Source organism: Aquarana catesbeiana, linkage group LG02 (genome assembly GCF_042186555.1).
Source record: "Aquarana catesbeiana isolate 2022-GZ linkage group LG02, ASM4218655v1, whole genome shotgun sequence".
In the NCBI taxonomy this organism is placed as follows: domain Eukaryota; kingdom Metazoa; phylum Chordata; class Amphibia; order Anura; family Ranidae; genus Aquarana; species Aquarana catesbeiana.
In genome coordinates, this window is record NC_133325.1 from 32,861,026 (window position 1) to 32,924,858 (window position 63,833).

Sequence of the window (63,833 nt, forward strand, 5' to 3'; positions counted from 1 at the left end):
ACATACAAAATACAATACAATTATATACAGAACTTACAAATTTCCATTACAGTCTCCCCTCTTTTGATCAATATTTTGATCACTAACCATACCTGCTATCACCTTTAACCTGGAACCTCCACACGCTTAGGTGGAGGTAGTCCTGGCCAAAGAAGCAAAAACTCCATTGTGGAGAAAATAATAGCTAAGCAACTTTTTCATTACCAAAATGACTTTTCATTGTGAAAAACAAATGATTGATAAGACATATTTACAGAGTACTGGCTGTACACTCCTGTGGCCAGAATGGCCTTCTAGCTGAATTGTGGACATGCTGACTTATCAGCACATGTAAACACAGACAATTCTACATGAAATGGAAGACGCACAAAAGACAAATATGACTTCAACTTGGCTGAACTACTTTTCAAATATATATATATATATATATATCCCTTACAATTAAAGTAATTGAATAAAAAAGTACCCTAGACTGTGATCACAAGAGGGAAACAAATCAAACACAGAGATTTCTTTAATTAAGTCATTTTTGCAGTGTCTGGTGTGGATCCAGGTGACTTTTCCTTCAAGTTTTGCAAAAACTGTAAATGAAATAGATGCTGTATTGAGTCTCCAAACATTTCCTTATATATAAATGTCTCTTAACAATCCAAAAGTCACCTGGCTTTAGTTTTAGATCCTTCCAAACTTTTAGGATCTGGAATTAGGGAGAAAACACATAAATGAGTTTGTAAAAAACCTTAAAAGATCATCAGCATTCTCCGTGAGATCCGAATGGAGGACTTCAGCTGCTGAGACAAAATATAAGCAAGTGAGTAACACACTCCCAAACAAAATCTCATAGGGAGAGAGTCCAACATCCCCTTAGGGGCTTCATAAAATTTAAGAAAACATTCAGGCAAAAGTTTTCTAGTTTCTTACTTTACTTTGTCCGCTATATTGTAGACAGTAGGGGGTGTAAAAATAAAACCTCAAAACTTCTAGTAAGGACTCTCCTATAAAAATTATTTCCTCTGTTACTCTCTGTACTTTCTGCACTCTGTACTTACAAACTACCTCTGATAACACTTTTTACTGTGGCCTTTGCAGTAGCATTTGCCACTGGACATCCAAAAAACATGTCCATACAGACAAAATGCATACTCGTAAGATCCTGACTTGGGCATCTGGATATATCTTTTATGTAATCTCTGGGAGGGATGTTCAGCTTTTGGTAACACCTTTGGTAACAGGTAAAACAAGAAGTGGTGTGTTATAAAAACAACTGTGGTGAACCCTGGCTCTATCCCACGCTCATTTACTAAGGCAGCCATAACTTCTTGTGACTGATGACACGGTCCATGTGTCAAGCTGAAGGGAAAAGAGTGGCTGGCAGACATAAATGATCACCTTTTCCAAAGTCCTGTTTCATAAGAAGTTGCCCCCTGTGGACCACTTGTTCTTCTCGTTCTGGGGTCCTTAAAGTTGAATTATTAATCCCAGCTATACTGGGCCAGAACTAGGGTGGAATCTGTGAGTTGCACAGACCCATCAAGTGTCCGGGGCTGTAAATGCAGCATCCTTAGTCACCTGGTCTGCTTCCATGTGTGAAAGTTAATATGGCTACCTCAGCAAGAACCTGGAAGGCTGAAAACAGCCGATCAAATTAACTTGGCATGCTTGGTTGGTTTACCTGCCGAAGTAAAAACAAACTTCTGGCCCTTTAAATGGAACCAAAAGCTCTCTATATCTCGACTATCTATATAAATATACACTCTTTTTATAGCTCACAGGCTTTGCTAAAACATGGAGCTCTGCTTCTTGAGCTGGGGAAAAAGGATCCAATGACTTTGAATACAGAGTATCCTTCTGGGTGATAAACTGCATACTCAAATCTACAAAAAATGTAATATCTGGGTCTTCAGGGAGTGTGTCCTGCACTGGGCTCACAGCAGCTGATTCCTATGTCATCAATTTAACACATGAGTCTTTTCCTTTCTTTTGAATAAATGTACGCGTTTTTCATTGTTAGATTTGTACATAAACAAACTCATATTTTAAACCTTTCATTAGACAAACATTTAGTTAGCTGTAAATTTGCTGCACAGAATGTCGGACCATTGACCAAAACAATATCTAACTTTGTCTAATAGCACCTTTGCATAAAAGCTACAGCTCTGATATATCGGGATGAACCCTTCATTACTGGGTCCAGCTTGCATAAATATATTACAATGTCTTGTTTTCTATCACACTATTTGTGTAAGAACTCCAGTTTCATGTTTCAAAAGACAACTTTTTCCTGGCAATATTATAATAAATGATAACAATACCCTGCGGTCATGCAGAGATGTCCATAAATCCAAAACTATTCTTCTGCTTATACCACTGTACTTACAAGAAAAATGGGCACATCATTTCACAATCCACACATTCTGCTTTGGATTTCAAAAATAAAAATAAATAAAAACAAAAGGACCAAGAATCTGTATGATGGACCAGAAAGCATCAAAAACTATAAAACAACTGGCTGCAGGTGGCATCTATCCTAACAGGGTGTGTGGACTTGATGTGATGGGTCTGTTATATTTAAATTTTATTTAATATTACTCTTACATCATGGACCGCACATCAAGTTATTATCAAAAACCTTAAAATTACATTTTTATAGAAGAACTTCTTATGTATTCCATCCATCTTGGCTTTGTTAAATATTATGGCAGCTTTATTCAAAATAACAACCTCATCTTAATCTTTTTTTTCTCTCAATAAGAGCTTATTGTATAAATGTAAAATTACAAAATTGTTATCTTAATCTAAACTAATCTCATTCATTACAAATTTCCCCATTAACCTGTATTTCATTTCCAACCAAAGGTTGTCTAAACCAGTTTCAATATATCTATATTATTAATAAAATTGTTAAACTCATATTAGAAATTAATACTCATTACTACTTAATTTTACTTAATTTCCCTTTTTTAAATGCACTGTTTCCACTATCAAAGGATATTCAATTTGTGTAATACACGGTTAAATGTAACCTTCATTTTACCATGTTTGGAAAACAGATTCAAAATAATTGTGATCACATTGTTTACCATTAGATTCGTTAACCCGGCACATTTTGTTATAAATGTTTTGTCTAAAAAAAACTGGAATTGGCGTGATGTCCTTCCAGCTTATCACTGACCTCTCATCCCAGCCACATTTCTTTCAGGAGAGCACAAAGGAGGGGGTCACATCTGCGTACATGACACACACAAGCAATAGAACTAAAGGTCCCAGCATTCGCACACACATACACCAATATCTCTCTAAAATCGCTTACATTTTTCCCATTTGTACACAACACATGCATATCATTCTCTCACTTTCTTTTAACTCTCATTAATATTTTCCTGTCTAAATTCTACTTTCTTTATTTTTGTTCAGATAACTTTTATATCTAGCTTCTATGATCAGATGGGCAGCCAGAGTATTCATCCCATCTTCTCTCTCTGACAACATATAAAGTATTCTGTTTTAATTCTCATTTCTCTGTTTCTGACTCTAATAGTTATAGTGCCTGACTCCAAATTCATCCCACAACTTAACATGAAAATGTCCCTTTTCTGTCTAGTGTTAATGTCACCCTTGATCCATCCTGCTCACATAGATAGCTGTTTTTCTAGCTGTTTACTCTGCATGATTCTTAGTCCCTGTGGACTTTGGTAACCCAGTTACCCAATGTGGATCACTGTCCACTTTAACCATTAATCTAGGGGCTCAGTATAGGCGGAACCGCACCTTTGGTTCATATATTCTCTAGCGCTCATCTTGCGCTGGGCATTTTCTGAAGGCCTCTCTCCCTTCATTCCCTTAATTAATTCAATGCCCATAATGACTGGCCAGTCTTCTCTCTTCTCTACTTGTGCCTATACCCTCTTGCCTCTAAACTACTTTATCTAGCAGATGTACTACATATACCTGTGAACAGCACTATTCTTCCCTTTCTTATCTATAACACTCCGATGGACAGTAGACAGGGACAACATAACATATAACCATCAATCAATACAGTTCGATTAAGGGGAGTAAAATAGGTACCCTTTGTCCCGAAAATGCCTTACCGATCAAGGAAGTCTGATAACTCAAATGTAAGCAAAAGGCTTACCTCAGCCGGCTGATTATCAAAAATTCCCGGATCGTCTCAAGCTCCTCGTTTCGGATACTCAGGGTCACCTGGAATCCCCTCCTAAGGCAAAGCTCGCCATGCTGACTCGGTTGAATTGATGATAGGCAACTCCTATCCTCATATTGATTAGTGGTTCCAAATTAATAATAACTACTGCAGTAGGGAACAGACACAAAAGATACGCTCAGCATCTTTCCAAATTACTGTTCTGCTTTATTATGACGCAATTGAAGGTTTTTATGCACATGATTACGTAGGTATCACATTAATATTACAATTGTAGGTTTATCATAACAAGGGGCGTTACATAGGCAGGCTTATTCTAATCAGGACTCGAAAGAATGTAAACATTTACTGAAAACATTATTAGTGCTGTTGCACAGTGAGGGCAGTGTGCAATACATACAAAATACAATACAATTATATACAGAACTTACAAATTTCCATTACACCTGACACCTGACAGAGAACCAGATTCCACATTTAAGTGGGCAATCCTAACCTCATATTCAGTGCAACACAAACAAATCAAAAGTATTGTGAAAAAGCATTGGGGGGTATTGAAGCAAGACAATATTTTAGGTAAAATGTTACCGGAACAAGCCAAACTGATTTTTAAAGGAGCACCATCCCTACGTGGCCTAGTAGCACCCAATGTTACGAACCCTCCAGTGCGTCCTTCATTTTTCCATAACTTGACTGGATTTTTTCCATGTAAGAAATGTGTTGTATGTCAACATAATGTATTAACGGGACGCAAGACAACAGATTTCATATCGACAGTTACAGGGAAAAGGTATACTATCAAGCCTTTCTGTACATGTAATTCTAGATATGTAGTATATTTGATTACATGTCCATGTGGCCAGCAATATGTTGGCCGCACAACGAGAACTTTCACCAGAAGTGAACATATTGCCCTTATTAAAGGGAGGAAGTCGAAACATAGCGTACCCAGACATTTCAAGGAATTCCATAACGGTAACCCACTAGGTTCACAATTTCTAGTTATTGACCAATACACCCCACCTTGGAGAGGGGGTGCTAAGACCAGGGGTGTCTCCCGTCTAGAGACATTCTGGATACATGAGCTACAGTCCCTCTCCCCAAGGGGTATGAATATGGAAATTGACATTAACGCATTTATCAATGATTCCTAGTTTTACTTGAGAGCAAGTATATGTTTTTTATGTTGATGTTTAATTATGTAGAACTCTTTTTGAGAATATATCTCGGGTCTATGGAGGCCAAATTTATATACATACATAGAAAGACTTCATTGACATCGACATTGTCACTATAAAGATCCTTCACATTTTAGATTCAGAGGTGTTTTTTTGGTCCACATTATAACACTCTAAGGTGGTATTTATTACCACTCCCTTAAACGCATATTTACTCACACATTCATTTTTTAATTTTATTTATATTTTTTATTTTTTATTTTTTATTTTTATTTTATTTTTTATTTTTTATTTTTATTTTTATTTTTTATTTTTTATTTATTTTTTATTTATTTTTATTTTATTTTATTTTATTTTTTAATTTTATTTTTAACTTTATTTTTATTTTATTTTTTATTTTTTATTTTTTTATTTTACTTTTATTTCTATTACCTTATCACGTCACGTCCTATTAATTTCATTATTTTTCCCATCACGATATCACTACTCACTGAACACACTGAGTGTTAATAGTCATTGATATATTATTTTCATATTTATACATATTCATTTATTCATTTAAAGATCATATCTCTTGCTGCGCAGATTTGAGTTTATGTTATTGCACACTGTGCTTTCCCATTGTTGTCAATACAGAGTTTAACTGACGTCACTGGGTTGATTATTATCAGAATGAGGCTTGATCTGTTGTTTACTTCCAGCCGCCCATGTGATGGGTAGTTACGTGCCTCCGCCCAGTCCGACGTGGTGACGCACGCTCTATTGCTAGGTGGATACACACCAAAACGAGGCTTGAACCGCTGTTTACCTTTAGCGGTCCATGTGAAGGGAAGTGATGCGTGCTCGTCCCGTCCGAATGGGTGACGCACATCCGGCTACTCGTTCTTCCCTATCTCGGACCACACTCTCCACTACGGAATGGAGAGTGTTAATAATTGTTTTATATTGGGGACATCCCCACAAGGAAGTGGTCTTTATTCTTAGTTTATCCCTACACTCATAATCTCATTACACTCTATAATAACATCCCAGTACAATGCTGGAACGCATATACACATACCAAATAGAGGCGTGGAACGCACGCGGGTCCGCCATCTTGGCTAAACCCGGAAGTGCCTTAGAAATTTAGACACGAGCTGTATCCTCATTAAGGGGGCTAAGATATCTATATTAAGGGGTATGGCAGCAGTGGGTGAGTACCCCAGATGAAGTCTTTTAAGACGAAACGCGTCGGGAGACTCCACTGCCTGCCATAATTTTACTTGAAGCGCTTTTTTTACTACCGAAATGTAAGTTGTTTACTTATTTTAATAAATCTGTTTTTCCAAACGGTATTATGCTATGTGGCCCCCCTTCTTTATTCTTATATGGACTATCCATCTGAGATGATCCGTGGGAAGGTTTCCCATCCATTCTAAAGTTCCGTCAGGAGTCTGGATATGTTCTGAAGTTTTACTGCCATCCAATCGTGAGGTTCCTCCTTTTGATTGCCCGTTGGGGTTATAAGCTTGATTGACTCATTGAACGTACGTTCTTATGAGTTCAATCCTTCTAGTAAGCCTTCACTTTTTCTCTATGTGGAGGGTCCATCACACCTTTGCATGCGTTATCCACGTGGTGAATAAGGAACTATACATACTTTTGGACTAACATCAGTCCCTTTCAGTCCTTAAAAGATCCGAAGAACATCAGAGACTTTATTTGTTTATTTGTTAAGCTGTCATATTTTGCAATGTTTGCTGTTTGACATAGACGTTTTCTTTATTCTTATATCTATATAAGTTTTTTAAACCCACAGCGCTACACTTGTCTATGCATTGAAATTTTGACAAAATCCTTATTTGTTGTGTGAGCTGCTTTCCCGTAGGGTAAGCGCAGGGTTATACTTTTTTCTTTTTTGGTCTTTGTCTAGACCTGACTGGAGGAACTCAAGCACTTGTATTGCTGATGGGGAAGAAGGGTCCCAACCCTGTTCCTGAGCAAAGGAAGAGAACTTTCCCCAGACTCTCTCGTAGGTGCTATTCGTGGAGGATTTCCTGGTTTGAAGCAGGGACTCGACTACCTTCTGAGAACAGCCTTGATCTAGGAACCTAGACCTTTCAGTCTCCAGGCCGCCAGGTGCAATCTCTCTGGATTCGGATGTAGTAGCTGGCCCTGGGTTAGTAGATCCGTTGTCACCGGGAGTGGAAGTGGATCCGCTGTGCTCAGTTGCAGGAGGGTGGTGAACCAAGGCCTCTGTGGCCAAAAGGGAATCACAGCCAGGACTAGAGCTGTTGAATGTTTGAGCCTCAGAAGGAACTTGGCTATCAGCTGGGTCGGTGGGAAAATGTAACCTAGGCGAAAGTTCCAGGCGTGCTGGAGACAATCCGTTCCCTCCGCTGAGGGGAAGGGGTTCCTTGACAGAAACCTCTGACACTTCTTGTTCTCTGGTGTTTCTGCGAGGTCTATGTCTGGATGACCCCATGTCTGGCATATGAGGGCAAAGGCCTGCGGGTTTAGACACCACTCGTTGTTGGAAACGAATGTTCTGCTGAGAGAATCCGCCAGTAGGTTCTGAACCCCCGGAATATAGGCCGCCTTCAGGTCCCGCAGGTTCAGTTGAGCCCATCGCATCACCGGACCGACCTCCCGCATCATGGAGATGCTCTTGGTACCCCCCTGCCTGTTGATGTAGGCTACACCCACTCGGTTGTCCATTTGAATGAGGACCTGTTTCCCTCTCAGAAGTGAGCTGAATGCTAAGAGGGCTTGGAAGGCTGCCTTCATCTCTAGGACGTTTGATACTACATCCCTGGTTTTGAAGTGCCAGCGGCCCTGCGCTGCATAATGTAGGTAGTGTGCCCCCCATCCCTCCAGACTGGCGTCCGAAGTTACCACCTCCTGGTGGAGGATGACTATCTGTTTGCATCTGCTGAGGTTGTCGGGGTGGGTCCACCACCGTAGAGATAGTCTGGCTTCCTCTGAGATGCGAATCAATTGGGACATGGACCATCCATCCCACTGGCACAGGAAGGAGGCTTGCAGAGGTCTGGTATTCCATTGCGCCCATCTGACCATTGGAATGGTTGCTGATAGGGAACCCAGAAGGCTGAGGTATGCTCTGGCCGGTAGGCATGATGCTGGAACCACATCCTTCACTTTCTGAATTAGTAGGGACAACTTCTCCCTTGGCAGTTCTAGCGTGTTGGCTCGGGTGTCTAGTTCGGCTCCCAGGAAGACCATCCTTTGAGTAGGCTGAATGTTGCTCTTCTGCCAGTTGATTATCCAACCCAGACTCGTTAGGGTGGAAACTAAGACCTCGCGATGTTGCACGAGTGATTCCTGGCTGTTTGAGAGGAGAAGAATGTCGTCCAGGTAATGGTGGACCCTTAGACCCTTCTCCCTCAAAGAGGCTATCACTGGAAGCAGAACCTTCGTAAACGTTCTGGGGGCCGTAGAGATCCCGAAAGGGAGGCTTCGGAATTGGAAGTGCTCCTGACCCACCGAGAATCGCAGGAACTTTTGGAATGCCACGTGGATTGGTATGTGCAGGTAGGCATCCTGGAGATCTATGGAGAGCATCCAGTCTCCTAAGTTTATGGCCTGAAGGATAGACTGCAGGCTTTCCATCCTGAAAGACTCCACTCTGATGGACTTGTTGAGGTTCTTCAGGTCTAGAACCGGTCGAAAGTCCCCTGACTTCTTTTTGACGAGGAATAGTGGAGAATAGAATCCCCTGCCTCGTTGTGCTGGCGGAACCACTATTATCGCTCGTTTTTGAAGAAGTTCTAGGACATAATTTAGAAGAGACAACCTTTTCTCCCCGGGCGGAGGAATACGGGTTGGGCAGAATTGATCCCTTGGGGGTCGATTTTTGAAGGACCATCTGTGGCCGAAATTGACAGTGGCCAGGGTCCAGGTATCGTGTATGGTCCCCGCCCAGACCAGCTTGAAACTGGAGAGTCTTGCTCCTACTACCGCTGGCCGGACGGGCGCACCTTCAAAAAGGCTTCTGGTCACTGGAAGCGGGAGTCTTAGGCTTCTGGAATTTAATGAAAGAGGTTTGAGGGTTCTTCCAGTTCCTTCGGTACTCCTTCCCTGGTCTGTACGCTTTCGCGTCCCTATACCTTTCTGGGAGATTCCGCTTAAAAGGAGGAGGTCTCTGTTTAGGCCTCCTATCCGAGGGAATGAGCCCGGATTTTCCACCAGTTACTTTGGAGATGGCCGTATCTAACTTTGTTCCGAAGAGGTGCTCACCGTCGAACGGAATACGGCACCAGTTAGACTTGGATGCCGGATCCGCCGTCCAGGGCTTCAGCCACAAAGCTCTTCTGGCCATCACTGAGGCCAACATAGACTTTGATGCAGTGTCGACTGAGGCTTCAGCCACGAAATCACCAGCCAAGCTTAACTCTTGTAATGCCTTCACTATTTTCTCTTGGTCTGCACCCTCTAATACCAGCTTCTCCGTGCTTGAAGACCAGCTCGAGATGGCCCTTTCTACTGCCGCGAGTGCTATTGCAGGCCTGCATGCGCCTCCAGCCGATAGGTAAGCCCGCTTAAGATCCGTAAACGTTACCGCATCTTCTAGTGGGAGGGTAACATGCCTGGCGAGGCGCATCAAAGATGCGTCCACTACCGGAGGGGACACCAGAGGGTTCACTTTAGGCTCCTTGAGTGGGTATAGCTTCTGGAGTCTGTTGTTCAGACTAGATTTCTTCTCCGGTCTCTGCCACTCTTCTTTCATTAAATCTTCCAGTTCGTCGATGAACGGAAAAGTTTCTGGTTCCTTCTTAAGCTGAGGAAAATATTTCCTTTGCTTTGGCTGGACTTCCTGGGGTTCCTCCCATCCTATTGCCTCCTTAACCGATTTAACAAACGGCTCTATCAGACCGAAGTCGAATCCGGCCGACACCTCCAGACCCTCATTATCAGACAGGGAGTCTTGCTCCTTTGATGTGCTGGCCCGGGCTGGAGAGGTAATGGTGGAGAAATCCACATCTGGTATCGAGGCCTGAGGGGCTGAGTCTCCAACATCCGAGGCTCTCTCTCTTGTGGCTTCTTCCAGGCATTTTTGACAAACCAGTTTATCCGGAAGAGCCGCTGCACCGCAAATCCAGCATGCGTTCCCGGCGGGACGGGAATGGCGTGCAGGGGAATGGTGCCTGCGTGAGGACGACCTTCTGTGGCGGGATCGACCATGTCGGGAATGCGACCTGAGCGGCTTCTTCTGCGGCTTCCTCTTGAGCGGCTTCTTCCATGGTAGGAGCGGCTCCGTCTATGTCTGGAGCGACTTCTCCTGCGTGAGGACTCTCTTTGTCTTGACGCAGACGTTCTTGAGGACCTGGTAGGGCTGACCAATTTAGGCAGCGTTAGAAGTGCTCTCTTTTTCAATCTTCACTACTTACCCTCGTCTTCCCCCCCCTTACCTAGTAGGCTGGCGGTGATCTGCTGGGGCAGCGGTCTCCATGGTGAGTGGGCTGGAAACCTGCAAGGAAAAAACAAACAAGCAGCAATGCAGAGAGAGAGAGAGAGAGAGCAGGGATCCTGACACAGAACTGAACAGGAGAAGGGTCACCCACCTTTGTAGAGCGTTTTTCCACTATGGTTTGCAGTAACAGACGATCTGTAGCATGCAGCAACCATCAGCAGCATCTACAGCTAATGCTGGGTTTTTAAATCCGCCGCCATCGGCGTCGGACACTCACGCATGCGCAGTAGCGCCGCGAGACACCATCTTGGAGGCTGGAAAACAGCATAGAAGCGCCCAAAGAGCCGTACTGCGCATGCGCGAGGACGCCGAGAACGCTCGGCGCTCGGCGGTCCCACACAGCAACTGAACCACAGAGCCCAGCAGAACATAAAAACGGTATGAGGGGGGGGGGGGAGGGAGAGGGGGAATGGAGACCGCTGCACACAATTAAGCCTGTTTAAGGCTTATTTCATGAGGCCATACTGAGGGTTCCCTGGCCAATCCTCCAGCAAGCCTGTTTAAGGCTTTTGTGGGCTGTTGCACTTGAAGCCTGTTTAAGGCTTATATCATGGCAAACAGTTTGAGTTGAGATGAGTGCCCCTGACACCACCAGAGTGGGGCTCCTTCCATTTAGCTCGTTTAGAGGCTGTACAAGAAGGACTTCCACCCAGGAGAGGCTAGAACCTGGCTGGGGCGAAGCGGTAAGGGGGTGCTGTCCGTGCGTCCTGACACGTGAGGAAAAATAAGAGAATACTGGGGCAGGTGTCTACTCTCTAATTTATAGCTATGTGGTCCTATCAGGTTGTGGAGGCGGAGTCACAACCCAACGTGTATTCTGCCATGAAGATGCGACAGGAAAGGGCTTTGTCTTCAAGTGGTTAGAAGAGTGGGTGATGTGTGATATAAGCTTCTAAATGTTTGTGCATAAAATGCCAGGACAGTTCAAACCCCCCCCCCCCAAATGACCCCATTTTGGAAAGTAGACACCCCAAGCTATTTGCTGAGAGTCATGTCGAGTCCATGGAATATTTTATATTGTGACACAAGTTGCGGGAAAGAGACAATTTTTTTTTTTTTGCACAAAGTTGTCACTAAATGATATATTGCTCAAACATGCCATGGGAATATGTGAAATTACACCCCAAAATACATTCTGCTGCTTCTCCTGAGTACGGGGATACCACATGTGTGAGACTTTTTGGGAGCCTAGCCGCGTACGGGACCCCGAAAACCAAGCACCGCCTTCAGGCTTTCTAAGGGCGTGAATTTTTGATTTCACTCTTCACTGCCTATCACAGTTTCGGAGGCCATGGAATGCCCAGGTGCACAAACCCCCCCCAAATGACCCCATTTTGGAAAGTAGACACCCCAAGATATTTTCTGAGAGGTATAGTGAGTATTTTGCAGATCTCACTTTTTGTCACAAAGTTTTGAAAATTGAAAAAAGAAAAAAAAATGTTTTTTCTTGTCTTTCTTCATTTTCAAAAACAAATGAGAGCTGCAAAATACTCACCATGCCTCTCAGCAAATAGCTTGGGGTGTCTACTTTCCAAAATGGGGTCATTTGGGGGGGTTTTGTGCCACCTGGGCATTCCATGGCCTCCGAAACTGTGATAGGCAGTGAAGAGTGAAATCAAAAATTTACACCCTTAGAAATCCTGAAGGAGGTGATTGGTTTTCGGGGCCCCGTACGCGGCTAGGCTCCCAAAAAGTCCCACACATGTGGTATCCCCATACTCAGGAGAAGCAGCTAAATGTATTTTGGGGTGCAATTCCACATATGCCCATGGCCTGTGTGAGCAATATATCATTTAGTGACAACTTTGTGCAAAAAAAAAAAATAAAATGTGTCTCTTTCCCGCAACTTGTGTCAAAATATAAAATATTCCATGGACTCAACATGCCTCTCAGCAAATAGCTTGGGGTGTCTACTTTCCAAAATGGGGTCATTTGGTGGGGGGGGGGGTTTGTGCCATCTGGGCATTTTATGGCCTTCAAAACTGTGATAGGTAGTGAGGAGTGAAATCAAAAATGTACGCCCTTAGAAATCCTGAAGGCAGTGATTGGTTTTCGGGGCCCCGTATGCGGCTAGGCTCCCAAAAAGTCCCACACATGTGGTATCCCCATACTCAGGAGAAGCAGCTGAATGTATTTTGGGGTGCAATTCCACATAGGCCCATGGCCTGTGTGAGCAATATATCATTTAGTGACAACTTTTTGTAAATTTTTTTTTTGTCATTATTCAATCACTTGGGACAAAAAAAATAAATATTCAATGGGTTCAACATGCCTCTCAGCAATTTCCTTGGGGTGTCCACTTTCCAAAATGGGGTCATTTGGGGGGGTTTTGTACTGCCCTGCCATTTTAGCACCTCAAGAAATGACATAAATTAAAAGCTGTGTAAATTCCAGAAAATGTACCCTAGTTTGTAGACGCTATAACTTTTGCGCAAACCAATAAATATACGCTTATTGACATTTTTTTTTACCAAAGACATGTGGCCGAATACATTTTGGCCTAAATGTATGACTAAAATTGAGTTTATTGGATTTTTTTTATAACAAAAAGTAGAAAATATCATTTTTTTTCAAAATTTTCTGTCTTTTTCCGTTTATAGTGCAAAAAATAAAAACCGCAGAGGAGATCAAATACCATCAAAAGAAAGCTCTATTTGTGGGAAGAAAAGGACGCAAATTTCGTTTGGGTACAGCATTGCATGACCGCGCAATTAGCAGTTAAAGCGACACAGTGCCAAATTGGAAAAAGACCTCTGGTCCTTAGGCAGCATAATGGTCCAGGGCTAAAGTGGTTAATGCCATATCGTTCTTTTGTGTGCATTACTGCCATTTTTTTCCTCTTTTTTCCCCTGTTTAGTGAGTACTGCCATTTTTTTCCTCTGTTTAGTGAGTTTGCCTGTTCTATCCAGCCACAGCATGCAGAGGAGGTGGTGGACTGACTTACTAAACCTTCCTCATCCTCCTCGTCCTCTGTCACACAAGCAGAGACAAGTTTGCAGTCCCCTGCAGTTGCTAGAGTGGATAAACCTGCCTCCTTGTCCACATCTATTCCTGCCATAGCCCTAACATCAGCCATTGAGGAGTCAGCTGAGTTATTTGACCACAGCATCAGCCACTTGCTCCTTGATGATGCCCAGCCATTACTGTATTCAGATGCTGGTTCTGAGGTTGAGGATGACAGGAACATGAGCCTAGAGAGAGGGAGGAACACTGGTAGACAAATTGGCATTCATGTTCCCCAAGCCACAGCGTATTGTCAAGTTGTCTCCAGTGGTAATGATGAAGATGGAGGAGATGGAGATGATGATGATGATGATGATGAGGTCATTGATGCAACTTGGGTGCAGAGGAGGAAACTGAAGGTGAGGCGGCACAACCCCAAGGAGGTCAGCATCAAGAAAGAGTAGAGAGCAGCCACCCTATTCCATCACATTCTGCAGCTGTTATCTCCCGGCCCACTCCCCACAGCACATCTGCAGCAGATCGCACTGTTGCCATCTGCAAACTGTGTCACAGGCACATCAAACATAGCAAAAACACCAACCATTTAGGTACCACATGCCTAAAAAGGCATTTAACGTCCAACCACTCAGCCCGTTGGCAAGAGCACCTAAAAGCCACACAAAAGGGGCTCAAATCTGTCCCTCCTGCTCCTTACCCACTTCAGTCTGCCCCTGCGATACCGAGTCATTACCTTTTAGCAGCCTCCACTGACAGGGATGATGGTATAGCACAGGGTGTCCGAGGTCCAAGCAGCTCATCTACCAACAGCACACCACCAGCTGTAGACTGTAGCCGGCAAATTCCTCTGCCCAATCTTCTGCAGCGGAAAAAAAATACAGTGCCTGCCACCCACATGCCCATTCCCTGAATGCAAGCTTGTCAAAGCTGTTGGCTCTCCAACTTCTGCCTTTCAGCCTGGTGGATTCTGCCCCCTTCCGTGAATTCGCACAATGTGCTGTACCACAATGGCAGGTTCCCAGTCGATACTACTTTTCACGTAAGGCCATTCCACCTCTCTACCATCACGTGGAAGGGAATGTTCTGGCCTCGTTGGGCAAGGCAGTTAGCTGTAAAATCTGCCTTACTGCTGACACGAGGTCCAGCAAGCATGGGCAGGGACGATATATTTTGTTCACAGCACACTGGGTAACGCTGCTTGCAACTCGAAAGGATGCAGGACAGGGCTCAGTGCAGTGAACATCAGGTACCTCCTAAGCGTTCAAAGGGCTTTTCCCAGAGTCAGGCTAAAAGGTGCCATGCAGTGCTTCAGCTGGTGTGTTTAGGGGACAGGAACCACACAGATTCTTGCAGCTCTGCAAGGGCAGGCCCAGAGGTGGTTCACACCATGCCAGCTGGAGCCAGGAATGGTGGTGTCCGATAATGGCTCAAACCTCCTGTCCGCCCTTAAACAGGGAAAGTTGACACATGTGCCATGCCTGGCACATGTCCTCAATTTGGTGGTGCAACGTTTCTTAAGTACGTACCCAGGGTTGCAAGATGTACTAAAGCAGGCCAGAAGAGTCTGTAGCCATTTCAAGCGGTCATACACAGCCAGTGCTCGGTTGGCTGAATTTCAGCGGGAATTCCACCTGCTCGTAAACCGCCTGATTTGTGACATGCCCATCAGGTGGAACTCAACTTTGGGAATGCTGCAGCGGCTATACATGCAGCAGAGGGCCATCAACGAGTACCTGTGTCAGTACGGCACGACGACAGGCTCAGGCCACCTCTGCTTTTTTTCCCCATGCCAGTGGTTGATCATTAAGGATGCATGCACTGTATTGTCACCATTTGAGGAGGCCACAAAGATGGTGAGCAGTGACAGTGCATGCATCAGTGACACAATCCCTGTTGTGTTCCTTCTGGAGCAGACTCTGCGTGGCATTATGGACAGGGCACTGGAGGCAGAGCAGCAGGAGGAAGAGGAGGACTTCCTTTCCTCTCAAGGCCCACTTTATGCAGACACAATCATTCCTATGTCACAGAACACACAGGAGGAGAGAGGGGAGGAGGATGAAGAGGAGGATTATGGCACTTTCATAGGCTTTGAAGAAGAGGAAGACATGCGTCAATCTGTAAGCCATGGCTTTCCAACCCCAGGACCCTTGGTAGTAGTACGTGGCTGGGAGGAGGAAGTTCCAGATGCTGTCATCCTGAGTGACCCCGAGGAGTCTGCTTCTCAAGCCTCTGCAAATTTGAGGCGCATGGGCAACCTCATGCTTCAAAGCCTGTGAAAGGACCCAAGAATACGTGGCATAAAGGAGAAGGATGATTACTGGTTGGCAACCTTCCTTGACCACCGTTATAAGGGGAAGGTCTCTGAACTCATTCCGTCCCCACAGAGAATGCAGAGGATAAGCTCTTGAGGACACATTAAAGAGGATTTTATTAAACATTTTTCCTGACTCTAGTAGGTTACAGTGTGGTGGAAAACGTCGTTTTGAGTCTTCCATTGGTCAAGAAAGGAGCATTGGAGAAGGCATCTGCCTAAGTGAGGCATTTCAGATTTTTTTTAGTCCTCGCCGCCCAGGGCTGTCAGCTTCCACATCCCATCGGCAGCGTCTGCATCACATGGTGGACGATTAGCTCGGGGCCAAAACAGAGACGGAGAGCTTTCCAGCTGACGATCCACTGGCTTACTGGGTCATGAGAATAGACCACTGGCCAGAACTTGCCCAGTATGCTATTGAGTTGTTGGGCTGCCCTGCATCCAGTGTGCTTTCAGAACGGGCATTCAGTGCTGCAGGAGGTTTCGTTATTGATCATAGAACGCATCTGTCCACAGACTCTGTGGACCATTTGACTTTTATAAAAATGAATCAATCCTGGATTACCAGCTATGAAGCCCCTGATGCCGATGTCACTGATTAAGTCTTTTTGGGATGTGAAATCTCTGCAGGACTTCGAGGCTGCCTAGCTTTGAGGGTGTTCAATCATTTCATCTAGAAGAATGTTTTTGGTATAGGTTTCATGGGCACAATTAACACCCAAAGATCAATTTTTCTGCACCTGTCTGACAGGTGCATATCATTACAATTTTTTACAGCAAGGCAAATTCTTGCTTACATCAAGAGTACCTCTATAGGGTTACGGTGGGAAGGCACCACAGACACCCAAAGACCAATTTTTCTGCACCTGTTTGACAGGTGCATATCATTACAATTTTTTACAGCAAGGCAAATTCTTGCTTTCATCAAGATTATCTCTATAGGGTTACAGTGGGAAGGCGCCACCGACGCCCAAAGACCAATTTTAATGCACCCGTTACTTCTATCCAAAGTCAAAGTGACACCAGAATGTATCCAAAAAATCTCTAATCTTGTTCCCAGTGCACTACATTGTGGCCTCATCATACACACTGGCTCCCCAGCTGTTGCTGAGCAAAATAAAGGCAGCATGCAGGAAAAATTTCATTTTTGTTTGGCTTTACAAATTCAATTATTGCTGCAGCATATTCTAGACATGGTACAGATCTGCCACTTTATAGTTAGACTAAGGGGACCCCCCTGGCACTATATTGGAAGGAATTTTTCATTTTTAGGCTTTCACTTTAAAAATAAAAAAATCACTGCTCATTTAAAAATGACGTTTTTCACAAACTTTTTTTTATTGATCCATGTCATCCAGGGCAGGACCCGGACCCCTATAACCATTTAAGCCTTCAAAATGGGCACTTTTGATATTTGACGTTCGGGTCCCATTGACTTCAATTGGGTTCGTGGTTCGGGTCCAAACGTTTGCGGTGGTTGAAAGTTGTGGTCTGAACCGAACAGGGGTCCGTTAGGCCCATCCCTACAGTTAACTGCTTGGGGAATGTGGGGGGTCAGTAATGTGCAACACGAAGAGGTCGCTCTACTGCCAATGGTCACTAATGCATTAGTGGTCGGTGCCAGTGCTAATTAACCTCTTCATGCTGCAGCATAATGGGATTAATAAATGCTGCCACTGTCCTCTAATGCAGCACAAAGAGTTTAATTAACACTGTCACCAATCACTAATGGGGAGAGATGTCTAAATAGCACTGCCACACTGACCATCTGTGGAGAAAGATTAAAGTAGACTTCTAGCTTAAACTTAACCACCTAAAAATGAGCCCCCCCCCCTAACACCTATGCTGACTAACTTTTTTTAGGCCACTCCAGTCCATTTACATGTCCTCCATGTGAGAAAGCGGCCTATGCAGGGGAGAGGAGAGAACATCGGCAACGGCTGAGCTATGGGTCATATCACCTTTCCAGGTTTACTAGCCATTATTGAGCACTCTCTCCTCTCTCCCTCAGCTGCTGCTGGTTGATATAGGGAAGATCATGTGACTGGACCAGAGCAGTCTGACAATAGGTAAGTAAATATGTCTTTTTTTTTTTTTCTTTTTACACAGTTTTGTCAGCATAGGTGTTAGGAGGTGGGATGGGGCATTTTTAAGGCTAGTTATAAGTTTAACCACTTCAATACCGGGCACTTATACACCTTCCTGCCCAGACCAATTTTCAGCTTTCAGCGCTGTCGCAGTTTGAATGACATATCGCATTAGCTGGTCTTTGACGTGGTAAAAATGGATCCTCGCTATAACATCCATGGGGATCTGTTCAGGGAGGAAGGATGGTTTTGGTAGCCTGTGGGCTCTGTCTATTATGAGGTCTGCAGACCCTAGTGATGGAAGGGCTGTTACCATGAGCTTTTGAATGTATGCCGTCAGTTCTGCTGGTTAACTGACTCAGGGATGCCTCTGAACTTGATGTTGTTCCTGCGGACCCTGTCTTTGATGTCCGCCATTTTAAGTCGCATGGTTTTGATCTCATCCTCGACATCAAAGTGAGCGTCCACCAGTTCATTATGTGCTAATGTGAATTCCTCCATTTTTTGCTCCACATATTCCACTGGAACTTGGAGATATAGGAACCTCTGCTGAGGAGATGTGGAAAATGATCACCAAACTTGTTCAGCGGGAGCCAGATCAGGATCAACTGCAGAATCAGGAACAGGCAGGAGTCGGCAACAGGCTGGCAGCGGGGTACCAAGTCAGAAGGCAAAACCGTAGTCAGGAACAGGCAGGGGTTGGCAACAGACGGGCAGCAGGGTACAGAATCAGGAGGCAGAGCCATAATCATAAGTTCAAGCCAAGGTCAGTATTGCAAGTAGAGGCAGGTTCAGCCGGCAGGGGAGATCCAAGAGAATGGTCAGAAGATAGCCGGGTTTTCAGGAACAAGGTCAATCAGGCAGAGTAACAACAGGAACACAGGAACAAGCTGAAGACAATCCAGCACTGATGCTAGGCAGACTCTCTGTTTATATAGGGTGCTGTGTGCCAGGATTGGCGCCAGCGTACGTGCGTATGCGAGTACGCACATGCGCATTAGCAACTTAGCACATTGGCACATGCGCGTTAGCATATTAGCGCTTTGGCACTCGCGGACACGCGTTAGCGCGCGTGCGCATTCGCATAGAGGTGCCATTGTGCATGCCCACCCTGGATCTCATTTGCCTCTGGCTATGGTTCCGTGCATGCACCTTGGCATTAGCAGAACGAGGATTGGCAGCTGCTGCATGGAGACGGGTGCTTGCTGTGTGAGTTCTCTGACACTCTGCTAGTTACTGTTGCCACTTCTCACTTGGTAGTCTGCATAAACGCTGCCATGTCGCATTGGAGGGCCCCCTTAGAGTTTGCAGCATCTCTTTCATGGTGGTGTCTAGGATGGGCTGCCCTGATGTGGGGAATGCATCCAGTTGCTGGGTATATGAGGAGGATTCCTCCATTTCCTCTCCCTCTATCCCTGCGCCATCCCGGGACTCCCCCTCATCCCTAATCCTCCTCTTTTGCTTGACAGGGCTGCTAAAGGGGGAGGATGGTAATGGATGGTCATTGCAGTGTGACTCACCCGTAGATGGCGATGGATGACTGTCTGCGTGTGCTGTGGAGGCTGACGAACGGCTCCCAGCGCCGGTGCCATTTTGGATTTCTCGGCCTGAGGGAGGGGGAAGAAATCGGTAAGTTTTCTCGGCCCCTCTCTCTCCTTCCTTTTAGACATCACTGCCGATATGTGCCCCTTGTCCGTAGCTACCGAACGGTGTGCTTTATAGCTGGTGTAGTAGGCTGTGAGCCGCTGTGAGACACCCGTTATAGCAGAGCTCAGCTCTCACACATCCATCAGCTCTGGCTGCCGGCTCCGCCTCCTTCTCGCAGTTTGAATGACAATTGCGCGGTCATACAACACTGTACCCAAACTAAATTTTTATCATTTTGTTCCCACAAATAGAGCTTTCTTTTGGTGGTATTTGATCACCTCTGCGGTTTTTATTTTTTGCTAAACAAATAAAAAAAGACCGAAAATTTTTGAAAAAATTGTAAATAAGTAAGTTTTCTCTTTCACTGATGGGCACTGATAAGGCAGCACTGACAGGCACTGATACGGCGGCACCGATGAGGTGTCACCAATGAGCAGGCACTGACGGGCACTGACGGGCACTGACAATGGGCACTGGTAGGCGGCACTGATGGGTGGCACTGATATGCAGCACTGATGGGCATTGATAGGCGGCACTGATGGGCACTCATGGGTGGCACTGGGTGGCACTGATGGGCACTGATAGGCGACACTTATGGGCACTGAAAGGCGGCACTGATGGGCACTGATGGGCACTAATAGGGTGGCCCTTATAGGCGGCACTGATGGGCACTGATAGGCGGAACTGCTGGGCACTGATACGTGGCACTGATGGGCACTGATACGTGGCACTGATATGAGGCACTGATAGGCATCCCTGGTGGCACTGGCAGTGGTAGGCATTGGAGTGGGCATTGATTGGCAGCTGCCTGGGCACAGATTGGCAGCTGCCTGGGCACATATTGGTATTTCCCTGGGTGTCTAGGGGCATACCTTGTGGCCCTCAGCGGCTTCCCTGGTGGTCCTGGGCGGGATCCGAGGTGGGGCTGTGCTGATAGACAATCAGCACAGACCCCCCATGTCAGGAGAGTAGCCGATTGGCTCTCCTCTACTCGTGTCTGTCAGACGCGAGTGAGGAAAAGCCGATCACTGGCTCTTCCTATTTACATTGGGATCAGCCGTGATTGGACACGGCTTATCACGTGGTAAAGAGTCTCCGTAGATTGGAGTTGCGGTGTGTCAAACTGACACACCGCAACAACGATCGCCGAGAAGCGCGCCCCCGGGGGCGCGCAGCGGCTCAATATCCTGATGACATCATATGACGTCCGGTCAAGATATTGAAACCACTTTGCCGCCGTCATTTTGCAATATGGCGGGCGGCAAGTGGTTAAGCTGGAATTCCACTTTCAGAGACCACCATTAAAAGGGGATTTAAATAGCATAACACCACTGGCTACCACTGCTGGGGGTTAATATTGCTGTTACTGATACCAATGCTGGGGATTATTGTTGTAGGACTGAAATAGATGCTGGAGTGGGGGGTTATTGCAGAAACTAGTTTTGAAAAGACGCTGACTCTTTCATAATAAACAGGGGGGGGCTGCTTTTTCATCTTGGACACCATAAGTTTTTTTCCCAACACTGAATATAGCCAAGCCTGGAATTATTCTTTAACTCTTGTCTAATCCAGGTCCCTTTCCATCATTCCTTTTGTCTTTAACTAATTCTTTTTCTTCCTCTATTCCTTTTACTAGCCCTCCCTTCCTTTTTTTCTTTCTTAGGTCCCCTCCCTCTCTCTTTTTGCTTTTTTGACCTGTGTATTTGATTTTTAATGTTTTTAAAAAAAGAAACATTTTGAGCAAGGATGTCTTTGCATTGGCATCCTTGTACAGATGTTTATTGAAAGTGTTGTTGTTGTTCAGTCGTTTAGTAGTGTTCGACTTTTCGTGACCTAATGGACCATAGTGTGCCAGGCTTTTCTGTCCTGCACTGCCTCTCGGAGCTTGCTTAACTTCATATTCATTGTTTCGATGATGCTGTCTATCCATCTTGTTTGCTGTCGTCCTCTTCTCCTTTTTTCTTCCATGTTTCCCAGAATCAGGGTCTTTTCCGATGAGTCCTCTCTTCGCATTAGGCGGCCAAAGTATTTAAGTTTCAGCTTCAGGATCTGTCCTTCCAGTGAATTTTCAGGGTATATTTTCCTCAAGATTGACTGGTTTGATCTTCTTGCCCTCCAAAGGGACTTTCAGGAGTCTTCTCCAACACCATAGTAACAAAAGCATAAATTATTCGGTGTTCAGTCTTCCTTATGGTCCAACTTTCACAGCCATAGGTTACTACTGGGAATACCATAGCTTTGACTATGCGGCACTTCTGTAGAGTGATGTGTCTGCTTTTTAAGATGTTGTCTAGGTTTGCCATTGCTTTCCTCCCAAGAAGCAAGTGTCTCCTAATTTCATGGCTGCAGTGACCATCTGTCATGATCTTGGAACCCAGGAAGATAAAATCTGTCACTGTTTCCATTTATTCTCCTCCTATTTGCCAAGGAGTGGTGGGACCAATTGCCATGATCTTAGTTTTCTTAAAGGGGTTGTAAAGGTAAAGATTTTTTCACCTTAATGCATTCTATGCATTAAGGTGAAAAAACTTTTGACAGTACCGCCGCCCCCAGCCCCCCCGTTTTACTTACCTGACGCCTCGAATCTTCGCTCCTCGTCCTCGTCAGCTTCATTGCAGCTCAGCCTGGTCGCTGATTGGCTGCAGTGGATGGATTGAAAGCAGCGCAGCCATTGGCTCGCGCTGCTGTCAATCACATCCGATGACGCGGCGCGCCGGGGGGCGGGGCCGAGTGATACAGCGAGCGGCTATAGCCGCCGGCTGTATCACGGGAGCGCGCCCGCAAGCACTCACCACCGTGCGAGGGAGCTCGCATAAAGGTGGTAAATGCTTGCGGGGAGGAGCTGAAACAGCCGCCGAGGGACCCCAGAAGACCAGGTTCGGGGCCACTCTGTGCAGAACGAGCTGCACAGTGAAGGTAAGTATAACATGTTTGTTATTTAAAAAAAAAAAAAAAAACATCTTTACAACCCCTTTAATGTTCAAATCAAGCCAGCTTTTGAGCTCTCCTCTTTCACCTTTATTAAGAGACTCTTTAGTTCTTCACTTTCTGCCATTAGTAGGGTATGGTCTACATATCTCAGGTTGTTGATATTTCTCCCTGTAATCTTAATTTACAACTTGTTATTCGTTGATCCAGGCATTTCGCATGATGTACTCTGCATATAAGTTAAATAAGTAGGGTTACATTATTCAAATTATTCAAAGTATAGACTGACAAATTAGCATCTGTATATTAGGCCGCCTATAGCTACAGCTAAATGTCATTTTTGTAATGGTTTGTCTTTCAGATTATGAATGCAATGCGGCTTTATTTTAATCAGCATTTTGTTATTGGCAGCCAAATGCTATGGAATGCTGCCATAGGACGTTAAGTAAGGCATTATCATGCTTGGTAATAAAAAAAAGAAAAGAAAATTAGGAATTATTTAATTAAAAACAATTTCTAAAATATGTTTGTATCTGTAGAAAATAAAGGTATGCAGGGGCACAGAAGTAGGCAGAGATATTTGTCAACATAACATTTTCAGTTTTTTAACCAGTTCAAAAACAGAATAGTGTTGAAGTTTTCTTTTTTTTTCTAGTTTGTCCAGTTTGATGAGTGATAACAATAAAACTAGTGTGACTATACCATAGATACAAAGCATTCATTTTATTCTGATATTTTTTCCTGTTTACCACAATGCCAAAATTCTAACGCTGATGCAAATTTTGCAGAGAAATTTACAAATGCATTTAATAAAAATATGTGTTTTTTTGTTAAATAAAAACAAATAAAAAAAAAACAAAAAAAAAGAAAAAAAAAACAAAAACAAAAAAAAAAGCATGTACACTGCATTGAAAAAGTATTCATAACCATTAAAATTTCCTACATTTTGTCATGTTACAACCAAAATGTGTTTTTTGGGGATTTTATGTGATAAACCAACACAAAGTGGCACATAATTGGGAAGTGGAAAGAAAATGATAAATGGTTTTCAAAAATGTTTACACAAAAATGTGGAGTATTCAGCTCCCCCCCCCCCCCGAATAAATACTTTGTAGAGCCTCCTTTCCTTGCAATTACAGCTGCAAATCTTTTTGGGGATGTCTCTACCAGCTTTGCACATCTAGAGAGTAAAAAGTTTGCCCATTCTTCTCTGCAAAATCACTCAAGCTCTGTCAGATTGGATGGAGATCGTCTACAAACAGCAATCAAGTCCTGCCACAGATTCTCAACTAGATTTAGGTTTTTGGACTTTGACTGGTCCATTCTAACACATGAATATGCTTTGAACTAAATCATTCCATTGTAGCTCTGGCTGTATGTTTAGGGTCGTTGTCTCGCTGGAAGGTGAACCTCCGCCCCAGTCTCAAGTCTTTTGCAGATTCTAATGCCCCGTACACACGGTCGGACATTGATCGGACATTCCGACAACAAAATCCTAGGATTTTTTCCGACGGATGTTGGCTCAAACTTGTCTTGCTTACACACGGTCACATAAAGTTGTCGGAAAATCGGATCGTTCTGAACGCGGTGATGAAAACACGTACGTCGGGACTATAAACGGGGCAGTGGCCAATAGCTTTCATCTCTTTATTTATTCTGAGCATGCGTGGCACTTTGTGTGTCGGATTTGTGTACACACGATCGGAATTTCCGACAACGGATTTTGTTGTCGGAAAATTTTATATCCTGCTCTCAAACTTTGTGTGTCGGAAAATCCGATGGAAAATGTGTGATGGAGCCCACACACGGTCGGAATTTCCGACAACAAGGTCCTATCACACATTTTTCATCGGAAAATCCGACCGTGTGTACGGGGCATAACAGGTTTTCTTCTAAGTTTGCCCTGTATTTGGCTCCAAACATTTTCCCATCCACTCTGACCAGCTTCCCTGTCCCTGCTGAAGAAAATCATCCCCACAACATGATGCTGCCACCACCATGTTTCACGGAGGTGATGGTGTGTTCAGGGTGATGTGCAGTAATATTTTTTCCACCACACATAGCGTTTTGCTTTTGGGCCACAAAAGTTCAATTGTGGTCTCATCTGACCAGAGCACCTTCTTCTACATGGCTTCTCACAAACTGAAAACGGGATTTCTTATGGCTTTCTTTCAACAATGACTTTCTTCTTGCCGCTCTTCCATAAAGGCCAGACTTGTGGAGTACACGACTAATAGTTGTCCTGTGGACGGATTCTCCCACATGAGCTGTGGATCTCTGCAGCTCTTCCAGAGTTACCATGGGCCTCTTGGCTGCTTCTCTGATTAATGCTCTCCTTGCCTGGCCTGTCAGTTTAGGTGGGCGGCCATGTCTTGGTAGGTTTGCAGTTGTGCCATACACTTTCCCTTTTCGGATAATGGATTGAACAGTTCTCCGTGAGATGTCCAAAGCTTGGGATATTTTTCTATAACCTAACCCTGCTTTAAACTTCTCCACAACTTTATCCCTGACTAGTCTGGTGGGTTCCTTAGCCTTCATGATGCTGTTTTTTTATGAAGGCACTCTTACAAACCTCTGAGGGCTTCACAGAACAGCTGTATTTGTACTGAGATTAAAATACACACAGGTGAACTCAATATACTAATTAGGTGACTTCTGAAGGCAATTGGTTCCACTAGATTTTAGTTATGGGTGTCAGAGTAAAAGGGCTGAATACAAATGCAAGCCACATTTTTCAGATATTTATTTGTAAAAAAAAATTGAAAACCGTTTATCATTTTCCTTCCACTTCATCACAATTATGTGCCACTTTGTGTTGGTCTCTCACAGAAAAACCCAATAAAATACACTTATGTTTTTGGTTGTAACATGACAAAATGTGAAAAATTTCAAGGGGTATGGGTACTTTTTCAATGGACTGTATATGAAAAATATCTATACACAGAATGTATAGTAAGAGTTATTTACCACTGGTATAAGGACCTGAACTGAGCAGTTGTGCCCAAAAAAAGTCAGACAGAGAGCAAAGGACTGGTCACCAGTAATACCTGTCTGAAGTTGATCTTTTCCCCACTGCTGACTTACCATATCTTGTCCCTCACGGAGTCTCTGTGTGGAGGGGGCCATCCTGGTAGATGCAGGGATTTGCTTTCACAAATCAGAGCCTCCAGCAACAAGAACAGTGAGCACCACAATAGTGACCAGAGACAGGACAAGTGGAGGGCAGGATGGGCAGCTGCCCTGGGCACTGTTGTATCATGTGAGGTGGGGGGCACCACAAGTAGATTGTGGGGAAGGCATTTGTGTTAGAAGGGGGAATTTGGGGGGGTGCTAAGAGTGGTGATTTAGGGCGGTTTTTGTTGGGGGGAATGGGGGAAGAAGATTTGTGCTAGGTAGGGAGATTTTAAGTGGGGGGGGAGAAGTGTACTACGAGGGGAAATGTTAGGGGTAGAGAATGTGTGCTAGGAGAGGGTGAATGTTTTTGGGGAAACAGGGAACAAAGATTTGTGCTGAGATGGTGTCAGGGCTGGGCTCAGCCCTTCCTTCTCAAAGCTGGCCGCTCAGCTGTCCGCTAATTGCCAGCTCTTTTCTCTCCACATTGACTCACCTGTTGATGATATCCTGCACGTCAGTCCTGCCTACTTAAGCCATCCAGCCCAGATGATCTCTGCCTTCGCCTTGGTCACATCTCTAGAGACGCTCTCCTGTGTTCCTGCTAAAGACTTGATTGGCTTCAGATCCTGCTTGCTGTTCTACTACGCTCATCTATGGCTCCCTGACTTTTTGGCTTGTCTGACTATCCGTTCCAGTTCCTGAACTCTGGCTATGTTTTGACTACGTTTACTCTGTTTACCTTTTTATTATTATTATTAAACAAGTGTGATTTAACTGTACTTCTGTCTCAGTCTGATTCATGGTTTCTGACAGATAGGGGATTTCAGCAGGGGGGAGGATTTGTTGTGGGAGGAAGGGGAATTTATACTTTGGGGCTAAGCATGCGGAATAGTGCTCAGTGTTTTAGTGGGGATTTTTAAAGGCACATAATGCTTATACATCTTGGGTGGGAGGGGGGGTTTGCAGTTTGGCATGTTCGCCCTGGGCTCTAGATGACCTTGTCCTGGCACTAGTAGTGACATCAGCAAATCTAACTCTAAATCTGGTGAAACCAGCAGTCAGGGGCAGCAGTGCCTTGGATCTCACACTGCAGACACGCAGTTATGAGACTATAGGCATAGGAAGTGCAGTGCTATTGTTCAAGAAAAGATGTACATATTTCAGGGTATTGCTTAGACATTATGAATATTTCTAATTGTTCTCTATAAAATAGCAAATCTTCACTTTTTGAGTTCAGGCTTGCCTTAACAAGGGGTTATTCAGTGGCTATATAGAAAAGACATTCACTGACCAGCGTAATTAAGAGCTTCTGAGTTAATGACTCAGGAAGCCTCTTGATCAACAACACAGGCAACTAGCAATTGCAGAAGGAGAAGTCAGCATTGGATATCTGCTCAGTTCAGATAGTAAAAGTTGCCTATATATTTATGGATTGAACTAAGTAAAAAAAAGTAAAGTGAGAAAACAAAAGCAAGCAAATGTTATCATAGGGTTCAATATGACCTCAAGTTAGCAAGAGGTAAGTTTATTTGGGTTAGCATAATGGAGGCAGGGTTTGGGTTGCTTCAAAAAAAAGCTATAAACACTTTTTTTTGGCACTGGTCTATCCCACCATACAGCATTGTTTAAACCTTTATGTTGACATTAGGGATGAGCCGAACACCCCCCAGTTCGGTTCGCACCAGAACCTGCGAACGGACCGAAAGTTCGCACGAACGTTAGAACCCCATTGACATCTATGGGACTCGAACGTTCGAAATCAAAAGTGCTCATTTTAAAGGCTAATTTGCATGGTATTGTCCTAAAAAGGGTTTGGGGACCCGGGTCCTACCCCAGGGGACATGTATCAATGCAAAAAAAACTTTTAAAAACGGACGTTTTTTCGGGAGCAGTGATTTTAATGATGCTTAAAGTAAACTGGGCCTTTGGTGGTGGTGGTGGTGGTGCTGGTGCCACAACACTGTAAGTCCTCACTCGCTCTTGGTGGGTGCAGAAATGGGCCCTGCTGTGAAATATTAGATCAAGAATTGTAATTACATGCCCCTGTTGAACAGGGGCAGAAAAATTGGGCCTTTGGTGGTGGTGGTGGTAGTGGTGCTGGTGCCACAACACTGCAACCCCTCACAGACACTCTAGTTGGAACGCAGGAACGAGCCCTGCTGCAAAGTTTTGCATCAAAAATTGTAATTACATGCCCCTGTTAAACAGGGGCAGAAAAATTGGGCCTTAGGCACTGGGGCTGGTGCCACAACACTGCAACCCCTCACAGACACTCTAGTTGGAACGCAGGAACAAGCCCTGCTACAAAGTATTGCATCAAAAATTGTAATTACACGCCCCTGTTAAACAGGGGCAGAAAAATTGGGCCTTAGGCACTGGTGCTGGTGCCACAACACTGCAACCCCTCACAGACACTCTAGTTGGAACGCAGGAACGAGCCCTGCTGCAAAGTATTGCATCAAAAATTGTAATTACACGCCCCTGTTAAACAGGGGCTGAAAAATTGTGCCTTAGGCACTGGTGGTGGCGCCCAGAACCAAAAATGTTCTTACAAGCTATCAGCGTGATGATTGAGGAGGAAGAGGATAATTACTCAGGGATAGTCACTCAGCATCAGCATAGGCAGTCTTTGAAGGGATCTGAGATTTCAAAAAAAATTATTCGGTTACATCAGCATCAGGTGCTTGGTAGCTGGTGGTGATCCAAGACTGACCTTCATTTTTATGAAGGTCAGTCGATCGACCAAGTCGGTGGACAGACGCACCCTGTGATCGGTTACCACGCCTCCAGCAGCACTGAATGTGCGTTCCGAAAGAACGCTGGATGCAGGATAGGCCAGTAGCTCAAATGCATACTGTGCAAGCTCTGGCCAGTGATCCATCCTCAAGACCCAGTAACCCAGAGGATTTTCGGTGGGAAAGGTGTCCAAGTCTGATCTTGCCCCTAGGTATTCCTGCACCATGTAAAACAGACGCTGGCGATGGTTGCTGGAACCGATCATACCTTGGGGCTGCGGACCAAAAAATTGTCTGAACGCATCGGTCAGACGGCCACCTTCTCCACCGCTCCTTCTTTGACTGACCGAAGCCTCAGCAACACGTTGTCCAGAAACAGGAGGTGTAACCTCCCAGTCTCTGGGAACGCGTTGCACAGACCTTTCTGCAAGGCCTCCCGAAGATGTTTCATCCTTTGCTCCCTCTGCGATGGCAAGATAAGGTCCGCAACCTTACCCTTGTAACGTGGATCAAGGAGGGTTGCCAGCCAGTATTGGTCCTTCTCCTTGATACCACGAATACGAGGATCCTTCCGCAGGCTTTGCAGGATCAGGGAGGCCATGTAGCGTAGGTTTGCTGATGCATTCGGTCCGGAGTCCTCTGGGTCACTAAGGACGACATGGTCCACAGCCACCTCCTCCCAGCCACGTACAAGTCCATGTGTTTCTTGGGACTGATCCCTTAAAGACTGCTGCTGATGCTGAGTGCCAGGCTCCACCTCCATACTGACACAATCTTCCTCCTCCTCCTCCTCCTCCTCCTCTTCCTGTGTGATCGGCGGGCACGCAGGAACACTGTCTGGATAAAGGGGGCCTTGAGAGCTAAGGAAGTCCTCCTCTTCCTGCCTCTGTTCTGCCTCAAGTGCCCTGTCCATTATTCCACGCAGCGTGTGCTCCAACAGGTGGACAAGGGGGACAGTGTCACTGATGCATGCACTGTCACTGCTCACCATCCTCGTGGCCTCCTCAAATGGTGACAGGACAGTGCATGCATCCCTGATCATGGCCCACTGGCGTGGGGAAAAAAAAACAAGCTCCCCTGACCCTGTTCTGGTGCCATAGTCGCACAGGTACTCATTGATTGCCCTCTGCTGCGTGTGCAGCCACTGCAGCATGGCCAACGTTGAGTTCCACCTGGTGGGCATGTCACAGATTAGGCGGCTTCTTGGGCAGGTTAAACTCCTTTTGGAGGTCTGTCAGCCGAGCACTGGCATTATATGACTGGCGGAAATGCACACAGACTTTCTTGGCCTGCCTCAGGACATCCTGTAAGCCCGGGTACCTGCCCAAGAACCGCTGCACCACCAAGTTAAGGACGTGAGCCAAACAGGGCACATGGGTCATTTGTCCCTGTCGGAGGGCAGAGAGGAGGTTGGTGCCATTGTCGCAAACCACCATTCCTGCCTTAAGTTGGCATGGCGTCAACCACCTCTGAACCTGCCCCTGCAGAGCTGACAGTACCTCTGCCCCAGTGTGGCTCCTGTCCCCCAAGCACACCAGCTCAAGCACCGCATGGCATCTTTTGGCCTGCGTACTTGCGTAGCCCCTTGAATGGCTACGGAGCACCGCTGGTTCCGAGGACAAAGCACAGGAAGAGGCCATGGAGGAAGAAGAAGAGGAGCGGGTGGAGGAGAGAGGTGTGTCACAATCATTAGCATTTTGGAGGCGTGGTGGCGGAACAACCTCCAACACTACTGCACCTTGTCCTGCATCCTTCCCAGCTGCCAGCAGAGTCACCCAATGCGCCGTGAAACTTAGGTAACGTCCCTGTCCATGCCTGCTGGACCATGAGTCAGCGGTAATATGCACCTTACCACTGACTGCCCTGTCCAGCGAGGCACGGACATTGCCTTCCACATGCCGGTAGAGAGCCGGAATCGCCTTCCGTGAGAAAAAGTGGCGTTTGGGTACCTGCCACTGAGGAACCGCACATTCCACAAACTCACGGAAGGGGGCAGAGTCTACCAACTGAAAAGGCAGCAGTTGAAGTGCTAGCAATTTTGCCAAGCTAGCATTCAACCGCTGGGCATGTGGATGGCTGGGAGCAAACTTCTTTCGGCGGTGCAGCAGCTGGGGCAGGGAAATTTGCCTGGTACAATCTGACGTCGGTGTACCAAAAGCAGATTGTCCACAAGTACTTGGCTGTGACACACCTAATTCTACACCTTCATTCCTCTCAGTGCAGGTCTCAGAGAGGACTGAAGGTCTAGTGGGGTTGGAAATCTCAGCTGATGAGGAGCAAGGAGAGGTCCTCTTTGTTCTTTGGTGTCGGTCTTTTAGATACGCTTGCCAACGAACTGCATGGCAGGTCAACATATGTCTGGTCAAGCATGTGGTACCCAAGCGGGAGATGTTTTGGCCACGCGAGATACGCTTGAGACATATGTTGCAAATAGCAGCGGTGCGATCTGATGCACTCGACTCAAAAAAGGCCCACACCAAAGAACTTTTTGAATAACGCGCAGAGACTGCAGCGCCCTGCACATGTGGAGCTTTGGGGTGTGATGCAGTCAATGTGCTGCCTTTAGGCTGGCCCCTGGAGGGCATCCTGCCTCGTTGGTGATGTGCCGCCTCCTCCTCCTCCTCTCTCCTATCAGGCACCCACGTTGAGTCAGTGACCTCATCATCCCCTCCCTCCTCATCACTGGAGCAAACCTGGCAGTATGCTGCAGCAGGGGGAGCATGACTGCCAGATTGCTGTCCTTCTTGGGCACCCCCTCTGTCCGTGCTCATGTTACTGCCTTCATCGAGCTCAGTATCATCATCAGAGCCTTCCAAACGCTGGGCATCCTCCTGGAGCATGTACCCAACACTGTGGTCAAACAGTTCGAGGGACTTCTCAGGAGGACATGGTGGGGCTAGGGAAGGAGTCACTGATGACATTGAGCCGAGGGAAGAGGCCGCTGCTTTGCCAGACAAAGTACCCTGGGCATGGGTGAGAGAGGATGAGGAGGATGAGGACGGCTTGGTCATCCACTCGACCAAGTCTTCCGCATGTTGCGGCTCAACACGGCCAGCTGCCGAAAAAAAGGCCAAGCGTGTCCCACGGCCACGTGCTGATGAGGGTGCACCGTCTCCACGACCAGCACTAGACACGGAGCCTGCTTGCCCTCTCTTATTGGCTTGTGACTGTCTGCCTCTCCTTCTTGGCCTTCCAGACATACTAATGGCCTGTAGCTGCACTAAGCTGGGATATATATATACTGATACTGCAGCTAGCAAAATCAACTGCCTGCCTGTAGTATGAGAACACCACCAACCTTCTACAGGTAGCTTTAGCTGAACACTGTGAGGTGGACGCACCCCACTAACTTGTAGGTTTAGCTGAACACTGTGAGCAGGACGCACTGCACTAACTGTAAATAGTCTAGCTGCCTGACTGTGGTACTAATAGGATCAAAAGAACACCAGCAATTTTCTTCAGGTAGCTGTATTTACTGTAACAAGACAAGCCTGCCTGTCAGTAAGAAGATAACAGGAACAGATCTAGCTGAACACTGTGAGCAGGACGCACCCCACTAGCTTGTAGGTTTAGCTGAACACTGTGAGGTGGACGCACCCCACTAACTTGTAGGTTTAGCTGAACACTGTGAGCAGGACGCACCCCACTAACTTGTAGTTTTAGCTGAACACTGTGAGCAGGACGCACTGCACTAACTGTAAATAGTCTAGCTGCCTGACTGTGGTACTAATAGGATCAAAAGAACACCAGCAATTTTCTTCAGGTAGCTGTATTTACTGTAACAAGACAAGCCTGCCTGTCAGTAAGAAGATAACAGGAACGGATCTAGCTGAACACTGTGAGCAGGACGCACCCCACTAGCTTGTAGGTTTAGCTGAACACTGTGAGCAGGACGCACCCCACTAACTTGTAGGTTTAGCAGAACACTGTGAGCAGGACGCACTGCACTAACTGTAAATAGTCTAGCTGCCTGACTGTGGTACTAATAGGATCAAAAGAACACCAGTAATGTTCTTCAGGTAGCTTTATATACTGTAACAAGACAAGCCTGCCTGTCAGTAAGAAGATAACAGGAACGGATCTAGCTGAACACTGTGAGCAGGACGCACTGCACTAACTGTAAATAGTCTAGCTGCCTGACTGTGGTACTAATAGGATCAAAAGAACACCAGTAATTTTCTTCAGGTAGCTGTAAATACTGTAACAAGACAAGCCTGCCTGTCAGTAAGAAGATAACAGGAACGGATCTAGCTGAACACTGTGAGCAGGACGCACTGCACTAACTGTAAATAGTCTAGCTGCCTGACTGTGGTACTATTAGGATCAAAAGAACACCAGTAATTTTCTTCAGGTAGCTGTAAATACTGTAACAAGACAAGCCTGCCTGTCAGTAGGAAGATAACAAGAACGGATCTAGCTAAACTGAATACAGTGTATATATATATATATATATATATATATGCAACACCTGGGATGCATATATATACACAATACACTGTAAGTGCAGCTAACTGACTGACTGTCCTGCCTAATCTAGCTAACTCAAATGAAATGACACTGTCTCTCTCTCTCTCTATCTCTCAGCACACCGGAACACACTGCACAGGGCCGCCGTGTAGGGGGCCTTATATAGTGTGGGGCGTGTACTAAATCCCCTGAGCCATAATTGGCCAAAGCCTCCTTGGCTTTGGCCAATAACGGCCCTCTGTTCAGGCGGCGCTGTGATTGGCCAAGCATGCGGGTCATAGTGCATGCTTGGCCAATCATCAGCCAGCAATGCACTGCGATGCCGCAGTGAATTATGGGCCGTGACGCGCCACACGAATTTGGCGCGAACCGCCCATATCGTTCGCAATTCGGCGAACGACCGGACAGCCGATGTTCGAGTCGAACATGGGTTCGACTCGAACACGAAGCTCATCCCTAGTTGACATCCTCAATAACAAACAGATGAGTTCATAGGGAGTAATTTAAATACTTTATATTAAATGATGAAAGCAACAATAGTCATACTACTTGAAAAAAGCGACATGATGATTAACAATAATAACACTGATCATAAATCTTTTGTCTATGTCTTTTTTTTTATTTGCTCCAAAATGTGTGCAAATTTTGCAGAATTTTGACTCTAAGAGCTTCAGTCCTTATCCCATAAATCAGAGGATTTACAGCAATGGAGAAACTCAAACCGCTCACACAGATGGCAACGTGAGCAACTGCCGACAGAGAACCACCATTTACCCTGTACCTAAATGCAACAAACATTGATCCAACCATGAAAATGGAAAAGGCCAATACGTGAGTCACCAGGGTATACATAGCTTTCTGAGAGGCTTCCGCAGAAAGCTTAAGACAAATGAGAACTGTCCTTATGTAAGAGTAAACTATTACAAGCATGCAGCCAATCACAAAGAACAAAGTCCAAGTTGTTCCATAGATAAGGTTAATCGTTATATCACCACAAGCCAGTTGTTGAAGGGACATGCTCTCACAATAAACACTGTTGATGTTAACAGCACAAAAGTTTAGTCTTGCCGTTAATAAAATGCCCGCAGCTATTCCCATCAAGACAAAAATCCATATGGCAACTATCACTTTTAAACACGTCAGGTTCGTCATGAGAGAATGATATCTCAAAGGGTGTTCTACAGCCAAAAAACGATCGTATGCTATAGCCGTAAAGGCAAAAATTTCGACAGACCCATAACCTTGAATAAAGAAGGCCTGGGAGAGACATGCAGAGAGAGAGATGGTTGAACATTCAGTTAACAAATCAATGAATAGTTTGGGCAGGTAAGCCGAACTTCCAACCATGACATTGAAAACCAGGTGACAAATAAAGAAATACATAGGTTCATGCAAGCTTTCTTCTGCCTGGGTTACGTAAACAATCATTAAACATACTAACATTGTGATAACATATAATGCAAAGGCAAAAAGAGCACACAAGTATCTAAATGATTCCATCTCAATAAGTCCCACAAGAACAAAGTTGGTGATTATGGATGAGGTGTTTTGTGCTGCTGAAATCATGGCTTAATATTTATTGCCGTCCAAAAGGCCAGATAGTGATTTTTTTTGAAAATCTGGCCATCAAGTAGATAAGTAAAAAAAAAAAATCTAATTTTAATTGGCCCTGCATGATCAGTCTTAATGCATTTTTTCCGCTTGCTGTAGATCTGCTGAATGATGCATTATTGCTGAGTTTATATAGCTGTCGTAGGACTTTATTCCTGGTTGGGATTTGCATTGTGGAGGAACACAGTGAGTAGGACTTGAGGGATCTTTTGCAGAAACTGAAAACATTTTAATCCGGTGGGATCATAAGCTGTTAAGCTGCTCTCTGCCTCATTAGTGAGAAAAAAAAATGAGCTAGAGTAGCTTAATTAACTCTTCTTCTCCAATAAAAAAAAAAAAATTATAGGAATCATAGGATCATTTGAAAACTAAAGTAGTGTTCACAAACGGGATTCAAAGTGAGTTGGTTTAAGCTTCCCATTCCTGACCATATAGTGTTTATGAAAGGAGTCATCAGTATTAGTACTGGAGAGTCCAGTTTTTCCTTAATGAGGTTTTGCTGATACATAAATAATGGATTTTAAAGAACTGGTCACAACAATAAACTTTGCACTCGATAGTTTAGTGCAAAAATAAAATCACACACTTTCAGGCTTTGTTCACCTACTGACCCATTCACTCAGTGTCAGGAGGTCATTGGGGATATACTGGAATATTGGTTCACCCAGAGTTGGCATTTGTGATGAGATAATTTGCAACTGATTTGGCATCTTTCTAGACAGAACATCACATACAACTCACAGAGGCTATTTAGACAGACTCTGGAAGAACCTTAATAGAGATATTTGCCAGCACACCATGGATCATCAGGTAGAGGTAGTCATGCAGGCCACCTTCGTCAGGCATGTGTCATTACATGCCTGAAAAAGAGGTCCTGAGTGACTCCAAAACGTTGCACTAACTCTTTGTGATGTGATCATGCTTTAATTAAAAGACATTTGGACTCTACCTGATGATCCATGGTGTACTGGCAAATATCTCTATTGTAGCTTTTGAATCCAGTCTCCAGCTGGTGGCTGCTACAGCACCCAAAACTCTAGAGCTTTCTCCAGGAACGTGCGTGATAGGAATAAGGTGTGCTATCCGGAAGAACCTTAACACAGCTATGAAAAAGTTCAAGAAGCTTCTGGTGCCTAAGGTCAACATAAGGAGTTATGATCTGAGAGTTTGATTAAATGACAAGTTGACTGTCGGGAGACAAGGTGTTGCTAAGAATTCTGGACCTTCTGGAAAGCATAAGTTCTCAGCAATATATCATCTGCAAGCAACTGCCTGACCTTCCTGTATACCAAATCCACCCTGATGGGAGTATAGGGCCTTTGAAGACTTGGAACAGAAACCATTTACGAATCCTGAGTGAAGCCATCAGGATATCTGCAAGAACCGAGACACCATCACACAGACCAACTTCTTACAGGTGAGTTCCAGTCACTAGGTCTCAAACACTTCCACCTGCTGAAGCAGAACAAGAAGAAGAGGACAGTGATTATGACTTAGATGTGGATTGGTTGTGGCCTTCTGAGCCTATGGATGCAACTCCATCCGCTTCTGCTGCAGGGAGAAGTTTCACTGTGTTTAGGCCTGAAGGCCCAGAAGAGTAACTGAGGGACTCAGAAGAAGGGACCTCTGCAAAATCCCTTAAAAACATAGCAGAACCATTTTCGGCTTCTTGTCCAGTGTCCAATGAGTAGTGCAGTGAAACCCCCATCTTGGAGTCACCAGAGCCTGAATAGAAATGTTCTACCTCAGAGCCTAGGGAACAGTGGGTCAAGACCATGGTAAGATCCCCATGAACACTTACATATAGCACATGGGGCAGTTTAGAAGAGATGATCCCAAATGTGTATCAGTCCTCTGACACTTCAGTGCTACTCATAACAGCAAGAGAGGCAATGGCCCCTTGCTTTAACCACAACACACCTTGTTGAGACAGTACATTTCCTGATGTGTTTGTTAGGAGATGGCAAATGTTGCCTTTCATCTCTTTGGAGGACCATATATGGTATATTTAGCCCGTACTGTAGCTGATAACTGCTGTGAAACTTCTTTCTTTGTTGCTGTTGTATTGTCCTTGTGCAGTGAGGACAGGGTTACAATGAATATTCTTTTTTTTAGAGCAATAGATTTTTATTGGATTTAGAGAGTATCGACAACAAAAAACATAGCCGCTGTAACATACATTAATAACTGCTAAAGTTTTGCAGGCGTCATGTCATGAGGTGAAGATGCATGGTATAGAATAAAAACAAATAAAACATAACACAACACAGGGCCTAGCAAGAGAGTAAACAAGGCAAAACAGCATCAGGAGTTTTCATTAAAGCAAGATATCGAATATGGTCATGAGGGGGAATTCTATGGATTCCTTATGGATTGGGCCAAGGATTAGTATTTTACCAGTCAAGCCATGGTTTCCAATTTCTCTCAAAGACAAGAAGTGTGTCAGCTAGTGTAACTGAATATTCTTTAATGCGGCAGTGCAGCAGCCATCTTTAAGCCATCTTTAATGCTCATCTATGGAGTGTTTCCAGTGCAGGGGGCAGCATCTTGACTGGGTCTAGGTCAAACCTGGAGGAGAATGGTGTTTGGCTGAGGCAACAGAGCAAGAGGACAATGAACTGGGCTTCTGGAAAAAGGAAGCTTGCTTATATCACCAGCCTACAGAATACTGGGAGGAAGCCACTGTGGGGACCATGTGCTGCTGCAACCACTTTTCTGTGCTAAGCAGCTGAGAGAAAGCACCACAAGGTTGCAGGGAAGAGAGTAGTGTGTGGTCAGAGTTTGATGGAGATATCTGTTGCAGTGCTGCACAGGAGAAGAGTGCTGATCAAAGACTGCTGCTGCCATCATACTCTGTGCAGTGCTGTTTGTGAGGTGTTCTGGATCCTGAGAGCCCACACTGGGGATCGGTGTTTCACTTGTATGCAGTGAGTAACTGGGACCATGAGCAGACTCCTGACCATCAGGAGGGGACCACTGGCTATTACTGCTGGGCGCTAGCCTGTGAGAGAGGACCCTTTTGTAAACCTACAGTACGTGGAAACACTCGGAGTTCGGAGAGTGCCTACTGTGGTGAAAGGACCCTTGGCCACTGACTTTTCTTTTTTCCTGGTTCTGTGAAATAATTTTACCCCAGTAGGGTTGCGTTAACTCTTTATATGGGAACAATCCAGTGCCCTTTTTGATAACAAAGTCTCTACTAGAGAGTATTCCCACCACTTGTAAGGAAGGAAAAGAGGGACTGTCGCAGCAGGACTAAAAGAGAGAGGCAACTTCTATCCCTGTTTGACTTGAACTTGATGTTTACTGAATCAGAGCATGTGTCCAGAAAACCAGAGGAGGGTGCCCTGAGTCCAATAAGAGAATATATTATACAAGTTAATCTGTTGTCTGCTGCGAACTGTTGTGCTTTCTTCAAGGGCCCCAACTTTGCCAGCCAACTACTTTTTGCCAGCCAACTAATTTTTCATCTACTGGAAAGTGTGACAAAACTGGGACGTTATAGCAGATTAGGACTGTCTTTATATACTGTTACTAGGTAAATGCAGTTCAGTTCTGTTAATTACTGTTAGTCAGAATACTGCAGGTGTTTAACCAAATCTCTCAAGGTAACGTAATTGTCTTACTGAATGTTTGTATAAGTACACTTGCTAATCATTTCTCCCTTTAGGCTATGCTTGGCCTAAAAAATTATTTTAAATTTTAAAGGTGTGTCGGTAAGTGCTGGGTGAGCGAGGTGTGTCATCTTCAGGTGTGCAGAGAAATCGCAAAACAACTCAGCGGCTCCTCTGGGGGTAGGGCTACACACGCAAGAACACCAACCCCAGAGGACATTCAAAGTAACATATTAGGAGTCCTATTTTAAAAATACAGTCATAAGAGGTTGAGGTCAGGACTCTGTGTTGGCCAGTCAAGTTCCTCCACCACAAACTCACTCATCCATGTCTTTATGGACCTTGCTTTGTGCACTGGTGCGCAGTCATGTTGGAACAGGAAGGGACCATCCCCAAACTGTTCCCACAAAGTTAGGAACATGAAATTGTCCAAATCGTCTAGGTATGCTAACGCCTTAAGAGTTCCCTTCACTGGAACTAAGAGGCCAAGCCCAATCCCTGAAAAGCAACCCCACACCATAATCCCCCCTCCACCAAATTATTTGGACCAGTGCACAAAGCAAGGTCCATAAAGACGTGGATGAGCGAGTTTGGGGTGGAGGAACTTGATTGGCCTGCACAGGGGCATCATCAGGGGCACAGTCATGCCCCTGATGATGCTATCTATGATGAAACACGTAGGGTGGAGCTAGGACGTTTAACTCACCAAGCATGCATGGCCGATTGCGGCCATTTTGGGTACTGGCAAGTGTTGTTGGATGTAACTGCATCCTATGTGCTCATAAACTACTGCTACTATGTAAATGCAAAATTCTAGATTCAAATAAATGTTTTAAACTGGATTACACTATGGTCAGTTTTCTTTTTATATATGTGGTATATAATCTGGCGGATTAAGTCGGAGGTCTGACTGAGGACCTGCCTGGAGATGGGAGCATGTTCCATATACCAAGAAGGAGGCCACTGATTTTCCAATACGTGCACTAAAGCCTATTTTGACCACGTTAATCTGGGTCAAAAACCATCTGGTAAACCCTCCACTTTACAGCACGAGTTGGAGTGACCTTTCCCAGAGGGCTTTTCAGGCTATTCTCACACTTTCTTCCCGGGTGATATTCCTACTCATATATGGGCTGTTTGGCATTGGTTGGTTGGAAATACTGTTTCTATTTCATCTAAAGGACTGTTTCTGGGCTTAATCCCTTCTAAGTTTTTTGGGATAATTGTTATATATGCCCTGTACACACGAGCTGACTTTTCGACTGGACTGGTCCGACGGACCGAATCCGGTAGACAATCCGATCCGTGTGTGGGCTTCATCGGACCTTCAGTAGACTGTTTCTGTTGAAAATCTGACGGACTTTAGATTTGTAACATGTTTCAAATCTTTCTGCCGGAACACCGCCGGACCCGTTCCTATCGAGAAATCCGTTCCTATGTATGTTAGTCTGACAGACAAAAACCGACGCTAGGGCAGCTATTGGCTACGGACTTCCTTATTTTAGTCTGGTCGTACGTCATCACGTACGAATCCGTCGGGCTTTGGTGTCATCGTGTGTAGCCAAGTCCGTTCCTTCAAAAGTCCGTCCGAAGTCCATCAAAAGTCAGTCCAAAGTTCGTCGGAAAGACTGTCGGACCTATGTTGCCGAAAAGTCCGCCCGTGTGTACAGGGCATTACACATTGGATGAATTTTCATAGCACTGTCATGTTTTTATGCACTTTGCACATTTTGGGACTAATGTCTTTTACATTAAATGTGGAATGTTCATAAATTTACATTTCATACTGGATGAACTCTTATAGCACAATTATATTTGTATGCACTCTGCACTATATTATTTATAGCGTTGCACGTTTTATATTCATTTTAAAGCACTCCACCAAAGTATAGTATACCCTGGCAGAATTTATGATTTCTTGGCCATTTTTTAGAGAATATGAATGATAACACAAAAACTTTTCTTTCACTCATGGTTAGTGTTTGGCTGAAGCCATTTATTATCAATCAACTGTGTTTTCTCTTTTTAAATCAAAATGACAACAGAAACTACTCAAATGACCCTGATCAAAAGTTGACATACCCTGGTGATTTTGGCCTGATAACATGTACACAAGTTGACACAAAGGGGTTTGAATGGCTATTAAAGGTAACCATCCTCACCTGTGATCACTTTGCTTGTAATTAGTGTGTGTGTATAAAAGGTCAATGAGTTTCTGGACTCCTGACAGACCCTTGCATCTTTCATCCAGTGCTGCACTGCCTTTCTGGATTCTGAGTCATGAGGAAAGTAAAATAATTGTCAAAGGATCTGCGGGAAAAGGTAGTTGATCTGTATATAACAGGAAAGGGATATAAAAAGACATCCAAGGAATTGAGAATGCCAATCAGCCGTGTTCAAACTCTAATCAAGAAGTGAAAAATGAGGGGTTCTGTTGATACCAAACCACGGTCAGGTAGACCAACTAAAATTTCAGCCACAACTGCCAGGAAAATCGTTTGGAAAGAAAAACCCACAAATAACTTCAGGTGAAATACAGGACTCTCTGAAAACATGTGGCTGTTTCAAGATGCACAATAAGGAGGCACTTGAAGAAATATGGGCTGCATGGTCAAGTCACCAGAAGAAAGCCATTACTACGCAAATGTCACAAAGTATCCGCCAACAGCACAGAGACAAGCCTCAAACCTTCTGGGACAAAGTCATTTGAAGTGATGAGACCAAAAGTGAGCTTTTTGGCCACAACCATAAACACTACATTTGGAGAGGAGTCAACAAGGCCTATGATGAAAAGTACACCATTCCTACTTTGAAACACGGAGGTGGATCGCTGATGTTTTGGGGATGTGCGATCAGTGTCATTTGGGTAGTTTATGTTGCAATTTTAGCCATGGTGTTGCAGCTAGTAACAAACAATCCGCCAAATCATCCCACTGCCAGACTTCACACATCACAGACAATGAAAAGTCTTTTGCGAGTTTTGTTTTTGTTGTTTTATTGGGGGGTACAATCTGGATAGGGATTGGAATATGGGATGCCCATAGGATTTATCATTGCCATCATATTTATAATTTAAGCACAAAAGCACAATGTTAGAGCCAGAAGATTAGATGCACATGGACATTAAATGTAAATCTCTTCCTGCATCTCCATGCAGACTGTTGCTCCTCCTCTGCACCATATTATTTATAGCACTGCACGTTTTATATTCATTTTAAAGCACTCCACCAAAGTATAGTATACCCTGGCAGAATTTATGATTTCTTGGCCATTTTTTAGAGAATATGAATGATAACACAAAAACTTTTCTTTCACTCATGGTTAGTGTTTGGCTGAAGCCATTTATTATCAATCAACTGTGTTTTCTCTTTTTAAATCAAAATGACAACAGAAACTACTCAAATGACCCTGATCAAAAGTTGAAGCAGAAGCAGTTCCCTCACAGACTTCCTGGCATCTCCAGCCCACCACTGTGGTAACACTCACTGACCTTCCACAGCCCTGAGTCCATGATGAGGAACTTGACCGGACCATGCTTTCTGACAGCTTCACCTGCCACTCTGCTCGCCCTTGATGAGGAACTTGACCGGACAATGCGTTCCGACAGCTTCACCTGCCACTCTGCTCCAGAAGTTCTCTACCATCCGACCATGTGGTGGCAGAGACATTGCCAATGACCGTGTAGAAGCAATGCTCCTTTGCAGTTCTCCCCGGGCCTCCTCCTGCGATTGGCGCACCCCCCCCCCAGATGGGGATGGCCTCCTGCTGCTGTCTAGCACTCCATTCCTCACTTCACTCAGCCGACTTCTCTTCCCAGTGGCATATCACCTCAGCTTATATAGGAGGCCCGCCCCCTGCCAATACCGATTGGGGACTGGTCAGGGCTCCCACATGAGCTGCCTGCTACTCCAGTTCTAGGCCCAGCCCCTCTTCCAGAATATTCTCCCAGGATTCAGGGAAGCGCCTCAGAACTAGAGCACAGGTGGTCACACCTACTGCTACTCTGGCCACTCCCAGCCCCCCAGATCAATACAGACAGGCCTAGCTTGCAGCATATGCCTGCCTAAATTTGCCTGTGCTGAAAAACCCTAGTAAAATAACCCTTGCTATCACCTACCTATTGGTAGAGGGTGCTACACGATTATGACTTAAAAAGAGTAAACACAGTTGATTGATAATAAATGGCTTCAGCCAAACACTAACCATGAGTGAAAGAAAAGTTTTTGTGTTATCATTCATATTCTCTGAAAAATGTCCAAGAAATTATAAATTCTGCCAGGGTATGTAAACTTATGAGCACAACTGTATATATTTAGTTTTACTTTCACTTGCTTTTCATTTAACAGTTTCTCTTTCAGAGTTCCAGACTTGATTAAGTATTTCTCCATCGCTAAACAATGAACAAACTTTATAAGCATCAAAGTTAGAATGGAACGGTCTCTATTATTGTAACATAATTAGAGTGATCAAGTTCTCCCGAGATCCCACACAAGTCTTGCGTTACGAAAGGAACCAATGAATGACAGACTGACATAGATTGCGTTTTTATACATGTAACTTTTCGAGACATTTTTCGATATGTTCAAGGTTTCAAAACGCTAGCAATTTTAAATATTTTTCGAAACTCCCACGGCACACCTGCAAATATAGTTTGAGAATCACTGATGTATAATATAGCCATGCCTGGAATTATTCTTTATTTCTTGTCTAATCCAGTGCACTCATCCCTCGTTGTTATTCCTAATTCTTTTTCTTCCTCAGTCCTCTTACTAGCACCCCCGCTCTTTTTTTTTTCTTAGGCCCCTCCCACTTTTTTGTTTTGTTTTATTGACTTGTATGTGGGGGTATTTGCTTTTTAATGTTTTTTAAAAAATGAAAAATGTTGAGCAAGGATGGTTTTTGCATTGGCATTCATGTACAGATGTTTATTCTAAGTACAAACTGACAAATATTAGCATATTAGTATATCAGGCCACCTGTCGCTACAGATAAAATGTCAATTTTGTTATGGTTCATCTATTTATACTTTAAATGGAATGCAGCTTTATCGTGATTAGCGTTTTGCTATTGTCAGCCTAATGCTATGGAAAGCTGCCACATGACATTAGGTAATGTATTATCATCCTTGGCTACGAAAAAAAAAGAAAAAAAATTTAATTAATTACATTTGAAAAAATTGCTAGAATATGTTTTGTATTTTTTACACAACTAAAGAACGCAGGGACACAGAAGTAGGCAGGGATATTGGTGAGTATATCATGTTCAGGCTTTTAACCAGCTCAGAAACAGAACAATGTTTAAATTTATGTAAAAAGTTTGCTTTTTTTTTCTAGTTTGTCGAGTTTGATCAGTGATAAGTTGATAACAATAAAACTAGTGTGACTATTCGGTAGATGCAAAGTATTAAAATTATTCCTTGATTTGTCCTGTTTACCACAACACCAAAATTCTAATGCTGGTGCAAATTTTGCAGAGTGATTTACAAATGCATTTAATAAAGCTATGTGTTTATACATATGTGTCTATCTGTATTCAGATAGATATCGTTGCGCCTCCATATATATATATATATATATACATAGAGTGAAATCTTCCGGTGTATAAACATTCAATATAAATTCATAATATTATTTGCATACAATGATAAATTCATAAAAAAAATGCTTCAAGTTGGACTTGATGGACTTGTGTCTTTTTTCAACCTCACCTACTATGTGTAACTATATGTAACTATGTAACTATGTAAGTGCATTCACAGTTCACCTGTGTGCCTTGAATGGTGGTGGGAGACACCGATCACTTTTATCTGAATTGGCACAAAGAGTGGATCAATATATGAACTGTAATGCCCCGTACACACGGTCGGATTTTCCAACGGAAAATGTTCTATGGGAGCTTGTTGTCCGAAATTCCGACTGTGTGTAGGCTCCATCAGACGTTTTCCATCGGAATTTCCGTCACACAAAATTGGAGAGCTGGTTCTCAAATTTTCCGACAACAAAATCCGTTGTTGTAAATTCCGATTGTGTGTACACAATTCCGACGCACAAAGTTCCACGCATGCTCGGAATCAAGCAGAAGAGCCGCACTGGCTACTGAACTTAATTTTTCCCGCCTCGTCGTACGTGTTGTACGTCACCGCGTCCTTGACGTTCGGAATTTCCGACAAGATTTGTGTGACTGTGTGTATGCAAGACAAGCTTGAGCCAACATCCATCGGAAAAAAAACATGGATTTTGTACAGGGCATAACACTGTATATGTTGAAAAACTAGAAAAGTTTGTTATTGGTTTCTGTATTCTTTGCATTGAAGCTACACGACTTTATAAGTGATACATAAAAGGCACAGAGGTGAACTGTGAATGCACTTGAAGCACTTTATATTAATTTATCACTGTATGCAAAAAATATTATGAATTTATATTGAATGTTGATGTAATTTTATACACCAGAAGATTTCACTATAGATATAAAGTATAAATATATATATATATATATATATATATATATATATATATATATATATATATATATATATAGTGCCTTGAAAAAGTATTCATACCCCTTGAAATTTTCCACAATTTGTCATGTTACAACCAAAAACGTAAATGTATTTTATTGGGATTTTATGTGATAGAACAACACAAAGCGACACATAATTGTGAAGTGGAAGGAAAATGATAAATGGTTTTCAAAATGTTTTACAAATAAATATGTGAAAAGTGTGGCGTGCATTTGTATTCAGCCCCCTTTACTCTGATACCCCTAACTAAAATCTAGTGGAACTAATTGCCTTCAGAAGTTACCTAATTAGTAAATAGAGTCCACCTGTGTGTAATGTAATCTCAGTATAAATAATAAGCTGTTCTGTGAAGCCCTCAGAGGTTTTCAGAGAACCTTAGTGAACAAACCGCATCATGAAGGCCAAGGAACACACCAGACAGGTCAGGGATAAAGTTAACCATGAGTGAAAGAAAAGTTTTTGTATTATCATTCATATTATCTGAAAAATGGCCAAGAAATCATAAAGTCTGCCAGGGTATGTAAACTTATGAGCACAAATATATATATATATATATATATATATATATATACAGTATATATATATATATTTAAACAAGGCGATGGGGGGAGGGTCCAGAGGTAGAGATAGTCAGCGCGGAAGATATTCCAGAGGGTAGTATTGGGGGCATTAGTGGTAGCTTGACCAAAGCACAAAAACACAGGGTGAGTATAGTAGCAAGTCCTAGTTGCAATCTCGAAACACCCAATATGAGGACAATATTTGACCGGTCTAAACTATGTGGCATGTTCACCAATGCCAGGAGCATGGCGGACAAGATGGGTGAACTAGAGATACTGTTGTACGAGGGGTATTTGGATTTTTGGGAATTTCAGAGACCTGGTTCAACAGCTCTCATGATTGGCTGGCAAACATTCAAGGGTATACCCTTTACCGCAAGGATAGAGAGGATAAAAAAGGGGGAGGGGTATGCCTATATATCAAGAATAATGTACAAGTGAATGTGATGTGCTCCAAAGGGATGAAGCTAAGGGGAAAATAATACTGGGAGTATGCTATAGGCCCCCTAACCTGAGGGAGGAAGTAGAGACAGATCTCCTATCACAATTTGGATTAGCAGCAAGGATGGGAAGTGTTATCATAATGGGGGATTTTAATTATCCAGATATAGACTGGGCGGAGGGAACCGCGCATTCATTTAAGGCTCCCCAGTTCCTTAATGTCTTGCAGGGCAATTTTATGGTTCAGATGGTAGACGCACCAACTAGAAATAAAACATTACTGGATCTACTGATTACCAACAATACAGACCTGATCACGGATGTGGAAATACGGGGCAATTTAGGTAACAGCGATCACAGGTTAATTAGTTTCAGTATAAATCACACAAATAGGAAACATAAAGGGAATACAAAGACACTGAATTTCAAAAGAGCCAACTTCCCTAAACTACAAACCTTGCTAAAAGGCATAAATTGGGATAAAATATTAGGAACAAAGAATACGGAGGAGAGATGGGTTTGTTTTAAGAGCATATTAAATAAGGGCATTAGCCAATGTATCCCTTTTGGGTAATAAATTTAAAAGTCGAACAAAAGTCCTGGATGGCTTAACTCCAATGTAAAAATGCATATGTAGCGCTGACAACTTTTGTCTTTAGTCATCTTTGTGTTATAACCAAATATAAGTTGATCTAGTGCCATCTAGTGGACAATTGAAAAGGTACAACACTTTTATGTTTCATGATTAAGAGAAGTGACATGGAAGTGATTTATTTTTTACTTCTGAACATTAACTATGACCTACCCACAATGCTCCTGGACAAGGGAAGAACTGAACTGCATTGTGGGAGGATATAAAAGGACTGGGAGCGGCCATCTTAACTCTCTTGTTCCTGGGACGCCTGCCAGCAAGGATCCTGCCATCGTATCACAGTGTGCTGAAGCAGCAGAAGTGATTGTTCTGGAGACCCGTGGGGGAGGTAACCGAGGACTCCTGGTCCTTAGTAAACGGAACAGTGTGACGGCGTGGTGGTGGCTCTATACAGACTGAGAACTGCTGAAACTGAGACATCCATCTGCCCGGATCCCGTGTGGTGAGAGGGTTAACTCCCAGAACTTTGTTTAATACTACACACACTTAGGACGGTTACAGAATATTGCTGGGACTGATAGTCCCATGGAACAAGTTAAGTTGGAGAACATCACATTTGCATAGATTTCCGTATTCAAGAACTGATACTAGATGTTTGTCTTCTTCGTATAAGAACACTTAATCAATCTTCTGGATTATAATTGTCTTAGTGTATTACCTTACACTGCGCAACGCCCAAGAAGAACCCTCTGTGGATTACAATTACAAATTTGTAGCTAGCGAAGATTGAAGACATAAGACTATCTCTTTTATTGCAGGGCCCTGCATCTAGTTACAAAGGGTAGTGACTTTACGGTTCAGAGCAGGGGGAGCTCCCTAGTACAGATATATATATTTAGGTATTTTTGTGTTTGTTACCAAGATTGTCATAACTGTCTACTATACTGTTGCACTACGTTGGTGTGATAGTGTAGTCACTGTAATAATTCTTTATATAAATATATCATTTATCCAAACAAAGAAGTTATCTTGGTTATCACAGAAGTTTGTGTGCAGTGTTGTTATTTCTCCTTCAGGTGGAGGTAAATATAAATATAAGTGTATATTGTGGGTTAAAGTTGGTACTAATATCATTACAACACTGCACTACAGCTGTGTCAAGGGGATTGAACAATTTAAGAGGGGTGAAGAGAATAGAGGACAGGCCTGATAATAAACCAGCATCTCCACTGTGAGTTATTGCTACATGTGGGGGCTCGTCCGGGATAACTGTCACTCTGAAGTCAAGCACCCCCTTAAGAACCATAGAATGGATCCCCCCACTGTGGCACAGTGGTGTGAGGCGGAAGGCACCCGCTCAGAAGCGAGTGTGGCCATGGAACTCTGGGGAAATATCTGGGAGAAAGAACACATTAGTCGAGTGGTAAAAACACTATCCCCAGAACAAAGAGCCAAGGTGGTCGCAGTAAGACCCAATCATGAGACATTCCGTACTTATGTATTATTGGAGTGGAGGAAGGGAGTTCCGGAAAATTTCAAGGGTGCAAGTGTTGAACTCGCTGACAAGACCAAATTTTATCTGACCCACCCAAGGGAAGAAGGGGAGAATCTTGCCACCTTCCCCCGATGAGTTCAGCAGAAATCAAGGTTCCATCACAGTCAGCACCGGCTGCAATTGAGCCAGAACTTTTTACAGCCCTGGGAAATTTGGTGTCCCAATGTCAAAAAGGGAACCCAACATATTCAGGGACTGGGTACCGAAAACTGGGCATTTTCTCGGGCCAACGGCCTGTACCCAAAGGAGAAGACACCTTTGTAGAGTGGTTGGAACAGGACACGCAAGTGTTGGATGAGTGGGACATCCCTGAAACGCAAAAAAAACAGCGGATTACTAAAAGTCTGAAAGGTCAGAAGACTCCTGACACCGCTTCTACAGAAGGAAAGTGCCCCGGCCATGAAGGTACATCCCATGCTAACCCAAGTGTACAAGAATATAGTACACCAACAGAAGGCTCCACCAGAAGGGGTGGGAAAAGTTTGGCGTTTAGACCGAGGTGAAGAACTGCTACAACCGGATGAAGTAATATGCATGAGGGCCTCTATCAAGTTGAGTTGGAGACAACCTGGTCCTTTTGTTGTCTTGGAGACAGACACTCGAGAAGAGGATGTGGGTCTGGAAATACTGCCAAAAGTGTTATCAACTAAGGCACTCAAGAGAAGCAGAGGGAGGGTTTCAGTCAGTGTTCCGAACACGACAGCCTTTCCTGTGAAGATACCAGCAAGAATGTGTCTGTGGCATCAAGTGAATCAAGCAACCCCAGTCTCACCAAGTGATGTCAAAAGAGGACCCGAAGAGGAGATTCCCATAGAGAACTTCTACCCGAAGAACACCTCTCTTACGCCCGTTTGGATGGAGAGTGAAAGAGTGAGTTTGATGTGGGTTATGCCAAGAGTGCGGAGTACAAGATTCGGCTGGAGGAAGACAAACCTTTTCGAGAAAGGGTCAGGAGGATCCCACTAGGAGATCTTGAGGACCTTCGGGAACAGCTGGCCGAGCTGAAAAGGACTGGGATTATCAGGGAGTCCAGGAGTCCATACGCCTCCCCTATAGTAGTAGTGAGGAAGAAAAATGGGTCACTATGGCTGTGTATCGACTATAGGACCCTGAACCGACGGACCATTCCCGATCAATACACTACCCCTCGTATAGAAGATGCCCTACAGAGCCTGTCAGGGGCAAAGTGGTTCAGTGTATTAGATTTGAAGAGTGGTTATTATCAGATCCCCATGAGTCCTGAGGACAAGGAGAAGACTCTTTTCATTACCCCCGTGGGATTTTATGAATTTAACCGGATGCCACAAGGTTTGTCTGGGGCCCCAGCAACTTTCCAGCAGCTTATGGAGAAGACAGTAGGTGACATGAACTTGATTGAGGTCTTAGTATACTTAGACGATATCAAAGTCTTTGGCCGAACTCTTGGAGAGCATGAAGAGCGACTGGAAAAGGTTCTGAAGAGATTACATGAAGAGGGCTTGAAACTTTCAATGGAGAAATGTCAGTTCTATCAATCTTCGGTGAACTATTTGGGGCACATTGTGTCTGAAGAAGGGATAGCAACTGACCCTGAGAAGTTGGAAGCTGTTACTTCTTGGCCCAAGCCCACGAATGTGACTGAGCTCAGATCATTCCTAGGATTCTGCTCCTACTATCGGAGGTTTGTGGAGGGGTTTGCGAAGATAGCCCACCCACTCACAGAGCTACTGAAGAATCAGAAAGCAGCTGATGTGGATTCGGAGGAACCTGGGAGGCGAAAGAAAGGGCCTCAGAAGAAAAAGGAGTCTATACTGGATCAGTGGACTCCGCAGTGTGAGGAGACATTCAGACAATTGAAGTGGAGCCTTATCTCTGCTCCAGTGCTAGCTTATGCGGATCCTATCAAGCCTATGAACTGCACGTGGATGCTAGCCGAGATGGGCTAGGTGGAATACTCTACCAAGATTATTGGACATTTAAGGCCCATTGCTTATGTGAGCAGGAGCTTGTCTCCCGCCGAGAAGAACTACCCTACTCATAAGCTTGAGTTCCTGGCCTTGAAGTGAGTGGGTTGTGGTAGATAAGTTGAGAGATTACCTGTATGGTGCAGAGTTTGTAGTTAAAACGGATAACAACCCCCTCACATACTTGCTTACCACTGCGAAGTTGGATGCCACAGGCCATAGGTGGTTGGTTGCTCTTTCAGAGAAATAAGAGGAACTTTGACCTCAAAGTAAGGATTCAGGATATACAACCTGGTGACCGAGTTCTATTAAGGAATTTGGGTATTCCTGGGAAGCACAAGCTGGCAAATCGCTGGAGGTCACAGCCATACATTGTATGTAAACAGCCAGGGGCGGTGCAAGGATTTTTGACACCCTAGGCGAAACCTCATTTTGCCGCCCCTCTGGCTCCGCCCCTGACTCCACCCCCTTTGCCAGTGTTAAATGGTTTGATTCAACCCTCTAACTGCTACATCTGCAAGACAGCTCGTTCTTTTGAAAAACAACAGACTTACGAGCAGGATCACCCAGTGAATATAAAAGAGAAAACCTAAAAACAAAAAAAACAAAACTAATGCAGCCACCCATCTAAGAATTGGTAAGCTGCAGTATAATATTTTGCTTTGCTTTAATACCAATTTAAGTGGATAAAGTTAACCAAGTAATTCTGTTATACATCAATGTATAGGCAGATGATGGGAAGGAAGGAGTTAAAACAGGAGATAAACAGACTGGATTAAAGCTACTTCCAGTGCTGGCAAGGAGGGAGAGAGAGAGAAAAAGAGAGAGTGAGAGAGAGAGAGAGAGGGGGGAGAGAGAGAGGGGGGAGAGAGAGGAGGGGAGAGAGAGAGGGGGGGGAGAGAGAGAGAGGGGGGAGAGAGAGAAAAAGAGAGAGTGAGAGAGAGAGGGGGGAGAGAGAGAGAGGGGAGAGAGGGGGGGAGAGGGGGGAGAGAGAGAGAGGGGGGGGAGAGAGAGGGGGGAGAGAGAGAGAGGGGGGGGGGGGAGAGAGGGGGGGAGAGAGAGGGGGGAGAGGGGGGGAGAGGGGGAGAGAGAGAGGGAGAGAGAGAGAGAGAGAGAGAGAGAGAGAGAGAGAGGGGGGAGCAGGGAGAGAGAGAGGGGGGTCAGGGATAGAGAGAGATAGAGAGAGAGGGGTCGGGGGGGAGACAGGGAGGGGAGCAGGGAGAGAGAGGAGGGTCAGGGGGGGAGAGAAAGAGAGAGAGGGGGGCAGGGAGAGAGAGAGAGGGGGAGCAGGGAGAGAGAGAGAGGGGGGAGCAGGGAGAGAGAGAGGGGGGTTAGGGGGGAGAGAGAGGGGGGGTCAAGGAGAGAGAGAGAGGGGGAGCAGGGAGAGAGAGGTGGGGTCAGGGGGGAGAGAGAGGGGGGGTCAGGGAGAGAGAGAGAGGGGGAGCAGGGAGAGAGAGGGGGGGTCAGGGAGAGAGAGAGTGAGGGGGAGCAGGGAGAGAGAGAGAGGGGGGGTCAGGGAGAGAGAGGGGGGAGCAGGGGGAGAGAGAGAGAGAGAGAGGGGGGTCAGGGGGAGAGGGGGGGGGTCAGGGAGAGAGAGAGAGGGGGAGCAGGCAGAGAGAGAGGGGGGGTCAGGGGGAGAGGGAGAGAGAGAGAGGGGGACAGGGAGAGAGAGAGAGGGGGAGCAGGGAGAGAGAGGGGGGTCAGGGGGAGAGAGAGAGAGGGGGGGAGCAGGGAGAGAGAGGGGGGGAGCATGGAGAGAGAGGGGGGGTCAGGGGGAGAGAGAGAGAGAGAGGGGGGGAGCAGGGAGAGAGAGGGAGGGTCAGGGGGAGAGAGAGAGAGAGGGGGGGAGCAGGGAGAGAGAGAGGGGGAGCAGGGAGAGAGAGAGGGGGTCAGGGGGAGAGAGAGAGAGAGAGGGGGAGCAGGGAGAGAGAGAGAGGGGGAGCAGGGAGAGAGAGGGGGGGTCAGGGGGAGAGAGAGAGAGAGAGGGGGAGCAGGGAGAAAGAGAGAGGGGGAGCAGGGAGAGAGAGAGGGGGGGTCAGGGGGAGAGAGAGAGATGCTGCACACATGTCAGAGCGGCTGCCTGGTGGATACTTGCAACTTGCAAGCTCTTTGGACAGTGCGGGAATAGAAAAAACAGCGGCCAGGCGCCCTAGGTGGCAGTGCGCCCTAGGCGATTGCCTAGTCCGCCTAGTGATAGCACCGGCCCTGTAAACAGCTCCCAGGACTTCCAGTCTTTAAAATCAGACTAGAAGGAAGTGCTGGACCAATTAAGACTTGGCATCGGAATCACCTTCTGCCCTTTACTGATGCAGTCAGGATAGTCCCCGAGGAGGAGTTATCATCTACATCAGAGTTTGCACAAAAGCCTGTAACTAGGTCTCAGTCTGGGACTTTAACAATTGAAGATAGTGAGGAGAGAGACGTGGACATTAGCTGGTTGTGGTCATCTGAGATACCTGAAGCTGAAAAGAGTGTTTCATCCCCGACAACCGAGGAGGGTAGTGAGGCCCTCAAGCCAGACACTCCAGAGTTTATACCATTGTCTGTAAGAGCTGAAACATGTTTATCTCCCTCGGAAGTAGAAGAAAACAGTGTTCATTCAGAAATAGAGGACACACCAAAAGAGCAAAGGGGAAAGAGGAGCATTCGCCCACTCAAAAGACTGACATATGATACATTGGGCGAGTATTCTGAAGTAACAAAGGTTACCAGTAAAAGGAATGTCGATGAGCCTAGTCCCTCCTCAGTCAGTCTGGACAATGAGAGCCCTGTTTCACCCCTTGACACATCTGCATTTGATACTAAGGTGAAAGTTGTGGGTACACAGAATAGCTTTCCAACACCTGAAAATTGGTGGGAGGCTCCTCTGTCAGTCCTGTGCACTCGTTTAGAGGCTAAGATGTGTAGCAGAAACAAGGTCTTGCATATCTTTGGGAACCTAAGATTCAAAGCAGGGGGAGTATGTAGCGCTGACAACTTTTGTTTTTAGTCATCTGTGTGTTATAAAAGAATATAAGTTGATCTAGTGCCATCTAGTGGACAATTGAAAAGGTACATGTTTATGTTTCATGATTAAGAGAAGTGACATGGACGTGATTGTTTACTTCTGAACATTAACTATGACCTACCCACAATGCTCCTGGACAAGAGAAGAACTGAACTGCATTGTGGGAGGATATAAAAGGGCTGGGAGCGGCCATCTTAACTCTCTTGTTCCTGGGACACATGGCCTGCCAGAAGGACTCTGTGGGTGTGTGTGTCCCACAGGGACTACCTTGTGAAGGAGCGAAGCAGCGGCAATCCTGCCATCGTATCACAGTGTGCTGAAGCAGCAGAAGTTATTGTTCCGGAGACATGTGGGGGAGGTAACCGAGGACTCCTGGTCGTTAGTAAACGGAACAGTGTGACGACGTGGTGGTGGCTCTATACAGACTGAGAACTGCTGAAATGGAGACATCCATCTGCCCGGATCCCGTGTGGTGAGAGGGTTAACACCCGGAACTTTGTTTAATACTACACACACTTAGGACGGTTACAGAGCATTGCTGGGACTGATAGTCCCACGGAACAAGTTAAGTTGGGGAACAGTACATTTGCATAGATTTCAGTATTCAAGAACTGATACTAGATGTTTGTCTTCTTCGTATAAGAACACTTAATCAATCTTCTGGATTATAATTGTCTAATGCCGCGTACACACGGTCGGACTTTTCAGCTACAAAAGTCCGACAGCCCGTCCGACAGACTTTCGACAGACTTTCGACAGACTTTTGGCGGACTTTCAACAGACTTTCTAACGACCGGACTTGCCTACACACGATCACACAAAACTCAGACGGATTCATACGTGATGACGCACACCGGACTAAAATAAGGAAGTTGATAGCCAGTTGCCAATAGCTGCCCTAGCGTCGGTTTTTGTCCGTTAGACTAGCATACAGACGAGTGGATTTCTGGGTCCGGCGGAGTTACGACGTAAAGATTTGAAGCATGTCCCAAATCTAAAAATCCGTCAGATTTGTGGCTGGAAAAGTCAGCTGAAAGTCCGGGGAAGCCCACACACGATCGGATTGTCCGCCGGACTTGGTCCGTCGGCGTCCGTCGAACTTTTGTAGCCGAAAAGTCCGACCGTGTGTACACGGCATTAGTGTATTACTTTACACTGCGCAACGCCCAAGAAGAACCCTCTGTGGATTACAATTACAAATTTGTAGCTAGCGAAGATTGAAGACATCAAGACTATCTCTTTTATTGCAGGGCCCTGCATCTAGTTACAAAGGGTAGTGACTTTACGGTTTAGAGCAGGGGGAGCTCCCTGGTACAGATATATATATTTAGGTATATTTGTGTTTGTTACCAAGATTGTCATAACTGTCTACTAGGGATGAGCTTCGAGTTCGAGTCGAACTCATGTTCGACTCGAACATTGGCTGTTCGCAAGTTCGCCGAACAGCGAACAATTTGGGGTGTTCGCGGCAAATTCAAATGCCGCGGAACACCCTTTAAAAGTCTATGGGAGAAATCAAAAGTGCTAATTTTAAAGGCTTATATGCAAGTTATTGTCATAAAAAGTGTTTGGGGACCTGGGTCCTGCCCCAGGGGACATGGATCAATGCAAAAAAAAGTTTTAAAAACGAACGTTTTTTCAGGAGCAGTGATTTTAATAATGCTTAAAGTCAAACAATAAAAGTGTAATATCCCGAGGCGCATGCGCGGCGGCACCTAACATGGATGCATAGTCCGGGAGCTCCGTCCCGCTCCAGCAGCTACGGCCTCAGAGAGAGCAGACCGAACGGCATCAGCCGACTGGATCCACTCCCCAAGTGTGGGAGACAACCCGGGGACCATCCACATGTACTCCGGAGCGGTAAGACGCAACCTACAGCCCGCTTTTGAAGCCTCACCGGCCCGGCCTGATAAAGCTAAGATGGCGGCGGCCCCTTACTGTGTTACCTCAGATAACACACAGATCTCGCAGCCCACGTCCTCCCCCTCTTTACTGCAGCAAGACAACCTTGCACACAGCACTGCCCTGGGCCTCACCTCCCCTGCTTCTACCGAATCCCTATTAGGACACTGTATGGCAGGTACAGACTTTTCACCTATGGAAGCAGGCCCTCCCCAGTCACAACAACTACTACAGCCCGGGGACTCGGGCCTACCCCAGCCTGTTGATGTTGCGGATCTCTTTAATAAATTTGCAGTACTCCTGGACAGGGGAATAATTAACACAGCTAATAAGATTACAAATGATATTAAAGCAGATCTACAGAATATTGGATCCCGCATGGAAATAATAGAAACTGTTGCCTTATTGGATTATGTGAAATCTCCATTAATTGCTGTAAAATATTGCAATTAGAAATATATTTCAGTTAGAGGGAAATATATTTAAAATACTGAGTGTTGTGTTGGTGTTATTGTAATTAGTTCAACTTCAAAGGTCGGCCTTTTGTTCTCCCTGTTAACATCTTCCCTGGGTAGTAAACAACAGCCTTCTTTGACTCATCCAATCAGGCTGTGCCCAATATACATTTACTAGGTACAGTGACCAATTAGGGAGAATTATATTAGCCACACTACAGAAAGGAGGGGGGGGATATAATGCTTTTGTGACCAAGCTAACTCACTCTTTGGTGTGGGAACAGACAGTAGTCACCATGGGCTGACCTGAAGTTAACAGGTAATCTAATATACTTGTATTTTATACTGTACTGTAAATATGGGTGTTGTGGGTAATTTGTAAATACCATGTAAGCCAGGAGACCTACACTGTACATTGTGTTGTAAATACTGTTGGGTGTGTACTTTGTATAGATTATGTAATTAATAAATGTGTATTGCGGAACGAACTACCTCTTTGTTGTAAGATCTCTCAGATCTAGATATGTATATGTCCATACTACTACAATGATTGAGGTGTATGCACAAAATACAGAACTAGTCAACAAAACACACCTGGAAGCCACCTCATCTAGAACAAATCAGAATACTGCCTGCATACAGATTCTCCAGGAACAGCTTGAAACTGCGCATGCAAAGATTGACGACCTGGAGAACAGGAATCGAAGGTATAACTTCAGATTAAGGGGGCTCCCTGAGTCTTATAAAGACATACCAGTCACAATACAAGCTTTCATTAAGGATTTACTTCCTGACACCCCACAGCACAGATTGGAGTTAGACCGGGCTCACAGGGCTCTCAAACCACCTAGAGCAGATGGTCTTCCACGTGACGTCGTGGTCAAACCACATTTTTACTCCATCAAGGAGGAAATAATGCGGAAATCAAGAACAATGCCTAAAATCATCTTCCAAGGCCACCAACTGCAAATTTTTGCGGATCTCTCCCCATCCACTATACAAAAGAGGAGATCCTTGAAACCACTCCTCCAAATCCTGATGGACAAGGCTATCAAGTATTGGTGGCTCTTTCCGTTTCAGCTAAAATTCATCTGGAAGGGCAAATCATACACTTTCGGTTCGCTTCAAGAAGGAGAAAAGGTTCTGCTTCAACTGGGCCTCATCAGCCAGGACTTTAACTCTACACTGTCAGGATCAAATCCAAATTCAGTGAAAAGACAACTTCCAACCAGCCCTCTGACACCAGTATGGGAATCGGTGAAGTCCAAGAAACATAAGGAGACAGTCCCTCCATGACTCTTTTGACTATGAGGCCATCTGGGCCGTGTCCGGTCCTAGTGGACATTTTTTTTTCTCTCTTTCCTCTCAGGTGACCTGGGGGGTCTCGCACCCCGGGTTGGTCTCTCGTGGGATGGTTACCCCTTGGCCTGAATTTTTTACTGGGCCGAGGGGATCTCGCGGGGAGTCCCTGCCGGGGTTATGAGTCCCACCTAAAATTTACACTAGACACAATTTATAGATGGGGCCCCCCTCTCGACCATGTCCCTATGGAGGTGTCTGAGAGGAGGAGGAGGAATGATAATAACCACAATCAGTCTGGGCTCACCATAGTGACCTGCTCCTCTTATATCCCTATCACTGAAAGAATTACCTAGTGTACCCGACCCATCCGGAATACTCTTCCTCCCTATCCCCTCCACCAGGGCCGATCCTAGGGTCACAGACGCCTGGGTGCAGAAATATTTCTGGCGCCCCCACGTGGGCGTGGTCTTCTTACCAACTCCTCCCCTTTACAAATGTTTCTATGGCAACAACTCAAACACAGAGATGTTCCCCTAAGAACTCTTCATTACCCTAGGATCCTCCCATGATCTTTTAACAATAAAGAAAATACAGGAAGAGAGTACACTAATGAGACCTGGAGGGGAGTCTCTCTGATGCACACAGAGAGGGCTTCTGTTAGAGAGTCTGTTAGAAAGAGCCCCCAGACATAGTACAGGAGATGATCAGAGACTGCAGACATAGTACAGGAGATGATCAGAGACTGCAGACATAGTACAAGATATGATCAGAGACTGCAGACATAGTACAGAAGATGATCAGAGACTGCAGACATGATACAGGAGATGGTCAGAGACTGCAGACATAGTACAGGAGATGATCAGAGACTGCAGACATAGTACAAGAGATGATCAGAGACTGCGGACATAATACAGAAGATGATCAGAGACTGCAGACGTGATACAGGAGATGGTCAGAGACTGCAGACATAGTACAAGACATGATCAGAGACTGCAGACATAACACAGGAGATGATCAGAGACTGCGGACATAATACAGAAGATGATCAGAGACTGCAGACATAGTACAGGAGATGATCAGAGACTGCAGACATAATACATGAGTTGATCAGAGACTGCAGACATGATACAGGAGATGGTCAGAGACTGCAGACATGATACAGGAGATGGTCAGAGACTGCAGACATACTACAGGAGTTGATCAGAGACTGCAGACATGATACAGGAGATGATCAGAGACTGCAGACATAGTACATGAGATAATCAGAGACTGCAGACATAGTACAGGAGATGATCAGAGACTGCAGACATAATACAGGAGATGATCAGAGACTGCAGACATAATACAGGAGATGATCAGAGACTGCAGACATAGTACAGGAGATGATCAGAGACTGCAGACATAGTACAAGAGATGATCAGAGACTGCAGACATAATACAGGAGATGATCAGAGACTGCGGACATAATACAGGAGATGATCAGAGACTGCAGACATAATACAGGAGATGGTCAGAGACTGCAGACATAATACAGGAGATGGTCAGAGACTGCAGACATAGTACAGGAGATGATCAGAGACTGCAGACATAATACAGGAGATGATCAGAGATGCAGACATAGTACAGGAGATGGTCAGAGACTGCAGACATAATACAGGAGATGGTCAGAGACTGCAGACATAATACAGGAGATGATCAGAGACTGCATACATAGTACAGGAGATGGTCAGAGACTGCAGACATAATACAGGAGATGGTCAGAGACTGCAGACATAGTACAGAAGATGGTCAGGGACTGCACACATAATACAGGAGATGAACAGAGACTGCAGGCATAGTACAGGAGATGGTCAGAGACTGCAGACATAGTACAGGAGATGATCAGAGACTGCAGACATAGTACAGGAGATGATCAGAGACTGCACACATAATACAGGAGATGATCAGAGACTGCAGACATAGTACAGGAGATGATCAGAGACTGCAGACATACTACAGGAGATGATCAGAGACTGCACACATAATACAGGAGATGGTCAGAGACTGCAGACATGGTACAGGAGATGATCAGAGACTGCAGACATAGTACAGGAGATGATCAGAGACTGCAGACATGGTACAGGAGATGGTCAGAGACTGCAGACATATTACAGGAGATGATCAGAGACTGCAGATATAATACAGGAGATGATCAGAGACGGCAGGCATAATACAGGAGATGGTCAGAGACTGCAGACATAATACAAGAGATGATCAGAGACTGCAGACATACTACAGGAGACAGTCAGAGACTGGAGATATAATACAGGAGATGGTCAGAGACTGCAGACATGATACAGGAGATGGTCAGAGACTGCAGACATAGTACAGGAGATGATCAGAGCCTGCAGACATAGTACAGGAGATGATCAGAGACTGCAGACATAGTACAGGAGATGATCAGAGACTGCAGACATAGTACAGGAGATGGTCAGAGACTGCAGACATACTACAGGAGGTGATCAGAGACTGCAGACATACTACAGGAGATGGTCAGAGACTGCAGACATACTACAGGAGATGGTCAGAGACTGCAGACATACTAAAGGAGACGGTCAGAGACTGGAGATATAATATAGGAGACAGTCAGAGACTGCAGACATGTTACAAGAGATGATCAGAGACTGCAGATATGATACAAGAGATGGTCAGAGACTGCAGACATAATACAAGAGATGGTCAGAGACTGCAATCATGTTACAAGAGATGGTCAGAGACTGCATACATGTTACAAGAGATGGTCAGAGACTGCAGACATGATACAAGAGATGGTCAGAGACTGCAGACATGATACAGGAATGATCAGAGACTGCAGTTCCTATGGACATTAGTAAATAATGGCCGATCGGCCCTCTCACCTGACCCAGCGATACAGCAACAATGGTTCCTCTGATCAGGAGTTAGCTCACTCTGAATTGCCTGTGGTGACTCCGCTGGGTAGAGCCCAGATCTGTATTCTGGCAATGACTCCATTCCTTTCTCCACCAGGGATGGCGCCAGGCTGTGTGGCTTTCCCTCATGTGGCGCAGGTCAGCGGGGTTCTCTCTCTGCTGGTGTTCCCTCAGCAGTGTCCTCTCCCTCTGGAGTCCTGGGTGAACTTCCCTGAAAGCTTTCCCGGGCTCCTGGCTCTCTCTCTCCCATTCAGCTGAGCATGCTGTGGGCTGCAGTTTCCGTGTTACAGTGGGGCTGCCAGGCCTTGGGACTACATGTCCCACAATCCTCTTCTTTGCTCCTTTTTTTCTTCTTTCCTGGCCGATATGAAGGCGGGGGAAGAAACATAGTGCGCCACTCACTAGTACAGCAGCGTGCACGAGGAGGAGAGGGAGAGGGGAAACAAGAGCCGCGGCTGCAGTGGCGTCACTAGGGTTGGTGTCACCCGGTGCGGTAAAACATGGTATCACCCCCTCCACCAGCTATAGTCGCCCCTCAGTACAGACCCCCCTCCACTAAGTATAGACCCCCCTCCATCAGTGCAGACCCCCCCACTAAGTATAAACACCTCCCTCAGTATAGACCCCCCAGGACAAAACACCCCCCTTTATCAGAATAGACCCCCCCAGAACAATTCACCCCCTCCATTAGTACAGAACCCCCCAGAAAAAACCACCCCCCTCCATTAGTACAGACTCCCCCAAGACAAATCACCCCACCTCCATTAGTACAGACCCCCCTCAGGACAAACCACCCCCCCTCCATTAGTACAGAACCCCCCCCCCCTCCATTAGTACAGAACCCCCCAGAACAAACCACCCCCTCCATTAGTACAGACCCCCCAGGACAAATCACCCCCTCTACATTAGTATAGACCCCCAGGACAAACCACCCCCCTCCATTAGTACAGACCCCCCCCCCGGACAAACCACCCCCCCCATTAGTTTAGACCCCCCAGGACAAATCACCCCACCTCCATTAGTTCAGACCCTACAGGGCAAATCACCCCCTCTACATTAGTATAGACCCCCCAGGACAAACCACCCCCCCTACATTAGTATAGACCCCCAGGACAAACCACCCCCCTACATTAGTACAGACCCCCAGGACAAATCACCCCACTACATTAGTTTAGACCCCCCAGGACAAACCACCACCCCGCTACATTAGTATAGACCCCCCAGGACAAACCACCCCCCTACATTAGTACAGACCCCCAGGACAAATTACCTCCCCTACATTAGTATAGACCCCCCGGACAAATCACCCCCTACATTAGTACAGACCCCCAGGACAAATCACCCCCCCTACATTAGTTTAGACCCCCCGGACAAATCACCCCCCCTACATTAGTATAGACCCCCCAGGACAAACCACCCCCCTACATAATACAAACCCCCCCAGGACAAACCACCCCCCCTACATTAGTACAGACCCCCCCGGACAAATCACCCCCCTACATTAGTACAGACCCCACAGGACAAATCACCCCCCCTACATTACTATAGACCCCCCCGGACAAACCCCCCCCCCTACATTAGTACAGTCCCCCCGGGCAAATCACCCCCCCCTACATTAGTACAGACCCCCCAGGACAAACCACCCCCCCTACATTAGTACAGACCCCCCAGGACAAACCACCCCCCCTACATTAGTACAGACCCCCCAAGGACAAACTACCCCCCCTACATTAGTACAGACCCCCCCCAGGACAAACCACCCCCCTACATTAATACAGACCCCCCCTCCATTAGGCTAATTAAAAACACCCAGGCGGCAGCTGGAGCGGAGAGGACAGTGTGCAGCCACGCCGCCCGGGTGAAGAACAGAGCGTGTCAGGCTTGGGCAGCAGGCAGGATTTGGAGTTACACACAGGAGAAGTGGAACATGTCGGGCTCGGAGCGCCCCCCCCCCCGTGACATCACTGCGCGGCCGCGGCTGGTCTCTCTCTGGACACAGAGCCAGCCGCTCCGGTCTCTGGCTGTCTCGCTATCCTCCTCTGGCAGGAGGAGGAAGGGGGGATGGGCACAGCGGCGGCAGTGGCGGTGACCGGCGGAGAGAGCCGCCTACAGACAAGGAGAGGAGGAGGGAGGGGAGCACTCTGGCGCTTCAGCGCCCCCATTCTGTGGCGCCTGGGTGCACTGCACCCCGTGCACCCCGGCCAGGATCGGCCCTGCCCTCCACAATGGGCATCTATGCCCACATGGATCCAGTTTATTATCTCCATCCTAAAAAGGCTCACAGTTTTACGTTACTTTTTTTTCTTTTTTGTTCTATTTTCAAGGCAATATGTAGTTTCACCTCCTGCTCAATTTTACATTTCAATTAGTTGCAGTTGCCTAGGGTGAAATGCCTTGCCAGTTATTAATGTTAGAGCCTAGCAACCTTTATAAGTCATCCCTTTTTTCGGTTTTACTTAGAGATATAGTTTTAGCGGCCTGTCTGCTGGAGTGGTGCTCATGTACCCCCTCTTGTCTGTGAGAACAGATTTTAGTCTCTTCTCTGGACAAGTGTAGTCCCTGTCGTTTAGAGGGACTCTAAAAGTTCACCCTTAACATAGATGGGGGATCCTGTCACCTCTATCCCTCGGAAGACTCCCTTGTCTTTCGTCTTTCCTGTCTCCTTTACTTTCATCTCTCTTTCACAAGACGCTCATTATATTCTCTTTTCAGAAGTCGACTGGGGGGAAACACCCCGAGGTTGTATACTGACATCCGAGGACTCTGCCAGGCCTACGAGGTACCTTGGCCTCACTGAACTCGATTGGGTAAGTGCTGATTTGGCCCCAGATCGTTCCCCACCTCTGCTCAATGGCTAATACACCACAGATACAAACTACTATCAAGGTAGTTACGCATAATGTGCAGGGATTGAATTCTCCCATTAAAAGACGTAAAATTTTTAACTACATGCACTCGCAAAAAACTGACGTAATTCTCATACAGGAAACCCACTTCCCTAAAAATTTCTGCCCATCGTTCATTCACTCTAACTTCCCCTTCTTTTCTTTGGCCAATGCCGAGACTAAGACTAAGGGAGTAGGCATTTTCATCTCAAAGAGATGCAAATTCACCTTAAAGTCAGAACACAAAGACCCAGACGGGAGATATATATTACTGGTGGGTGAATTAGATGGACAATTATACTCATTTATATCATATTATGCCCCCAATACTGGCCAATTAGCCTTCTTCCAAAACATGCTGCAGACCCTAAATCCGCTAACTGAGGGCACGGTGATCTTTGGGGGAGACTCCAACACTGCGTTCGATCAGGGACTGGATAAATCTAGACCCCCGGGCGCACGCTTAACCAGACCTTCTAAACAGAGCCTCCGTTTGGCCAAATTACTATTTCAACATGGTCTAGTCGACATATGAAGGGAAGTCAACCCCACTACCCGAGACTTCACCCACTACTCAAACCCACATGGAACCTTCTCTAGGATCGACCATATTCTCCTTACATCACCCTCTATCCCACTGACCAAAAAAGCTTTTATTAAAGAGGTGGTCTGGTCGGATCACTCCATGGTAATTTTGACACTCCTCCGCCAGGGAAGCCGGCTCCCTGATAGACGCTGGAGACTTAATGAATCCATCCTGAGTGACCCGTCCAGAGCAGCAGAAATCGAAAAACTTATCAAATCCTATTTTCACACCAACGACGCACCAGATATTAGCCCCTCTTGCCTCTGGGCAGCCCACAAGGCAGTCCTTAGAGGCCACTTAAACCAAATAGCTTCACACATTAATAAGTCCAATAAAGCGGAAATCGCAAAACTAGATAAGGAATTCTCTGATTTGGCCAAAATGCACAAAACTAACCCTAGCTCGGTATCCATAGCCAAATTAGACGCAGCCCGTACGGCACTAAACCTGGCCCTCACTACCAAGGCCGAAAAATGGTTACGATGGAATAGATCCAAATTTTACTGCCACGGAGACAAATTAAGCTCATTGCTAGCAAGTAGACTCTCCCCAAAATTCAGGTCCCAAGCTCTCCCAAAAATTAAAATCCAGGGGGGCACACTCTCTCAGAATCCCCAACGTATCATGGGTGAATTTCAGAGATACTACAAGGAGCAAAGCCTTATACAGTGGGGATCATAACCCTCCTCAACGGGAGATGGACAGTTTTTTAAATAACATTCAAATTCCTAAATTACAAGATACCCACCGTCAAAAATTAGATGCCCCTATCTCAGCGGAAGAAGTATGCATGGTCATTAAAAACTCTAAAACTCTCTCAGCACCAGGCCCAAATGGGTTTTCTATACCCTATTATAAATCTTTCGC

At 45.3% G+C, this 63,833-nt stretch overlaps 1 protein-coding gene across 1 annotated transcript; it reads right to left on the bottom strand.

The window, feature by feature from the left end:
* Positions 1–33,678: 33,678 nt before the first annotated feature.
* Positions 33,679–34,503, bottom strand: LOC141126481 (olfactory receptor 6N1-like). Its single transcript, XM_073612422.1, has one exon. The coding sequence runs from the start codon at positions 34,501–34,503 to the stop codon at positions 33,679–33,681; it is 825 nt and encodes a 274-aa protein (XP_073468523.1).
* Positions 34,504–63,833: the final 29,330 nt, after the last annotated feature.

Bases quoted from the DNA above. Each gene is read 5' to 3' on its own strand.
- LOC141126481 (XM_073612422.1), bottom strand. From the start codon at position 34,503: ATGTTAGTATGTTTAATGATTGTTTACGTAACCCAGGCAGAAGAAAGC.